Source organism: Rhipicephalus microplus, unplaced genomic scaffold (genome assembly GCF_043290135.1).
Source record: "Rhipicephalus microplus isolate Deutch F79 unplaced genomic scaffold, USDA_Rmic scaffold_21, whole genome shotgun sequence".
NCBI lineage: Eukaryota > Metazoa > Arthropoda > Arachnida > Ixodida > Ixodidae > Rhipicephalus > Rhipicephalus microplus.
This window is the reverse complement of record NW_027464594.1, coordinates 7619581-7691669: the sequence shown is the minus strand read 5'-3', so window position 1 is coordinate 7691669 and position 72089 is coordinate 7619581. Positions and strand designations below refer to the sequence as shown.

General features: G+C 43.7%; 1 protein-coding gene across 2 annotated transcripts; it reads left to right on the top strand.

The window, feature by feature from the left end:
* Window positions 1–30071: 30071 nt before the first annotated feature.
* On the top strand, window positions 30072–65139 carry LOC142785319 (alpha-(1,3)-fucosyltransferase C-like). Of its 2 annotated transcripts, XM_075883757.1 has the most exons (3): window positions 30072–30240; window positions 35781–36959; window positions 61915–65139. In XM_075883757.1, the coding sequence occupies exon 2, from the start codon at window positions 35830–35832 to the stop codon at window positions 36946–36948; it is 1119 nt and encodes a 372-aa protein (XP_075739872.1). In that variant the 5' UTR covers window positions 30072–30240; window positions 35781–35829; the 3' UTR covers window positions 36949–36959; window positions 61915–65139. The 2 variants fall into 2 exon arrangements, with proteins under 2 accessions (XP_075739872.1, XP_075739871.1); XM_075883756.1 differs by lacking the exon at window positions 61915–65139 and having other exon boundaries at window positions 35781–38984.
* The last annotated feature ends 6950 nt before the right edge of the window (window positions 65140–72089 follow it).

Genomic DNA, 72089 nt, shown 5'->3' with positions numbered 1-72089 from the left:
TATTATTCTAGTTACTTGAATATCGTGGTTCAGCTCCGCGGTTATTACCTGCCCTAAGTGGTCATGGTCTTTCAAAACTTCAAGTGCACTATTACCTATCTCGAAGCGCTGCTCCTCCGAGGTTGTCGTACATTACTTTCGTTTTCTGCAGAATAATTTTAAGACCCACCTTTCTGCTCTTCTTGTCTAACTCCGTAATCATGAGTTGCAATTCGTCCCCTGAGTTACTCAGCAATGCAATATTATCGGCGAAACGCAGGTTACTAAGGTACTCTCTATTAACTCTTATTCCGAACTGTTCCCATTCTAGGCTTTTGAAAACCTCCAATAGTGATAGGATAGTTAAAATAGCGGAGGAGTTTTACAGACATCTGTACAGTAGCCGGGACCGCCCCGACCTTAATACTATAAGAACTAGGAGTAACCCAGATGACTTTCACCAGTAATGATAAAAGTCAGAAAAGCTATGGAGAGTATGGAAATAGGCAAAGCTGCCGGGGAGGATCAGGTAACATCAGATCTGCTGAACGATGGAGGGCAGATTGTGTTCGAAAAAACTACCACCCTCTTTACGAGGTGTCTCCTGACGGGAAGAGTACCAGAGTCTCGGAAAAATGCTAACATCATCAAAATACATAAAAAAAGGAGATGACAAGGACTTGAAGAATTACAGGCCGATCAGCATGCTCCCCGTAGTACACAAGCAATTTACAAAGGTAATTGCTAACAGAGTTAAGGAAACATTAGAATTCATTCAGTCAAAGGAACAAGCAGTATATCGAACAGGCTACTCAACAATCGACCACATTTATACTATCTATCAGGTAATAGAGAAATGATCAGAATACAGCCAACCACTATACATAGCCTTCATTAATTAGGAGAAGGCTTTTGATTCAGTCGAAATATCAGCAGTCTTACAGTCACTGTGGAATCAGGGAAACCGATGAAGCATATATAAGCATCCTGGAAGAAATCTACAGGAAATCAACAGCTGCCATAGTGCTTCATATACAAAGCAAAAAAATACCAATAAAAAAGAGTGTAATGCTAGTGGATACAATCACCCCAATGCTTTGCTCACATTCACATTACGGTGCTCACATTACGATGCTCACATTAAAATGCTCACATTTACATTGCGATTTGGTCTAATGACTTCCCCTATACTTCTCTTGGCATTATTGTCTGTTATATCTCAATACCATTGCGTCAAAACGGTGCCTTAGGTTGTATACGAGGGACTACTGGTCAGCTGCCAGCTCGCAATAAGTTCACATGCTGCGTGACGCCACACAGGCTCTTAAAGAGTGTGCCACACTCGCCGCCATGGCTGCAGATGACGCTGACTGACACTCCAAGGTTTAAATTCACATATATACCCAATAAAGTGGCTGAAAGCATATCTGCCGAGGTAGTTCAGCGGTAGAGCATCGAGACGTTCTTCGAAGGTCACAGGTTTGGTTACTGCCCTCGGCAAGTTATCTTTTCCCCCACTTTTCTTTCTTCACATTTACATTACGATTAGGTCTAATAACTTCCCCTATACTTCTCTTGACATTATGGTCTGTTACATCTCAACATAAATGAGACATGACGGTCACAGTGACAGCAAAGATGCGCCCACGGGATCTAAATAGTTGCTATCGCAATAAAATGGCTATCGTGTCACTCATTTTCAGCTATTCATCTCGAGCGAAGGCTATTGCTACGCTAATGTAAATGAAAATAGGACAAATAAAGACGGGAATCTTCGGCTTCACTTCGTGAAGTTTATGCACACAGTCTTTCAATAAATCTACGTTTTACTAACTAGTAGTAGTAGTAGTAGTAGTAGTAGTAGTAGTAGAAGAAGTAGTATTAGTTGTAGTAGTAGTAGTAGTAGAAACTTCATTCATCCTTACTTTCTGTTACGTCAGAATATTAGGGCGAGTGCGGGTGGGTCCCCTCGCCTGGTGCCTCACTGGCGTTTGCGGCTTGCTGGACCTGCTTGAGCATGGCAACTTTGTTCTCCTGGTTCTTGCTCACAGGCCAAATTTTCAAATGCTTCTCAGAGGGCTGTCTCAAGTGCAGTTATTTCAAGTGATATAAGTCTGACCACGTTATATGGGCGAGAGATGGCCGCTCCCAACATTACGAGCATGTGTGCGAGATGTGTCACGTTTGGCGATTTTTTTTTGAGGACTAATGCATGCAGCAATATGGAGCTGCCATTTGTGTCCCCCACGGGTGTACGAGGCTAGAGGAAAGACCGTACAGTTTTACAATCAAAGTTTGGGCGCAGTTGAGACTCGAGGAACCTCCTGTCAACCCGCTCGACATTTTCATGTCACAGAGAAAATAAAGGCCGGAATTATTCAGGCCAGACTTCAAACTCGGTATAAGGCTGGCTGTGGATTGGTGCTGGTTACAAGCACGTGAAATTGCGCGTGAAATTGAAGAACGTGGCAGTGCAGCTGAACATGAGTCTATATTGACCCGTGTCTACATGTGGACAAAAACGATGATGGGGGGATTTAGTGGACACCAGATAGTGGGCCTCTGGCTTGACTGGAGAACGAAGAAGGAAATCTTGCGGCTCAGCTGTTGAGAACACGCTGCTTTCGCTGCCTGAAGGCGTACTTGTGCTTTGTTCGCGTCGTACTTCGACACTGGTGGAGGTGCTGGCCCGCGACCCCGCCTGATGCTCCACACTCCCACGAGGAGCCGTTCATCCAGCCCAGAAGCACTTGTCGACACTCCCGTGCATCGCTTCAGTCGTCGCTTGCGAGGCCTCCTTCCAGAGTTCACTCTCTCACAGGAATACTCTAAAAGGCACCGCTCACATCTACCAATGGCCACCACCAGTCCACAACAGTTACTACGAGACAGTAGTTTGCCAACCCCATCTCAGGTAACCTTTTTTTTTCACCGCTCGCGCCTTATCGCTTTGGTGGTGGAGCACATGAAGACGTCGAAGACTGGCTTGATCACTATTTATTTATTTATTAGAATACCCTCAGGGCCCGTAGGGCATTACAGAGGGGGTGGGTACAACATATATAACACACAAGAAAAAAAGACAAAATAAAGAAACAAGTATCAGATGCGCAAATCAGGAAGGCAACATAAGTCAACTAAAAATGTATAAGAATTCAAGCACATACTATGAACGTGTCGCCAACACCAACCAGTGGTCTCTTGAACAAACGCTTTCCCGCGCCTATTTTCATCTCGACGATAGTGCGCGAACTTGGTACGAGAACAGAGAAGGCAGTTTGTCAACATGGAGTGACTTTAAAAGAGGGATGATTGACACATTTGCCGATGTCGACCGGCGCGAACGTGCACAGAATTTACTCAAGCTACGGGTTCAGAAACCCAATGAAAAGGGTCGCAATGTTAGCCGAGGACGTGGCCCGTCTCTTCCGTAAAGCTGACCTGCACATGACCGACGACAAAAAGTTGTGCTACCTCATGCGCGGCGTTAAAGAGTAATTGTTCGCCGGACTTATAGGAACCCGTCAAGCACCGTGACAGACTTCATCAAAGAAGCTACGGTTATCGAGCGGGCGCTTCACCTACGATGCCGACAATACGATCGCTTGTCCGGCAGTGCCCCCATTCAAGTCGACACTACGACATCTGACAATCAAAGCTCGTTGCGCGATTTAATAAGAGAGATTGTTCGTGAAGAGCTGCTGAAGCTGCGGAATCTGGCCACGGAACCACCCACGGCGTCTGTCGCTGAAGTCGTCCATGAAGAAATACGCCAAGCGTTTTCAACAGCTGATCCTACTGACGGTCAGCGACCTATGAGCTACACAGCCGCGCTTCGCCGCCCACCGCCCGTTGCGCCGTCGTACCACCAGCCATTGGCAGCCGTTGCTTGGTAGCCACCGCAAGAACGGACACTGCGGCGCCCTGCCGTCGTGCCGCCGTACGAAATGTCGTCGTACCAAGAGCCGTCTCCCAACGAGACACGACATTTGCCACATTACGAGCCGTTGCGGCGTCCACAGCTTCGTAAAACAGACGCCTGGCGCACTGTAGATAGGCGTCCACTTTGTTTCACCTGCGGAGGTGTGGGCCACATTTCCCGCCATCGCTGGCACCACGTAGATATGTTTTGACCTCTTCGGCAATGGTCTGACGATAGACGCGCCAACGATGGCTACGCACCACGCCGGGACGCTCATTCTCAAGGACCCCCCTTGTATCGGTCCCATTTTGACAACCGCCGTGCCAATAATGACGACAGTGTGCCTGATTATCAGCCAGGTTTGGGACGTCGACCACGTTCTCCGTCTCCGGCTTATTCGCCTTCATCGCGCCACCGAACTACAGCCGACGTCACTGAAAGGAGATCACCGAGTCCACGCCGCGGAAACTGAAGGCGGCGACCTCCGGGGGTGCGGTTGCAGGCCGTCAAGGAGACGAAAAAAAGCCCCCGTTACTTGTACTACAGGACGCCGTAAAGCCGAGAAGTTGTAACACCGACAAAACTGTGACCACACATCTTACCGTTTCGGTGGACGGACAGCAAGTAACAGCTTTAGTTGACACCAGCGCCGACTTTTCTATCATAAGTGACAACCTTGCCGTACGCCTCAAAAAAGTGAAGACTACGTGGACGGGACCTCACCTGAGGACAGCAGGTGGCCAGCTGTTGATGCCAGTCGGAAGGTGTACAGCAAGACTCGACATCGGTGGCTCTTCTTTCGTGGCGACGTTCGTCATCCTCACCTCATGTTGCAAGGACTTGATCATAGGGATGGACTTCTTAAGAGAATATGGTGCCGTCATCAACATCCCGGACCGTTCAATTACATTTCGCAACAGCCCTGGTTTAGTTGACTGTTCAGGAGCAATACATAACACTTTACGTATAATTGATGATGATGTGGTCGATCGCCCCGCTCATGCACTCTTGTTTCAGTGGAAGGCCACGAAGCTTTTGATGGCGAAGGCATTGCTGACCAAATTGGCTCGCTGCTATTTAGTCATGGCATTTCGTTCGCACGAGGTATCGGCCATCTCACTGGTGGACGCACGAATTTACTACTGACGAACTTTAGTGCTGAGCGCCGGCACCTTCCGAAGGGCACAGCTGTCGCTTCGTACGACAATGCTGTAGAAATGCAAGGCAGTTTATGTTTGTCAGTATTGGACGAAGCGCTTAATCAAGAACCAGAACCCATTCTCGACGTTGGCACCACCCTGTCAAAGGACGAGCGACAGAGACTTCTTCAGCTGCTAGCCGAATTCCGCGACTGCTTTTCAACAACATCACGAGTTGGTCGAAAACCTTTGACAAAGCACCAAATAATCACCGAGGACAAGGTGAGACCTATCCACCAGAACCCTTATTGTGTAGCTTCAAAGGAACGCGAAGCCATACAACAAGTCAGGAATATGCTTGCAGATTACGTCATTCAACCGTCACAGAGCCCCTGGGCATCGCCTGTAGTGCTAGTAAAGAAAAAGGATAGCACCCTGCGTTTTTGCGTGGACTACAGGCTGAATCGGCTGACCAAGAAAGATGTGTACCCGCTCCCACGTATTGATCACTCCCTTGACAGACTTCGGCACGCTCGCTACTTTTTTTCTATGGACTTGAGGAGTGGATACTGGCAGATCGAGGTAGACCTAAGAGACCGAGGGAAAACCGCTTTTGTGACGCCAGATGATTTATACGAATTTAAAGTCTTGCCTTTCGGTTTGTGCTCCGCGCCCGCGACTTTTCAAAGGCTTATGGACACGGCCCTTTCGGGATTGAAATGGAAGACGTGCCTAGTCTATCTGGATGACGTTATAGTGTTTTCGACCACTTTTGACGAGCATTTCAAAAGGCTGGAAGTTGTTTTACGTGCCATACGGTTCGCGGGCCTGACATTGAAACCAGAAAAGTGTCATTTCTGTTTTCACGAACTTCAGTTTCTCGGTCATGTCGTCAGCAACGCAGGCGTCCGGCTCGATCCAGGAAAAATTGCCACCGTCGCACAGTTCCCAGTACCCTCCAATAAGAAGGCTGTCAGACGCTTCCTGGGCCTTTGTGCCTATTATCGCCGGTTTATCGCAGACTTCACCCGCATCGCGTCGCCACTAACTCGTCTCACAAGAGACGATGTTGCCTCTGAGTGAAAAGAAGAACAGGAGGCTGCCTTTAATGACCTGCGTCAACGTTTTCAAACACCTCCGGTGCTTGCCCACTTCGACGAAGAAGCCCCGACGATGCTTCACACAAACACTAGCAACGTAGGTCTTGGGGCTGTGCTTGTGCAACGGCAAGAGGACACAGAAAGAGTGATCGCCTACGCAAGCCGAACGCTAACACGCGCAGAGGCTAACTATTCAACAACAGAGAAAGAATGCCTCGCCGTAGTATGGGCAGTAATGAAATTTTGCCCGTACTTGTATGGCCGGCACTTCAAAGTTATTAGTGACCATCACTCCCTTTGCTGGTTAACTAATCTAAAGAATCATACGGCCGATTAGCACGTTGGAGCCTAAAACTGCAAGAGTTTGACATGACGGTCGTGTACAAGTCAGGCAAGCGACAGATGGACGCTGACTGTCCGTCCCATTCACCCATTGAGTCGGCAACCCTACATGATGAGGAGGAAACGGCATTTCTCGGTGTCCTCGACACGACCGCCATTGCGCAGTACCAACGTGATCACACTGAGTTGCTTGGCTTAATTAACTACTTGGAAGGCAGATCTCAGAAGGCGCCAAGAGTTTTCGCAAGAGTGTTGTCATCGTTTTGTTTACGGGGTGGAGTACTCTACAACAAAACTTTTCGTCGACAGGGTCCACCTATGTGCTCGTCATACCAGCAGCCTTTCGTACCGAAGTACTCAAAGCATGCCACAACGAGGTGGCCTCTGGCCATTTGGGTTACATGAGAACCTTGGCCAGAGTACAGCAAAGGTAATACTGGCCGAGACTAACCACAGTCGTGAAACACCACTGTCGTACCTGTCTCGACTGCCAGCGACGCAAGTCACCACCGACTAAACCAGCTGGCCTCCTGCAGCCCGTGCAGGTCCCAACAGCTCCTTTCTACCAGATAGGGATGGACATTTTGGGCCCACTACCTACTTCTACTGCAGGGAACCGCTGGGTTATCGTCGCGACGGATTATCTGACCCGTTACGCCGAGACAAAGGCTATCCACAGAGGTACAGCAGTGGAGGTGGCAAGATTTTTCATCGAAAATATTGTACTGAGGCATGGTGCACCAACCATTGTGATCACAGACAGAGGAACCGCATTTACGGCAGCTCTTTTGGATCACGTCTTGATGCTGAGTGGAACAACGCATCATAAGACCACCGCCTACCACCCACAAACAAACGGGCTGACGGAGCGTCTGAAAAAAACCATTGAAGACATGCTTTCGATGTACGTAGACATTGAACACAAAAATTGGGATGAAATCTTGCCATACATAACGTTTGCGTACAACACGGCCAAGCAAGAAACGACCCGCATGACCCCGTTCAGCCTCGTTCACGGACGAGAAGTACGAACTATGTTAGAGGCGATGCTGCCGCACGAAAGTGACGACATTGACCCAGACGCCAACACGTTTACAGAACGCGCGGAAGAAGCTAGACAACTGGCACGTTTACGGATCCGCCAGCAGCAAGAGTACAATGCAGGCCGCTACAATGCTCACCGCAGAGCAGTTGTCTATCAAACTGGCGACAAAGTATGGGTTTGGACACCCGTACGGAAACGAGGACTATCAGAAAAGCTCTTAAGAAGATACTTTGGGCAATGCCGAGTGCTGCGACAACTGAGTGACGTCACTTACGAAGTCGTTCCCGACAATTTGTGTAGTCTCAAGCGTCGTCAGCACCATCTTGAACTCGTTCACGTAGTGCGCATGAAGCCTTACGTCAGCGAGTGATTGCGTGAGACTTTTCTTTTAAAAAAACTGCATTATTGACTTCGCATTGCGTCGATGCTCTTTGAGAGGGAGGCAAATGACCCGTGTCTACATGTGGACAAAACGATGATGGGGGGATTTAGGGGACACCAGATAGTGGGCCTCTGGCTTGACTGGAGAACGAAGAAGGAAATCTTGTGGCTCAGCTGTTGGATATTTTGGTCTCTCGTACCGCATAGCTTATCAGAAGTTCGGTTTATTTGGGTCCCCGGGCATGCTGGAATTGAACTAAATGAAATTGCTGATTCGCTCGTTTCGGCATCTTTAAATTTCCCGGTGGTGCTAGTAGCTCCACAGTTTCCTTTTATTACTGCCGAACAATTCAAACGCCTGTTAATCTTAAAAATCAACAAAACGTCGCTTCTACAATCTGAAGAATTTCGGCACTTGCAATTCACATGAAACACCGCAAAATGCCTTTCCCGTCAATGTGAGGTGCCCTCACAAGCTTTCGCTGTAGAGTTCCTCTGTTAAATTTTTATCTAACAAATCAGGATTTTCATTAACTAACCTATGTGTAGTTTGCAATGAACCAGAAACAATAGATCACTTTCTTCTCACATGCCGCCGCTTCGCCTCACTGCACCGAATAATTCTTGAAAGACCGATTGGTATGCTCGGATTGCCAGTCAATACATCCACCATATTATCGTTTGGAGCCAGTCAGTTGGGTGTGGGCCGCAGTGCTATTCTGTCAGTGCTAAATAAATTCATTCAGGCAACCGGAAGGATACGCTGCTAGTGGTACTGCCAGATATATCCAATTTTTTCTCCCCCTTCCTCATTCTTGTTATTTGTTTTATATATCCTGGTTTATCGCATTCTTCTGAAATTTTTCACGTTTTTTTTCAAAGGAACATTATTATTGTTCCTATCTAACTTTTTCTTTATTTTTTTAGCAAGCGTAGTAAAAAATGATCTATTATGAGGTACAGTGTGGCCAATCCCCCATGTGGGTATGAGCCAAGATCTCCTAGGAGACAAGACAAGACAAGAGATCACGCTGCTTTCGCTGCCTCAAGGCGTACTTGTGCTTTGTTCGCGTCGTACTCCTACAATATATATTGAAGGCAAGTGTAATTACGTGTGTTCGATTAAAAAACGGCTCACTTACTGGTTTCACTCTTTCCTGTTCTACGCTCCTTTTCCATAACCTCTATCCACCCCTCCGAGCATCGCTGGCGAAACCGAGAAAGAAAAGCAGAGAGAGAAGGCACCCATTACGAGGCAACTAGTATCGTGATCAATTAGTATATGCACTAGGCGCAGAAGAGACTTGATGTGCAAGTGCAGTGTTTGCCCTCAGCGTCTTTCTTGTTGTGCTCGTGCCGCAACGGGCTCGAACTGGTCACTGTGAAAAAGATTAGAGTATATCATTATTATTGTTATGACAGCGTACAGACTAAAAGTAGCATAAACTGGTCGGGTGGTGAAAGTTCGTTTTATTGTGAATTTCACTCTCTGCAATAGCCTCAAAAAACTGTTCTCAGATGCAATCGGCCGAAAACGCGAGTATGAATGGTGGTTCGGAGGCAGATTGTCCGAATTTTCAGGCCATAATGTTACGGTGCTCACATCACAGCTGTTTTGTGTCAGGGTGACAGTGCAACTATGGGCTGGAGATATGCAGGCAATAAACGCTGCTAAGGTGTTTTAAGATAAGATGTTCTACCAGGACTACGCACAACCAATCAATGAAAAAGAAGTGTTGGCACAATGACACTGTAACAAACCTGGAGACATTGCGCTCCAGAGCAATCAGTGTTTTGTTATTTAAATGTATTATTGATAAACAATACGTGCCATTAAACTCAAGTGAACTTCCTCGTTCACATTAATATGTCTGCTATTCATAAAACGAAAAGAATCAGCTTCATGCAGTAGCAACTATTTGTGTTTCAAATAGAGATATATACGACATTGTTGATGAATTCAGTGTTAATGCCATATTACGAGGCACTCAGTCAAAGATGCAATTACGAGGATATAAAATATATTTCCGCTTTCTGTAGTAACGCCTACCAGAGATAGCAAGCTGGAAGATGCCAGGTGCTTAAAAAATTTGGTGCATGAATTTCCTGTTAACCTACGCCCCTATGGAAGCTACCTACAAGGACGCTGTTTATGGTGGTGTTGTGAGCAGTACCGCGAATAACCATACAGCCATGGTATCTCCGTTGTGTACTTAGGGACACGGTCGCAAAACATTTGGCAGTGCTTCATGGAAAACAAGTAACAATTAGCTATATACTTATTCACCTCAAACCAGGTTTGGCCCTCACCGAGCCGCTTCGATGCTTCAATTATTAATTCCAAAACATCCGGCGCTGCCCGAGGTGTCGCTTCGGACAGCACCAGATGTCCGGGCTGTCATGCACGATAAATGAACACCTCAGTGTGGCTTCCTCGCGCGTCTTGTCAACAGCTAGGCTAGTGTCTGTGGTGGTGTACATACACTTGGCAGGTTATTCATGAAACGATATATAATACGCGTCTCCCACAGCAGGAATAAAAACGAAGTGAAGCTATTTCGTAAAAAACAAAGGCGGCGTCGTAGGCACATGTCAGCGATCGATGCAATTCAACATCAAATTATGAAACCAGAAGAGCGAATTATTGTGTTGACTGAGGAGCTGGTGAGCCAAATATAAAGCTCCAATACATGTGTCTTCAAGCGCTGTCAAAAGTATTGTAGTAGTGTTGAAGAACTTGGGGGTATAATAAAAAGTATTTGTTAAAAGGGCGAACTCAAAAAGACTGTGATCGTAGAAATACGCGTCAGTCGAACACAGTAGTTTTCCTTCAGCTGCCTTCTTCTTTTTTTTCCGCGAGAAGTCCCGAGCGCCCGGCGCATATCAGCCGGGTCCAGCTGGGTGCTTGTGCCATCATCGTCTCTACGTGACACAAGATGGCGCGCATGTGTATCCCTGTGCGCGCAGTGACGGGCGCGTTGTTTGAATGCAGGCACGGTATCACGGCATTATCTCCCTCCTCACAAGCATCGCCCCAATGCGTCAGGCAATGAATAGATTCCTGGTAGGCGTCACTTGTTTTTCGATGACCTTTCATAGTAAGGCTTCATCCGGACTACATGTACAACCTGTGTAGAGTTGCGGCATTTTGGGCTCCCGTGTATAGCGGATTTTACTTGGTAAGTTACATCGCTTACACGCTGGAGTACTTCGTAAGGCCCGAAGTATCAGTTAAGAAGTGTTTCAGAAAGTCCACGGTGACGCACTGGGGTCTATGTCCTTACCTTGCCACCGGGCAGATAATGCGCTTTGGTACGACGCTGATTGTACCGGTAGGGGTCGATACGCTGTTGGCGGCGTATTCTCGGCATCTGTCATGCTTCCTCGGCTCTTTGCAGGAAGTTCTCTAGATCGGGTGGATTGCTGCTTTCATCATTCAGTCGTAACATGGCATCCAGTATAGTTGTGACTGTTCAACTGAATACAAGTTCGAATGGTGCCACTCGTGTTGTTTCTTGAATGGCTGTATGATATGCGAACGTGATGTAGGGCAATATTTCATCTCAAAGTTTTTGTTCAACGTCGACTTGCATTGAAAGCATATCAGTCAGATTTCTGTTCAGGTGCTCCATTAGGCCATTTGTTTAAGGATAGTATGCCGTAGTTTTTCTCTGGTCTGTATCGGTCATTCGCGTCATACATTTCATGAGGTCTGCAGTAAAAGCTGTCTCACGATCTGTATTTACGACAAGTGCACTCTGCCTGAGGACTAAGTTGTTGATGAAGACCTTGGCAACTTCAAAAGCTGTTGCACTGTACAGCGAGTAAACTCTCGCCGTAATGAGTGAGATAGATTGTGGCTACGACTATCCACTTCTTGCCTGCAGTCGATGTCGGAAACGGGCCTAGGAGATCCATACCGACTTGTTGGAATGAGGCATCTGGTAGTTCCATTGGCTGGAGGAAGCCAGCTGGTTTCACGGATTAGTTTTGCATCATTATACCTAACGGCAAGTTTTCACATAGTGCTGAACTGATGCGAACAGCCTTGACCAGTAGTATTTTATATGAATTCTGGCGAATGTACGGAAGACACCCATATGTCTAGATGTTGGCTCATCATGACATGCGTGCTGAATTTCACCTCGTAAAAATGCAGGTACAATTAGTAAAAACTTGTCACCAGTAGGCTCGAAGTTCCTCTTGTAAAGGACCCCTTCTCGAAGACAGAACCTTCTGGATAAAGTGTGCGGGACTTTAACGTTAAGTCCTTAGAGACGCTGTATGAGCCGCAGAAAATCGGGTTCATTTTGTTGCTGTTAACGATTTCTGATGCCTAGACGATGCCTAGAAACGGGAAGACCTTTTCCTTCATCTCACTTGTGTCCACTGGTGTGCGTGACAGGCAGTTGGCATCGTTGCGCTTTTTCCGAGATTTTTATACCACAGTAATATCGTACTCTTGTAGCCTAAGGCTCCATCTTGCTAGTAGGCTAGAGAGATACTTTAGATTCGCCAGCCAACACAGGCAATAGTGGTCACTGACTGCTCGGAACGGTCTTCCGTACAGGTACGGTCGAAATTTACTTAATGCCCAGATGACCGCGAAACACTCTTTTTCGGTAGCAGAATACTTTGTCTCAGCTTTCGAAAGCTTGCGGCTGGCATACGCTAGCACTTTTTCTTGGCCAATTAGCCGCCGGACTAGAATGATTGCGAGGCCGACGTTACTCGCATCAATGTGAACTCCAGTTTCTGCAGTCTCATCAAAGTGGGCGAAAATCGGAGAAGCTCGCAGGCGTGTTTTTAGCTGATCAAATGCTTCCTGTTGTGCACTCTCCCACATAAAGAGCACGTAGTATTTTGTTAGATTAGTAAGTGGTTCAGCAGTGTTCCAAAATTTTCCAAAATTGCCGATAGTACGTGCATAAACCCAAAAAGCTACATACTCAATTCTTGTCTCTGGGTGTCAGGAACTTCGCAATAGCAGATGTCTTTTCGTGATCCGGACGAACGCCTTCGGAGCTGACGACGTGTCTGGGGAATCCCAGCACTTCAAAAACGAAGTGCCATTTTTCTGGCTTGATGGTTAAGTCTGCTCAACGAATGGCTTCTAATCCTGTGCGGAGTCAGTCTAGATGTAGGTCAAATGTAGCGGAAGGTATTACAACATTAATAAAGTACACTAAGCAGAACTGCCATTTCAGTCCCGCGAGGACAGCGCCCATCACTCTCTGAAACGTCGCTAGCACTGTGCACAGGCCGAACGGTATCGTATTGAATTCGTAGAGGCTGTCTGGGTTATGAATGCCGTCTTTTCACGGTCGTGCTCATCCACCTCAATTCGCCAATATTCGCTCTTGAGATCAAGGGAAGAGAAGTATTTTGCACTCCGTAGTCGATAGAGTGTATTATTGATACGCGGCAGAGGGTATACATCCCGTTTGGTTACGTGGTTCGGCTTCGATAGTCTACGCAGAATCAAAAGGCGTTATCTTTCTTTTTAACAAGCACTACGTGAGACGCCCATAGACTGCTGGAAGGCTGGATCACGTCATCTGAAAGCATCTCCTCCACTTGTTTCTTCATGACGTCTCTTTCCTTTCGTGATACTCAATATTGGTGCTGGCAAATTGGTCTCGTGGCTTCTTCTGTTATAATTTTGCGTTTCGCAATAGCCGTGTATGGCACTTCAGAGGAGGCTGAAAAGTAGTCTGAAAATGCTTTTATAAGGCCAAACAATCGTTTTTTTTACATTTGAGAAGCCTACCGTTGACTTCAACTGATGCGTCGATGTGCAGGTCTCTTGAGGAGTGGATGACATTGTCGCTAAGCTGCATAGTTGGGTCACCTTGCAGAACTATTGAAAATAGGCGATAGCCATGCCTCCGCAATGTGCTGACATTCATTCCCAAAATTCATAAGGAGCACAACTGTGCGGCATTCGTTAAGTGAGCAAGACCCCTCGCCACGTAAATTTTTTTGTTTTTAAAGAGCCCTAAATTTCAATCCGCTGTTCCTTCGTGGTCATAAAATGCCTTATTTTCGACAAGCACCATTACTCTACAGCGTGGTGGCACTGTGATGTCATCATCAATATAGTGCAGAGCAGTAAGACGCCCCTTTTACAATTTCTTCACTGACATAGCTTGTTCGGTCGAAAACATTACACTGGATCTACGAAGATTATTTATGGCTGCATAGGCATGCAGCAAATTCATTCCTAATATAGGCTCTCATGAACATTCCAGCAGTATGATGAAGTCAGGAACGTCAGTAAAGCCTCTTATTTCGAGCCTTGAGGTGGATCTGCCCAGCGGTGTAATAGTGTGGCCACCTGCCGTGCGTATCTGTGCCCCACTCCATTTCGTCGTAATCTTTTTCATTTTCTTTGCCAATTTGTGACTCATTACCGAATAATCAGTGCCAGTGTCAACTAAAACATTCAGCTCGTATCCGTCTATTGTTAACCTCAAATCTGAAGTAATCTTCGCACTGCTGCTTTTATCATCTGTAAACATAGCATCATCACCTTGAAACCGTGATGGAGGATCTTCGCAACTGTAGTTATTAGCGGCCTCACCTCCACAGGTTGCTTGCTTCAGTTTTCCGGGTGTGGGCTTGTAGAACAGTGCCCAGGCTGTGCGGAAGAAGCACGTGGGCTAGATGATTGGTAACGCCTGGGCGACGGCAATCTCGGATGATGTTGGCGTGGCGTGAGTGGACGTTGGCGCGTGGACAGGTACTATTCGATCTCCGCTGGCCATTCACCGTTTCGAGGGCATGTTGCGTACAATGAAAAGCCTTGATCCTGCCTATCTGTAAGGGCAGAAGCTATAGAGGTGACCTGCTTCCCCACAATGAAAACACAAAGGCCTGCGCTCATGGTCACGCCAGATGTCACTTTCCGGAGCCTTTAATCCACGTAGCGAGCTACACTACGGTTTGGTGGCAGGTAGATGGCCGTCGAATCGAGTGGATGAGGTGCGCTGCGTACCGTCTGTGGGTAAGAAGCGGCGATCGCAACTGCTGCATTGCTGTGCGCCAGGGGTTGTCTGAGTATTTCAGAGTACGTTGAGATGCGTCGGATCAGCTGTGCCTAACGCTCCGGCTCACATATGATCCGCCCAGTTCATCTCTTACTACGTCAACGACAGACAGTGTTGCTGTAGTGTGAGGTGCTTGCAACTTGCTCAGCTCTTCCCTGATCACAAATCAGATGAGTTCTTGCAGGGCTTCCATGCCACTTCGCTGGCCTCCACAGAAGAAATTGGCAAGTGCGTAGTTTATGTCCCGACTGTACTGTCGAGCCCGCCGTTCTTGAGTTTTCTCGATGGCTGTAGCTTCTGTATGAAACTCCACAACTGTTCGTGGTGGGTTGCCGACGAGAACAGCGAATAGGTCTTGTTTCACCCACGCATGAGGTGGCGCAGCTTCTTATGTTCAGTCATATGGGAATATGCACGCTTGAACAGACGGATGATGTCCTCGATGCACATTGCGACACTTTCGTTTGTGAGTTGCCTTCTGGTTTCAAATGCAGCCTGCACCTTTTCTTTATTGCGATACGTGCTAGCATAAGTAGCCAGAGCTTGTGGCCGATATTCATCCCAGGTTGTAAAGAAGGTTTAATGGTTCTCATACCAGAACTTTGCAAAGTTCTCCAAAGCAAAGTACACGCGGCGGAGCATATCTCTCTCGTCCTAACTGTTGAAACTTGCCCTTCTCTTCAAGAGGTTTAGCCAATCTTCCGCGTCTTCGTACGAGTCGCCATGAAATACTGGTGGCTGGTGAGGCTGCTTGATCACCACGTGTGTCGATCTTACCTGGCTTGTCCTGGTGGTGGTGTCCATTGACTGAGTTCCACTAGACGTGAAGTGGAGTGGACTGAACTCTGGTGAGTCACCTCGAAGAAGGCGACTGGTCCTCTAATGCACGGGTGTCAACTTGCTGGGGTTTGGGGCTACGCTGTTTTGCGTTCGTAGGGCGTCGATTCGTTACCCATTAACTCCACCAGAAATGTAGCGATGTTGAAGGACTCGGGGGTATAATAGGACGTATTTTTTAAAAGGGCGAACCTGTGCCCACAACTTAAAGTGACTATGGTCGTAGAGCTAAGAGTCAGTCTAAAACCAAGTCAAGTCAAGTCAAGATTCTTGACCATGTTGTGCACACCCACGCTTGGTGATTGGCCAAGCACCGCATAGTTTTCGTGAATTTCTTCCTTATTAACAGGTTAAAATAATATATTTACGAAAAATAAAAGAAAGATGCAACAAGGCAAATTTTATGGCTGAATTGTGAATAATATGTAGTGTAATGCAATAAAGCGTCGTATTTGAATTATAGTGAATTTGGAAACTTCAAACTCTACCGAAGAATGATTTCGACAGTTAAACCTCTTTGAACTTTTCACGAACTCCTGCCTCGCGTCCAAAATCTTCCCATTGCTGGAGCCAAGAGACAAAACCCCCGAAAGAAAGCACATTTTGAGGATTTAAATCTATTCCGAGAAGGTGGCAAACGGCACCTTAAGTGTTTTTACGTAAGGCAGAGAATCTAATAAAATAAATGTGGTAATGTTACATTGACTAATTTACTCCACAAACAGGACAATGAGGGGAGGCTGCCAGACCAGCTCTCTGTTAATATAAATTTAGATGTAGAATTTCACAGCGCAGTCTAGTGATTGCGACTTCCGTTCCTCGCGTTTGACAAATTTTTTTAATTCCCATTGTATAACAGTGCTTGAATTCTGGTGTGGCTGTTAGTGAAGGTGTAGAAAATTCCTCTAACAGCTGTTTCCTTCTTAGTCTAGCACCTATCAAAAATTTTGATGCCGGTATTATTTCAATAACAGGCCCATTTAAAGATGAATGTGCCAGCGCATATGCCATTTCATTCATATAAATGCCCTTATGTCCTGGAACCCAGACCAATTTGATCAGATTGAAATGCGAGCGAACTAATGCTTTGAAAGAACTCTGAGAATGCGAGTTCTCATCTGCAGTAAGGGAGGCACATACTGATAGTGAATCCGTTAAAATTACTGCGGACTTTATTGAAGCAGTTATTTTACAGAGAGCTACAATTATCGCAAAAACTCTGCTTCAAATATTGGCACGAAATCTGGAAGGCAAAGGAAAAAGGACCAGTCTAGGGCAGGAGAAAAAATACCAATTCCACACCAAATGCTAATGCTGATGACCTGAGATGGAAGGCGCTCACCTACAAAAGAGGATGTGCCAAGAACCGGACGGCAGGATGCTTAAATAAAACTAATATCAAATTAAAGCTAATCAGAAAAATTAGTTTAAAAATAATAATACCAATAAACAAAAATGCTTGCTGAGGAAGTGGTCAAACCATCTCTTGTTTTTGACAGACATCGCTAGGAACTATAAACTAAAGATCTGAAAGGGTTAGGGTTCACTAGCACAGTTCTCTTTTAGTTGCGTTGATGTAATCAAACACAGTGGAGCATATATTCTTGTGGTAGTAACCAAATGAAGTGCTGCCAAGTAATAAAAGTACTGGTAGATTGACTTGCATTCCCAGCTTTTGCAATGGGGCAACTAAAATATTTTTCTCCGTTAAAAGTAACGATGAAAGAATAAAAAGAAATGTTCAATTGTTTCAATTTCGTAGCAAAAAATGCACAGCGGTGACACCTTGAGTCGAGCTTTGTTAAGGTAATAATTTAGTTGTAGAACTGCGCAGCGCAATCTGGTATAAGTGACCTCTAACTGGCGAGATACACACCACTGTTTTTTCCAGCAATACCTCAAATGCTCGAAATCTTTAAATTTATCCAAATTACCTATTCCCTATTGCAGACAAGCATTTCGGAACCTCAGCGCTGTCACGTAAGGCATATCTGGCAAAACTGGCACGGTGGGCCCTCTCAGGGATACTGCTGCTAGAGAGTCCATCATTTCGTTCCGTGGTGGCCCGGTACCCATAGCAAATGCAGTTTTTTTACGTTTTTTGGTACTTAATGCCGAAACGTATTCATCAGTTCTGCATTTGCTGCCGCAGAAAGTGCATTACATACTGATAAAGAATCTGTAATGATAACTGCTAATGATTCGCTTGAGGGCAGTTTTCGTAGGGCAAGAACAGTAGCCAATAATTCTGCAATGAATGCAGGGGTATAATCTGGGAGTCGAATTGAAAAAGACCATTTCCAATAAGGAGAGAAGATGCCAACCCCAGCCTTCTTTTTTGACACAGATGCACCAGTCGCAATGATATTGCTTATCTCTAGGTTAGCTAGATAATCTGCGAACTGGTCATTTAAGTACATATGTGCAAATTCTTTCGCGTTATGAGGAAATTTGTATCAAATTGTATGCTAAGCATTGAATTTAGGTTGTGTATTGGACCAATATGTTTAATTTTTACATTCAGTTGCTGTAGTAGCGCTTGTGCAAATATTATTTGTGGGGTGTGTGATCGTGATCAATGTGTTTCAAAAAATAAAGCCGGTTCTTGAATAAAAACGTTAACAGGGAGTTTTTGGTGTGAACTGTATATCTTTAAGAATGCTTGCACAGTAAGAATTTTAAACCTATTTAGCAGAGAATGTAGGCAAGCTTCCATACACAACACGTAATTTCCAAGAAATTTTGGTAGAACCAGACACAAACGCAATGCTTCTCTTTCCAGCAGTATTAGGGGTCTCATTTTATAAGCTGAACTGCCAGAAAATAATACACATCCGAATGCTATGATGGGCCGCACACAAAGTTTATATATCGTTAGTAGCACATCTCTTCTTTAACCCGCTTTACGGTTTGCGAGCTTCCGTAGCCACCCCATGGCCCGTGTTGCCTTGGAGTACACATCAGCAATTTGGCTTCTCCAATTAATTGTGTTGTTATAGAAGATGCCCAAATATTGAAGGGAATTCGCCTGCGGAATGAGCTCATTATTGTATATTAACGAGTTGTTGAAAAGCTGCAGAAAAGAGAATGCAAGAAGCGCACTTTTCTTTACGTTCAGGGTCATAAGAATATTTTTGAGCCACCTTTCTATCACATTGAGATAATTTTGTAGACTCTGGTATAGGGATTGAAGGTCGGTATTACTTGCAAAGAAAGCAATATCGTCCACGTACACATATAACTGAATATCCTAAGTTGATGGAATGGAGCTTAAGAAGATGTTAAATGAAACTGGCGACAGGACAGCCCCCTGTGGTACGCCATGTGTCTGCTTATATCTATTCGATAAGTACCCATCTTTAAAGCAGTAATATTTTCTCCCTCTTAAAACCTCTGACACCCACGCAGTAATGTAGTTGGGAAAGTGGTGATATTCCATCTGTTTTAATAAATTTGAATGTTTACGCTTTAGCCAAACCTAGAGTAACTAATGCACACTATTGGCGCCGACGCCAAGCCAGTTGTATTTGTCTCTCTAAATCAACATGCGCATACCATATTGAGCAACTAGATCTAAAACCAGTTTGACTGGGGTTAAATATTACGTTATTATCAGTATAATATATTACCCGGGCATTCAAAACTCTTTCAATTAGCTTAACCAGATCTGAGGTGAGTGATATCGGCCTTCCATTTTCTAAGGCAAATCCTTTTTCCTGCTTGTTAAGAAGTGGAATCACTTTAGACAGCTTTCATCCCGCAGGTATCCAAGCTTTTGTCCAAAAAAATTCACCAGATTAAGTACTTCAGTTGGAGAGATCTTGAATATTACTTTTATCGTTGCATTTGTTACCCCGTCAGGTTCAGGTGCTCAAGAAGATAAGTGCCTTATTATCTCTGCCAGCTCATCTAAAGTAACCTCCTCGAAATCCTCGTCCGCCATTGGGTTCATAATGCGCAGTAGTATAGTTGACAATAATCTATCTTGGAGCCCTTTCGAAATATTTCCAACTAAATCAGAGAGTTCACGGGGAAAGAACGGAAAAGTCAATATTATCTGCGGGTGGTAAAATCTTTTGCAATCCTAAAAATCTGAAAAGCGCTTTTTTGTTTTTAACCTTAGAAAGATAATCATATCGTTTCGTATTATAGCCATCTTTTGCTGTACTTACTGTGCGTTTGAAGTGTGCTGCTGTGAATTTAAAATTACACCAATTTTTTGAACATTGGTTGACCAGCAATTGTTTCCACGCAGCTTTCCGTTCACTATAGCTCCTCATGCACTCTTAAGTCCACCATGGACTAAAAGAACTTCTTGTGGCCGAGTTTATTTAAGTTTGTCGTTTTTACTGATCTTTTTAACACTACACACAGACTCACAGCCCTATTGTCACCTTGCATGTCCTTACGGCGATCAGAAGTACCCCTCAAGTTTTTTTTTTATTTTCTATAGTTGAGGAATGAGCTGGCCTTTTCGGCGACAAATATTCTCGGAAACTTGAGTACGAAACTAATAGGCAAGTGGTTACTGTTAGTAGCACAGTCTAAAGTTTGCCACGAACATATATTTAGAGATGAGCTTGAAAATGTGAAGTCAGTAACATATTTAGAGAGACCTCGGACGAAAGTACCAGACTGCGTATTTAAACAAGATAAATTCTTGTCAATAGTCTATGCCCACCAGCGTTTTCCACTTAAGTCTGTTTTAAAACCCCAAGCCACATGATGTGAATTAAAGCCTCCAGTTATTAATATATCTTTTCTGCAGGCAGAGAACATATCGTCTAGACTTCGTTTGTGTTGTACCCTGGGTGGGAAATATGCTTTTATAAACGAGAAGGGAGAACCGTCGGGTAATAATATGCCTACTATCAAAATTTCACAATCGGGAGTCACACACCGATAAGAGACCTCAGCTTTGTGACTAAACTTAGCTGCTATTAAGACAGCAAGTCCACCACCTGTGCTAGGTCGGTCCAATCTAAATAGCAGATAATTTTTTAGGTAAAACTTCTGGCCGGTTGAAAGCCAGGTTTCTTGCAGTGATATAATATCCTGGGAAAGTTGTGAAGAAAGGTATGATAGGTCTGTGGCTGCGGAAAATATAGATCTGCAATTCTACTGTAATATGGTTGGTTAACCTATTTTGATAACAGAACCGTAGCAGAAACTGCTTAGTCCAAAATGTCATTTCGCAAAAAGTCTTTCTTAGACATGTTCTCAAAGAATTCTTTTTTGGACAGATACTTTTTAGATTTCAATTTATGCGAAAAATTTTTTAATTGGGGAGATCGGGTTCGCTTCAGAGCCTTATGAGAGTCCGTATCCATATCTGCACATGCTTCCGAATCATCCGTTAGATCACCCTCTTCCGTTGTTTTTGAAGTCCCTGCCTCAGGAGAAACCACTCGTTGACGTGTTGTGGTGCTTTCTATTTCCGTACGCTGCGATACTACTGATGCCTGAGGATCCCAATCGTTCGTATAAGCTACGCCTAGAAATTCAGGTAGTTGATTAGAAACAAATTGTGCCAAGCTTTCAAAAAGGCCTTCCATTGCTTTCTCCGTAGCCTTCTCTATAGCCTCTGCGATATATGTGGCGAGAGATGCATCCATGGCGGTGGTATTGCGTGCTACAACACCTGCACATCCTTTAAATCTCTCCTGCATTTCTGCAACGGCTTCTCTCCGAGAGCACCGCTTGAGTTCTACAATATCCACTATGGCAAGCTCCTTTTCTTTTGCTGCACAGTCTATGGAGTCTGCACGGTGCACCCCATTACATAAGCAGCACCGCTCTCTCTCAGAGCTGCATTTGCGGCTGTCATGATTTTCACCACACCAATGGCATCTAAGAACTGATCGGCACCCTCTGACGCTATGTCCATATCACCAACATTTCAAACCCTGCAGGGGTTTGGGGAAAAGTGGCTCTACCTTATAGATCAGTGGCCATGCCTTAATTTTGGAAAGTCGGTCTGTTCCTGAAAAGGTCACTATCGCCGATTACGTTAGAGATTTTATGTTGTCAATTGTACGGGTGCACCTGTACACTGAAATCACACCCGCCACCGAAAACAAATCGAGAACTTCTGCAGGTGTCAGGCTTGTGTCTACACTGCGGACTAATCTTTTCGAGCATGCGAGGTGTGCTGGAATAAATGGGCTTACCGGATGCGCTGCGAATTCGGAACAATGCAGGAGCTCAAGAATGCATTCCTGATCTGCGGAAGAGCACAGGATGCCTCCACGACCAAATCGGCGGACCTCAGTGATCTCCTGGAAATGCGAAGTGACTTTTCAAAGCTCCACTTGAATCGCCTTTGGGTTCTTCATCGGAATACTGCCCCCATCTGTAGGTACCAGAGCCACAGGGACATTGCTCGCCCCATTGCGTAACAAATAGTCAATCGACCAATCCTCGGCTGGAGTGGAAGCTAACCAAAGAGAGTGCCCTTGGCCGGGCGAAGAAAATGGCATCAAGATCAAATGACTCGCTTCAGCTGAGAAAGACTTCTATAGTTACCAAAAAATAAATAAATAAAATAAAAATATATAAAAAATAAAAATAAATAGAGAAAAATAAAAAATAATGCACTCTCAAAGAGCAATAAGGATACTGCCACCCGATCCTGAGCCCGGGCACCTTCTTCACAGTCGAGCTTCACAGTACTGTACACGCTAAATTCTAACACCAAAGATGTTTTTTTGTTTTGTTTTGTTTCCCTGGGAGGTTGGCTCATTTCCCCTCAGGGGGATTGGCCAAGAAAGAGTAGTGCAGTTCTCCTGTGGTCATTTTAACTATTTGTAATGAATTGGTATTATAATAACACTAATGTAAAATTAAAAACAACATAAAAAGAGCAAACGAAAAAAAATCAAGTTGAGCAATTTTGTGATTTGAGGTGTTCTGATTACCACTCATCTGCGTTTACTTCACTCTGCCCTGGGGAGTAATAAATAATTTTTTTGATTGAAGATCACAAAGGTATATGCTTGGTTGCCTGAATATAATCGCAAACGGCATTGAAAGCATCTCTGTGGCAATGTCCCAAAGCTGAGGCGCCAAAGCTTAGCGCCGTTTCCGCCGTCAACCTAAGGCCTATTTCCCGAAATGGCATAACTAGTGACCTTTTTCTAAGTATCTCGTAGCGGCGACAATACAAAAAATAATGATCTAGTGATTCCATTTCTCCGCAGAATGCGCAGAGGGGTGATGTTGTCTGACCAGCTCTGTGTAGATACAGGTTTAGGGGGGGGGGGACACGACATCGAAATTTAGTAATTAAGACTTCGAGCTTTCTGGACTGACTCCAGTGGGGTTGCCATGGAAACATGAGGTGGTTATAGTCTGTCCATGTAGTTACTTTTTCTATCGTATCAGTGGAGATTGCTGATTTTTGATATCTTAATGCCGTGATATATTCAACATCTGGCAGTATGGACAAAACTGGCCCATCAAGTGCGGCTCGTGCTAAGGAATCGGCAAATTCATTTAATCTTAATCCACAGTGTCCCGGAACCCATAGTAATCTCAGGAATCTCAACTGCGGGGGTACTAATGTTTTGAATGTGCTTAGAATTTGAGAGTTCTCTGAAGCTGTCAGAGCTGCACAAACTGAAAGAGAATCCGTCATTATGACTGCGTTGTTTTGATTTGATGGAAGTTTTCGAAGAGCTAAAATAATCGCCAAGAGCTCCGCTTCAAAAACTGGAGTAAAATCAGGCAGTCTCACTGAAAAGGACCAGTCAAGCAAATCAGAGGCAATGCCTACACCTGCCTTTTGATTATGTCCTTCTGCTGCCTTCTTCTTCCTTTCCACGAGAAGTCCCGAGCGCGTGGCGCATATCAGCCTGGTCTAGCAGCGTGCTCGTGCCATCATCGTCTCTGCGCGACACAAGATGGCACGCATGTGTACCCTGTGCGCGCGGGGACAGGTGCGTTGATCGAATGCAAGCAAGATGTCATGGAAATATGTCCATCAGTTCTACTGCTCTGAAGCCCTGACATATCCACGGTTGCGTTATCGCAGACTCCTTCACATTCAAATGAATGCGTAGCGGCCCTGCCTCTCACTTATGCCATAGCTTTCGAACATTCAATGAGTGTGAGGTAAAGTACAGTCCTCGGCATTGAGGTAACTGTTAGCAAAACTATGAATAATACTGGCTCATTTAAAATTACTGGTTCCCGCTGCCGACTACTGCTGAATTTTGCAAATTTGTTTTGGTAAGGTGAAATTTATTATTGCCGTCTTTTTTGCGACAATATAGTACTATTCCCCCAAATAAATATGTTCCTGCCTTGCTTTTGCTGAGGTATAAGTTTTTGTGCGGCAGTTCATAGTTGTGGCGCTTAATTTTTAATGTTTGTATTATTATAGTTATGGGCTGATAGATTTTAACATTTACTTCTATCACCTATATTGACGCAGAATTTTACTACAGGAACATACAAGCTTGCTAGATTCAAACAGTACCTCGAGATAAATGTAATCATCACCATTCACTAGCCGCTCAATCCTCTTAGCTTCCTGAAAACGTGTGACGCTGTTTCGTTGCGTCGGCTAAAGCTAACGTGAGCTGTATGGTGTCGATGACGTGGGCAAACATGTACTGGTATGAGAATTGGTTGATGAATCATATCCTTTGTTTTACAAAGGAGTAACACGAAGCGCTCGCCATTAGCCAACCGACGAAGACATACTGATATCGGGTGAAGTCTAGCCACATATTCTTTATTCATGCCCTACATCGTCCGGTTACGAATGATGGTGTGAAGTAAAAACGTTCTCGAGGAACAGTAACTCACAAGCGCTAATGAACATTCACAATGATAATGGCAGATGCTAGGACATTGACCGTGGGTAATACTTGTAGGTGCTCATGTGAAAGGACCTTCATTGTTTCCCCGAAGTGGCAGAGTGTGGAAGTCAGAAAGTCCGACATTCAACGGAGTGAAGAGTTGACGTCGCGTCGTACGCGCATCAACTTCGGATGGAAGCCAAAATGTCAAAAGAGCTGCGTTATTTGTAGATTTCAGGAGAACAGTTGCTGTCTGATTTAATTTCGTTGGTTATTTCTCTTCTACAGCGTCAATCCATTGGGCTACGCTGGCTATACGACAGCGACGTAGAAATGGCTCTTGGCAAGCTGAGTCACACCATTCACTGCGACCTGTGGTCGGAGAATACTGCCGAGACGCAGTATTTTTTATGAAATGTGCTTTTGATGGGAGTTCTCAAAGGCCAAAAGATTTTGCTGCTACATTGAGGCCCGTTTAGGTGTATGCATGGATATATGGATCGAAGGGAATTTATCGCTTCGTCATTTTCAGTCGTCAAACCAAAATGCGTTACTTTTTTCTCTATATCTTGACATACGCATGTGCCAGTGTTTATATGGGATCGACGTCACTCGATTCACGCCAGCAAGTAAATGTCGCCTCACGCCGGCGCTCTCGTTTAAGCCTTCTACCAACTTAGTTTCCGGTTCGCATCACAAGTTTGATCGTAGCTGAGTGCGCACTTTTCTTCGGGTATCTGGGAGCCCCTGTTCGCTTTCTTGTGCCGTGAATACTCAGACTCGCTGATACACGTAAGTTGCAGTTAGAGTTGTTTCTTTACCATATTCTAAATCGGATTAAAACAAAACTCAGGTACCTTCCCCTTTGGAGCCATGGGGTTAGGTGAAATCTGTAACGGACGTGCCTTACCAACTGTTCCTCACATTCCGTTTTGCTCGCGGCACATGTAGGGGATTCTTTTGTTCGGCGTGGAATATAAAACATTAGAGCATATCCACGAGTTGAATGTTCTGTTCTGTTTTGTTCTGTTTTAACTGTTTTGCTGTGGAGAGGTTGAGGTGCCTATTGCCTCGGCTACTCCATATCACAAAGTTCTGCAGCGAAAAATAAAATAATGATACAGAACGGTACCCCAAAATTAACAATACGGAAAAGAAAAAAAAACATAATAACACACTGAAACCAGTTCAAATATCATGCCAATACACAGTTTTCTTCGCGCAGTTCACACAGTCATAAGCTACTTGCACGCACACCTTACTATTCTAATGTCAGTATATACATGACCACATTTTATATAATACCCATCTCTGGCTGTCTGTCATAGGCGCTTGTCCAGTCCAGTCTCCACTAAAAAGTCTGTCAGCAAGATTATTGCCTTTTTCTGGAGATGCATCTCAGGCCATGGTCCAAGTAGTTTCTTTATTGTGAGGGGCCGTCTGTTCAAACCCCTAATTTGTTCTTTAATTTTTCTCTTTCATTCGCGTATTTAACGCACTCCAAAAGAATATGGCGAACATTTTCTTCTGCATGACCACAATGGAATTCCAGTGAGTTGTATCGATGTATCTTGTGCAGGAAGCTGTTTGTGTATGCTACTTCCAATCTAAGTCGGTGGATCAATGTCTCTATGTGTCGTGGGAGGTCTGTCGCTATGGAAAACTTTCTGTGTGGATCAACTTCATAAAGTACCATTTTCTTTGATTTAGGGCTCTCAAACCACTTCTCTATCGAACAATGATTAGCTCCTTGCGATATAAAATGTCGAATATCCGCCCCAGACATAGGGATTGCACAATCCCGTCCTTCCTTCAATGATTTCTTCGCGAGGCTATCAGCATCTTTATTGCCTTTATTCCAATGTGGCTGGGTATCCATTGGAATACGATGTTGTGACCCTGCGATGAGGCATATTCCACAGTTTCTGCGATACATGTGCTATTTCACCGTTTTTGTAAGGTGATCTCACATTTGTGATTAGCTGAAGAGCAGGTTTGCTATCAGTGGATATCACCCATTTTCGTGGCTCAGGATTTTCGCAGATAAGCTTAACTGCTTCAAAGTTAGCCACCAATTCTGCTGTCGTCGATGAAGATTTTTGCGATAATTTGTACATCTTTTTTTTGAATTTCGGGTTTAAAGACCGCACAGGCTGACGCTTCTTCTGTGCATGATTCGTCTGTATATATCTTCGTTTTTTCATTATGCATTACATGAAGCTTATGAAGTACCAACTGTGCCGCTACTAGAGGTGCCATGTCTGCTTTCTTCACTATGCCGTCTATTTCACGGATAACGTTGAGAAGTGGCAGCATCCAAGGTAGTTTTGACGGTTTGAATTGTTTAAATTCTGGTACTACTGCTTGAAATGATGATATAGTATCCTGTAGTCTCGTTGCCGTCATTTGTGTTAGTGCACCAGATAAAAAATTACTTTCATGTTGCGTGGAAATTCTAAATATATTTCGAGATGTTTCTTCAGTTCGGAGTACTGCCAAAGATGGCTCTCAAGCCTCCACATACACTAAAGCACTGGAAGTTGACCGTGGTAAACCCAGACATACCCTCAAGCTCCTTGCCAATAACTTGTGAAGTCTCCTTTCGGCGGAGGCTGGAAGTCCGTGCGGCAGTGAGTAACTTACGATGGGGCGTATCCAGGCAACATGTAGGGCTAATAACGACTCTGTAGTACCACCCCATTTGGCGCCGCAGAAATGCCGGAGGATTCGAATGGCCTGATTCACTTTTTGTTCCAGAGACTGGACATGAGGCGACCATGTTAGTCTCCGGTCTAAAATTACTCCCAAGAATTTATGAGTTTTAACCATTTGAACAGGCTGATTTTGCAGAATAATCTGGAAATTTCCAGGTCTTTTTAATGTAAATGGAAGTATGGCTGTTTTAGCCAGACTCAGTACCATACCTCTTTTTTTTTAGAAAACGGTAGTCAGCCCCGTTTTTTACCTCTCATCTGCGTTTACTTCACTCTGCCCTGGGGAGTAATAAATAATTTTTTTGATTGAAGATCACAAAGGTATATGCTTGGTTGCCTGAATATAATCGCAAACGGCATTGAAAGCATCTCTGTGGCAATGTCCCAAAGCTGAGGCGCCAAAGCTTAGCGCCGTTTCCGCCGTCAACCTAAGGCCTATTTCCCGAAATGGCATAACTAGTGACCTTTTTCTAAGTATCTCGTAGCGGCGACAATACAAAAAATAATGATCTAGTGATTCCATTTCTCCGCAGAATGCGCAGAGGGGTGATGTTGTCTGACCAGCTCTGTGTAGATACAGGTTTAGGGGGGGGGGGGACACGACATCGAAATTTAGTAATTAAGACTTCGAGCTTTCTGGACTGACTCCAGTGGGGTTGCCATGGAAACATGAGGTGGTTATAGTCTGTCCATGTAGTTACTTTTTCTATCGTATCAGTGGAGATTGCTGATTTTTGATATCTTAATGCCGTGATATATTCAACATCTGGCAGTATGGACAAAACTGGCCCATCAAGTGCGGCTCGTGCTAAGGAATCGGCAAATTCATTTAATCTTAATCCACAGTGTCCCGGAACCCATAGTAATCTCAGGAATCTCAACTGCGGGGGTACTAATGTTTTGAATGTGCTTAGAATTTGAGAGTTCTCTGAAGCTGTCAGAGCTGCACAAACTGAAAGAGAATCCGTCATTATGACTGCGTTGTTTTGATTTGATGGAAGTTTTCGAAGAGCTAAAATAATCGCCAAGAGCTCCGCTTCAAAAACTGGAGTAAAATCAGGCAGTCTCACTGAAAAGGACCAGTCAAGCAAATCAGAGGCAATGCCTACACCTGCCTTTTGATTATGTCCTTCTGCTGCCTTCTTCTTCCTTTCCACGAGAAGTCCCGAGCGCGTGGCGCATATCAGCCTGGTCTAGCAGCGTGCTCGTGCCATCATCGTCTCTGCGCGACACAAGATGGCACGCATGTGTACCCTGTGCGCGCGGGGACAGGTGCGTTGATCGAATGCAAGCAAGATGTCATGGAAATATGTCCATCAGTTCTACTGCTCTGAAGCCCTGACATATCCACGGTTGCGTTATCGCAGACTCCTTCACATTCAAATGAATGCGTAGCGGCCCTGCCTCTCACTTATGCCATAGCTTTCGAACATTCAATGAGTGTGAGGTAAAGTACAGTCCTCGGCATTGAGGTAACTGTTAGCAAAACTATGAATAATACTGGCTCATTTAAAATTACTGGTTCCCGCTGCCGACTACTGCTGAATTTTGCAAATTTGTTTTGGTAAGGTGAAATTTATTGCCGTCTTTTTTGCGACAATATAGTACTATTCCCCCAAATAAATATGTTCCTGCCTTGCTTTTGCTGAGGTATAAGTTTTTGTGCGGCAGTTCATAGTTGTGGCGCTTAATTTTTAATGTTTGTATTATTATAGTTATGGGCTGATAGATTTTAACATTTACTTCTATCACCTATATTGACGCAGAATTTTACTACAGGAACATACAAGCTTGCTAGATTCAAACAGTACCTCGAGATAAATGTAATCATCACCATTCACTAGCCGCTCAATCCTCTTAGCTTCCTGAAAACGTGTGACGCTGTTTCGTTGCGTCGGCTAAAGCTAACGTGAGCTGTATGGTGTCGATGACGTGGGCAAACATGTACTGGTATGAGAATTGGTTGATGAATCATATCCTTTGTTTTACAAAGGAGTAACACGAAGCGCTCGCCATTAGCCAACCGACGAAGACATACTGATATCGGGTGAAGTCTAGCCACATATTCTTTATTCATGCCCTACATCGTCCGGTTACGAATGATGGTGTGAAGTAAAAACGTTCTCGAGGAACAGTAACTCACAAGCGCTAATGAACATTCACAATGATAATGGCAGATGCTAGGACATTGACCGTGGGTAATACTTGTAGGTGCTCATGTGAAAGGACCTTCATTGTTTCCCCGAAGTGGCAGAGTGTGGAAGTCAGAAAGTCCGACATTCAACGGAGTGAAGAGTTGACGTCGCGTCGTACGCGCATCAACTTCGGATGGAAGCCAAAATGTCAAAAGAGCTGCGTTATTTGTAGATTTCAGGAGAACAGTTGCTGTCTGATTTAATTTCGTTGGTTATTTCTCTTCTACAGCGTCAATCCATTGGGCTACGCTGGCTATACGACAGCGACGTAGAAATGGCTCTTGGCAAGCTGAGTCACACCATTCACTGCGACCTGTGGTCGGAGAATACTGCCGAGACGCAGTATTTTTTATGAAATGTGCTTTTGATGGGAGTTCTCAAAGGCCAAAAGATTTTGCTGCTACATTGAGGCCCGTTTAGGTGTATGCATGGATATATGGATCGAAGGGAATTTATCGCTTCGTCATTTTCAGTCGTCAAACCAAAATGCGTTACTTTTTTCTCTATATCTTGACATACGCATGTGCCAGTGTTTATATGGGATCGACGTCACTCGATTCACGCCAGCAAGTAAATGTCGCCTCACGCCGGCGCTCTCGTTTAAGCCTTCTACCAACTTAGTTTCCGGTTCGCATCACAAGTTTGATCGTAGCTGAGTGCGCACTTTTCTTCGGGTATCTGGGAGCCCCTGTTCGCTTTCTTGTGCCGTGAATACTCAGACTCGCTGATACACGTAAGTTGCAGTTAGAGTTGTTTCTTTACCATATTCTAAATCGGATTAAAACAAAACTCAGGTACCTTCCCCTTTGGAGCCATGGGGTTAGGTGAAATCTGTAACGGACGTGCCTTACCAACTGTTCCTCACATTCCGTTTTGCTCGCGGCACATGTAGGGGATTCTTTTGTTCGGCGTGGAATATAAAACATTAGAGCATATCCACGAGTTGAATGTTCTGTTCTGTTTTGTTCTGTTTTAACTGTTTTGCTGTGGAGAGGTTGAGGTGCCTATTGCCTCGGCTACTCCATATCACAAAGTTCTGCAGCGAAAAATAAAATAATGATACAGAACGGTACCCCAAAATTAACAATACGGAAAAGAAAAAAACATAATAACACACTGAAACCAGTTCAAATATCATGCCAATACACAGTTTTCTTCGCGCAGTTCACACAGTCATAAGCTACTTGCACGCACACCTTACTATTCTAATGTCAGTATATACATGACCACATTTTATATAATACCCATCTCTGGCTGTCTGTCATAGGCGCTTGTCCAGTCCAGTCTCCACTAAAAAGTCTGTCAGGAAGATTATTGCCTTTTTCTGGAGATGCATCTCAGGCCATGGTCCAAGTAGTTTCTTTATTGTGAGGGGCCGTCTGTTCAAACCCCTAATTTGTTCTTTAATTTTTCTCTTTCATTTGCGTATTTAACGCACTCCAAAAGAATATGGCGAACATTTTCTTCTGCATGACCACAATGGAATTCCAGTGAGTTGTATCGATGTATCTTGTGCAGGAAGCTGTTTGTGTATGCTACTTCCAATCTAAGTCGGTGGATCAATGTCTCTATGTGTCGTGGGAGGTCTGTCGCTATGGAAAACTTTCTGTGTGGATCAACTTCATAAAGTACCATTTTCTTTGATTTAGGGCTCTCAAACCACTTCTCTATCGAACAATGATTAGCTCCTTGCGATATAAAATGTCGAATATCCGCCCCAGACATAAGGATTGCACAATCCCGTCCTTCCTTCAATGATTTCTTCGCGAGGCTATCAGCATCTTTATTGCCTTTATTCCAATGTGGCTGGGTATCCATTGGAATACGATGTTGTGACCCTGCGATGAGGCATATTCCACAGTTTCTGCGATACATGTGCTATTTCACCGTTTTTGTAAGGTGATCTCACATTTGTGATTAGCTGAAGAGCAGGTTTGCTATCAGTGGATATCACCCATTTTCGTGGCTCAGGATTTTCGCAGATAAGCTTAACTGCTTCAAAGTTAGCCACCAATTCTGCTGTCGTCGATGAAGATTTTTGCGATAATTTGTACATCTTTTTTTTGAATTTCGGGTTTAAAGACCGCACAGGCTGACGCTTCTTCTGTGCATGATTCGTCTGTATATATCTTCGTTTTTTCATTATGCATTACATGAAGCTTATGAAGTACCAACTGTGCCGCTACTAGAGGTGCCATGTCTGCTTTCTTCACTATGCCGTCTATTTCACGGATAACGTTGAGAAGTGGCAGCATCCAAGGTAGTTTTGACGGTTTGAATTGTTTAAATTCTGGTACTACTGCTTGAAATGATGATATAGTATCCTGTAGTCTCGTTGCCGTCATTTGTGTTAGTGCACCAGATAAAAAATTACTTTCATGTTGCGTGGAAATTCTAAATAAATTTCGAGATGTTTCTTCAGTTCGGAGTACTGCCAAAGATGGCTCTCAAGCCTCCACATACACTAAAGCACTGGAAGTTGACCGTGGTAAACCCAGACATACCCTCAAGCTCCTTGCCAATAACATGTGAAGTCTCCTTTCGGCGGAGGCTGGAAGTCCGTGCGGCAGTGAGTAAGTTACGATGGGGCGTATCCAGGCAACATGTAGGGCTAATAACGACTCTGTAGTACCACCCCATTTGGCGCCGCAGAAATGCCGGAGGATTCGAATGGCCTGATTCACTTTTTGTTCCAGAGACTGGACATGAGGCGACCATGTTAGTCTCCGGTCTAAAATTACTCCCAAGAATTTATGAGTTTTAACCATTTGAACAGGCTGATTTTGCAGAATAATCTGGAAATTTCCAGGTCTTTTTAATGTAAATGGAAGTATGGCTGTTTTAGCCAGACTCAGTACCATACCTCTTTTTTTTTAGAAAACGGTCTACATAATCCAATTCTTCTTGTAGAGTTTGTTATACATCCAAAAACGATGGACCAGACGTCCATATACTTATATCATCAGGATATACTGAACATCTGATCTTAGGTGGAAGATTATACGGGAGCTGCGCCATGACTGCATTAAAGAGAGTAGGGCTTAGCACGCTGCCCTGTGGCACTCCTTGGTTGAAGACATGTTCTGACGTTGGGCCCTCCTGCGTAACTACAAACACTTTCCGGTGATTCAGAAAGTCAGCGATCCAACGCAGTATCCTGCCCTTGAATCCTTGTAACGCCAGGCCTTCCAGAACGTGAACGTGATTCACTGTGTCGTATGCTCGGTGGACATCAAGGAATACAGCGACAGTGATGTTTTCTTTTGTTCGTTGGTTTTCCACATCTGTGACCAAATCCAGAATGCAGTCCATTGTGCATCTACCTCTTCTGAAGGCGGCTATGCTTTCTGGTAGTAGTTTTTTTATGTCTTGCCACCATAAAATTCGTTCATTGATCAATTTTTCCATCACTTTTGAAAAACAACTTGTCAAACTAACCGGCCTAAACGAGTCCAACTGCATAGAGCTCTTCCCTGGCTTTAGCAACGGTACTACATTTGACATCTTCCAACTTTCCGGAACTTTTTCTTCTCACCAACTTTTTTTATAGATGTCCAACAGGTGTAATTTTCGTTTCTTACACAAATTAGCTAGAGCAGAGTATATAACTTCATCTGTTCTTGGTGAACTTGTTGGTTTTACTGAAGACAGCACATATTGGAGCTCCTCTGGTGTGAAGCTGTCATCCAGATCTGATGAACTGATCGCAGAGAACTTTGTTACAACCGCTGAAGCTGATTCTGCTGAGGATTTATATTCGCTAGTTTCAGCGGTCTCTCTATTTCTCAGTATAAGATCGCAAAATTCTTTGGCAATCACACGTTCGCTAACTCCTAGAGACAGCGCTAGAGCCTGTAGGGGTCTCGAGTTGACTATTGGCTGTTGGAGGGCGCGTACCGTGTTCCAAAGTTGAGGCGCCGAGGTAAATGGAGAAAGTGAGGTACATAAATCGTGCCACCTTTTGGTTGAAAGCTTCCGCAGTTGGTTATGCATTGCAGAGTGTACTTTCTGTGCAACCATGAAATCTACGAGTTAAATGATGACGAGTGGGGTGAAGCGGACGGACGGACGTACGCACGAACAGATGCACGGACGGAGGGACGCAAGAGTCGATGTGTGTCGCTGTAGTCGGAAATGGTGATAGTTTGTCCTATGAAGTAAAACTATATTAGCTTTGATTTCGGCGTAGGCACTTCCGCAACGACATCGTCGCATTCCACACCACCAGGAAAACTAATGAAAAATAAATGCTCAAATTGTGTCCCCAGGCCTATTTAATAACCGGCTGCGCACTTGCGATCGAGGTAGCCCACGTGACGCACCCGCAATGAGCAGCACTCTTATTCCTTAGACTAGCCGTCATGCCAGCGCCAACCGGTTCCCAAGTGGCCAGTAGGGAAGATGCAAAACTGAAAGGTCGTCGGCTGCATTCAAATTTCTTCTCTTACTTAACCACACCACGTTTTGTCAACTTCTGCCTTGAATTTATTGTACTTTAGTAAACCTAAGAAGTGCTTGCAGAACACATATTTTCTAGCACCGCCGCGGTGCTTTAGTGACTGAGGTACTCGGCTGCTAACCGGCAGGTCGCGGGATTGAATCCCGGCTGCGGCAGCCGCATTTCCTATGGAGGCGGAAATGTTGTTGGCTCGTGTGCTCAGATTTGGGTGCACGTTAAAGAACCCCAGGTGGTCAAAATTTCCGGAGCCCTCCACTATGGCGCCTCTTATAATCATATAGTGATTAACACATTAATATTGACCCAAATACTCTTTTGTAAGATTTTGAGCATTAAAAATTATTCCCCAATTTCATGCCCTTTAAAACAGCCAGATAGGGAATTTGTGAGTGCGCGAGCGTACGTGTTTAGCTCGCGAGATCAGGTCATATCTTTCACCCACCGCTAGAATGAAATACAAGCGTTATTCCAGTGAGCGTCATTGCCTCGGTGTCCAGGTCGCTTGTTCATTTTTACAATTAATGTGTCTCTTTCGTGTACTATCAGCGTCAAATCAAATCCGAACAGCGGCAAGCCTTCATGAAGGTATAGTGCGTGCCCTCCAGCTATCACCTTGGACAGGCACGCATATATACGCAGAGCTGCCGAACAGTATGCACGCGCCATTCAACGGTGACAACTGGACGGCGTGCACTACACTGTCGCGAAGGCGTGCCACTGTTCGTGCTTATTTGACGCTGATAGTATCTAATGCAAAGTGAATGCTAATCCTTGTAGTTCTGAAAGTGTGAACATATCCCTCATGCCTTGGTTTGCTACAGTTAATGTGTGTCAGACTAAAGCTATTAAGGAAAGTTCGAATCGTTAATTCGTTAGTCTCCATCGATAGTCATGATCATCATTATCACAGGCATCACCATTATATTTTCTTTATTGATGCACCACTTCTGATGACATGACAAGCATGAATCTTTATTAATACTAGTAGTAGTAGTAGTAGAAGTAATAGTAGTAGTAGTAGTAGTAGTAGTAGTAGTAGTAGTAGTAGTAGTAGTAGAACTTACAGATATGAGCTTACTTCTAGCAGTAGTAGTAGTAGTAGTAGTAGTAGTAGTAGTAGTAGTAGTAGTAGTAAGGCTATACCTGTAAGTTCTCCCGTCTGAGTAGCCAGGTAGCGTGCTGCAAGCTCCGCGTCTGCGCTGGAATATATTATGTGAGGTTGTACTTTCTCTCTGTGTTACGTGATCATAACGTTAAAAGAGGCAGCAGCGAATATGTTAAAAAGTGAAGGCATTGATTGGGTGAACTTGTGCCCAGGGAATGAAAATACAAGGTATACGCAACCATTCACGCTGCACACTGATTTACACTGCAAGAAAGAGTTCCACATGACTTGCTGCATACTAACCGATATACAGACAAGTAGGCTAGAGTTCATAATAATGATTAGGCCACGCTACAAATTGAAGACGAAAGTACGCAATCCTATACTGCGACACCGTTGAAGCTATCAATTGACGCTGTGTTTTTAGTAAATGACGAACTGTCTTGTTACTGATCTCAGCCACTAGAGCTAAAAAAGCCTAAAAAGTTTGCATAGGTGCTGCTCTGGCTGTGCGCTGGACGCATTGTTCAAACTAAGAGATAACGTGGACTATGACGAAGGTGTCATCTTCTAATGTCATATTTTAAAGCAATGGTTGCCACCAGCCATGTTTGTGAAAACCACAACATATATAACTACTTTTTTTTCGTTAGAATGAGAGCATTTATATCAGGAAAAGTCAGCCCCGTTTTTTTCTCGCTGCTTACAGGGTCATCCTTCCGTTGTCCCTGTAGTGGCCAGCTCAGCGGACACTCTTCATGACGCCTATTCGACACTCGTATTTGACCATTGGATTGATTGTCTCATTCATCTGTTTTTACGTCGTAATGAAGACGACCTATTTAGGCTTTCCTCATCCTGAGTGCCCTACTCACCCACACAACTTTTCGAAAAGCACCAAGTTGCTTATAGACTTCCCACGGATCATCATGTGGACTAAGTTTTTTGGCAAGTGGTATGGGTCGCTCAATGACAACAGGATGGGTGAAGTACTAGTAGAGAATTGTAGAGCCAAGTGCCTCGTCACGAATGACCCCCGTATGGTGAAATACAGCGATGTTGTGCTGTTCCACGTGCGCGACATGAGCGTCACGGATTTTCCAACTCAGCGTCTAGACTGGCAGAAATGGATCTTCTACTTGATGGAAGCGCCACCAAACACGAAGTTCCAGGACTTCCACCTCGTGAACGACAAATTTAACTGGACAATGTCTTACAGAAAGGACTCTGATGTTTACGTGCCGTACGGAAGCATTGTGCTTCGCAATGCAACTTCTGCTATGGCAACAACGAGAGACATGAGGGCCATATGGAAGTCTAAGAAAAAAACCGCTGTATGGATAGTCAGCCACTGCCACACTGAAAGCAAGAGAGAAATGTTCGTAAGAGAACTGAGGAGGTACATGGACGTTGATGTGTACGGCTCCTGTGGCAACCACAAGTGTCCGTTGTCCAGAGGTGATTCCTGCTACGCAGACTTCCAGCACACCTACTTTTACGCACTTGCTTTCGAAAACTCAATATGCAAAGATTACGTCACAGAGAAGTTTTTCACTGCGCTCCGGTACGACATCGTGCCAGTCGTGTTAGGAGGTGCAAATTACAGTCAAATAGCACCGCATCGTTCGTATATCGATGCACTCTCCTTTCAATCACCTAAACATCTTGCGGAGTATCTGGTAAGGTTATCGAAGAACTATACGGAGTACTCTACTTACTTCACCTGGAAAGGCAGTCATGACGTATCTCAGTGGCACGCTGGTTTGTGCGAACTTTGCACCGCGTTGCACAATCGTGTTGAACTTCAGCGGACTTCGTCGTATGGCGACATCAGAAAGTGGTGGTTCGACAGGAGCCATTGCCGAAGTTGGAAGTGAAGAAGTTCATGGTGAGTGATCTATGTGGACAGATAAAATTGGTGATAGGAAAAAAGGCGACGGCCCAACAAACTAACGAGGCGGATGCTAATTTCTGATTATATTATGTTGGAATCACATCACTTACAAAACGCGATGAGTTTTTACCCAGTAGGTAATTTTATCCGGGCCTCCGTAATAATCTTGTATTCCAGAGTTTTGAGTGGTTCGATCAAGCGAGATCTTGCATCGGATAACCCAAACCTCGTTATGACATGCGTGTAATGTTACTCGAATAGACCTCTGCGCAACAGAATTGCGAGTTGAACACAATTTGTTAAGGTTCATTTTATATAAATAGACATTCACAGCAGAGACTCTAACAATGTAAGTGAACCCCAAGCGCTGTCCTGCGAACTCTTTTTTTTACATTTTTTCGCCTCATTTTGTGAACACTAAATTACACAGCACTTACACGCAGTAAAACTGATAGTTGTGCCATTCTTCCGTGTGTCTCTGCCATCTGTGTGTGCTACTAAGTGTGCCATAAAATCTGATGCGCAGTCACATGTGCACTGCCTAATGAGTCAACTAGCAACAAAATTATGGAATTAAATGCCGAACGCTACCTCGACGTCATCAATGCACGAACTATGTGTGATAAAAGTGTACCTGTTGCAATGATGACAACCTACATATTCCCCCTCCTCAAAATCTGCAGCTTGGTGCCCCTGTCTTTTTATTCCGTCGCCTGTAATCTGTTTTTTTAATATTGTAATACTACGTCAACAAGCACTCTTTTGCATCGTCTTCAACGTTTTCTTTTCTTCAAAAACAAGAGGGCCTTTCGAATGCCCTTCAAACCCCTTTGTTTTGGAAGCATGAAAATCATTAAACACAATACCTTTCAACTCGCACATAGCTGTGGGAGGGAGGTTATTTTCAATTCATCCACCTGAACCTAAGTTATCAGGGTAGCCACATGTGTTGGTCGTATAACAGCGAGCAAAGACTACACTTTTATTGTGGAAATCCCCTCATTCGAACTTTGTCAAGGCTCAAAATTTCTTTAGAAAGACTTGCTACCACGTGGTGGGGGCACGTTTTGAGAAGCAAAACGTAACGTTTGTACTCGGCAGGACATGCTAAACATCTGCTGGTGTCTGTCGCGGAATTAGTTTCAAGGAAAGCTCAACTTGACACGCAAAACACCGTAGCGTATAAGGTATAGCTGCTGCCCCACCGCCGTGGTCTAGTGGCTAAGGTACTCGGCTGCTTACCCGCATGCCGCGGGATCGAGTCCTGGCTGCGGCGTCTGCATTTTCACGAAAGGCGGAAATGTAGTAGGCCCGTGTGCTCAGATTTGGGTGCACGTTAAATAACCCCAGGTGGTCGAAATTTCCGGAGACTCTTACTACGGCGTCTCTCATAATCATATGGTGGTTTCGGAATGTTATACCCTACATTCTAATCAATTATAAGGTATAGCGGTGGTACCCTACATCCACTGCATATTCCATGACTTGAAAAGGACAGCCCACATGGCAAACGCAAAGGTGTGTCGGTGGCTCCCAACAAGCTCCAGGAACTATGCAAGTTGATCCAAATGCCATCCAACCAGAGACGTACACTGAGCGGCACCAAAAGAAGTTCGTGGAATTTGTCGAACGTGCGATCAACAGCCCGCCATTTTCACGTGAGAACTAATGCAGTGGGCTAAGCAGGTGGTGCCTCAGTGATCGGCACCAGTGAATTTTTCGGCCACTCATTGTCGAAACTGCGAATATTTTGTACATTATTTTTGTTTAATTGTGCACTGTGGCAGAATGCTACTTTTTCGCTAAAGCACTAAAGCTGCAGTGTAATTTCGAAGATGGCTGATAATTGTGTTATATCAGCTTCACTGGCCTTCACCGACAAAGAACTTGTCTTCTCGATGACTACATCTCGCAACGGGTGACTGATTTTTGATGTGCATGCATATGCAGATGTACGTTCATCTTTTGCGTCCATGTACACGTATGAATTATGCCTACTGCGTTGGTATATAAACAGATTCAGGGACACAATAAATTTAGTTGAATGCTTGCGCTTGGTGTGTTTTCTTTTCTGCTGTCCATCCCCTTTTTTTCCTTAAGCAGTCGTATGGTTGTACTTAATATATAGCCAAGATCGGCTTACCGTAGTCGGCCTAGCCATCTTACAGACTGTGTTAAAAAAGGTACGTAAATTTCAGACGTCGCATAATGCGCGTCAAGTCACTCAGGCGCTTGAACGCTTCTTCAGGCCCTGGAAAGTCTAAAGTTACTGACATCGCCACTGGGCCCGAGAAAACAGACCCCGCCATTGCTAAGAAAAAAAAAACATAGCTCCTCCTTTCAAACCTTGCTTTTTGAGCACCACGTTTTGCGGTAGAGGAAATAATTAATAGGCGCCATACTTAAAGTAAAGAGAAGCAGCATTATCACAAAAAACTGCTTTTTATACACAATTACAAGCTATAACATTTGATTTATGTGTTATGCATAGTACTTACGAGCACTACAATTGCTGTTAGGCGATCGTGGTACATTCAATTTTATTGGACATTCACACATTCCTTCTTATCTACCTGCCATGCGATTTGTAGAATAGATTCTCTTATCAGTGACGAAGCGGAAAAGTTGCGTCACTACACTTCGGTGGCACCACCTACGCAGAGATGCGCAGTTAGTTTTTATCGCATGATATATGCATGTTCCACTGCTTTGCGTTTTTAGCATGTCTTCTTTAATTGTACATGTAGTCAGAAGGTTGTTAGTGTAGGTAAAGGCTATACGACTGTATGGTGCCGCAGGGGCTGTGATGCCGGTGAAGACCTATTTCTGCGGTTGCCACGGCGATGACAGGTAGATTTGTTTTGCCGAAGCGTGCCTATTTAATCTTCTTATTCGGTGATTTCAGTCTAAAGCCTTCGTGTCGCTATCAGTGTTGTGTATTTATGTACAACTTTCGTTATCACTGATAAAACTCATTTTCGAATGCTTGCTCTTCCCTCGACCTCCATACCAGCGTGATTCCCTCGTGTACACCCCACCTGTTGGCGTTCTCATCTTGACCACAGTATGGTATAATAAAATCAAAACTCGGGATGTTAAGCCATGCTTCTATAAAACAAGTGCTTAAACTTGAAGTTGGCACTACCAGTTTACGCTGAAGTCTTATAGCTGTTGGTAATGATGATGCAAACAGGCGAGACACGCTTTTCTGTTAGTTTTCGAGACTTCGCAAACGTGTTGTTTGCGAAGTCTCGATGCACAGAAGCAATCGAAGAGAGAGTAAGAGGTGACAAGAAGGTTTCCATATGTACGTTCCCAGGACATAAGCTGAAAGGAGTGTTGAGGGTGGTATCCAACGAGACATCTCACTTCGATAGCAGGGTAGGTCATTTTTATATTAAGCAATACTGCAGACTACCGCGTGTCCGTGATGGAGGTGTTGTACATCATTCGTAGAATTATAATAAAGACAAAATGAAGCATCGAAATCACAGCGAAAAAGGGGAAAATAAACAAGGAGAAAAATGGGAGCGCCAGGAAAAATGTCAGTACAGTTATGATACTTCTAACAGATATTCCCGTTCACTTAGAAAATGAGTGGCATCAACAACAGTGGAGGGAAATCAATCCGTTAGGACACTGTTCTAAGGAAAGAGATGTATTTATGCTATTTTGTTTTAGCAAAAACTTGAGCAAGTGCCCTACTGCTGGTGTGGGAAGTCTAGTCTACCTAGATGTGTGTGGACGTACACAATATGGCATGCTTACTTTTGTATTTCTGGTAAGACAATTATGAACAAAAATCAACCTGTTGAGCTTTCTGTGCAATTCTAACGATGAGATGTTATGTTGCCTCATTAGCAAGAAAGACGAGTCTGTCGTTTTATACCTAATAAATTTGAACTGCACTGCTTTTCTTTAAACCTGATATAGTTCTGCAACACTTTGGTTATGGGGGTTCCATACTTTGAAGCATATTCTAATTTAGTTTTGACGCAAGTATTATATGATAAAATTTAACGTTGGAGGTGTGGTGTTCAGTTTTCTTTTAAGAAACCACAACTTCTGTAGTGCAGAGGTACAAATAGCCAATATATGTGTTGGTCAGGTTAGTTAGTTATTGTTAGCGACACCCAATACCTACCTATGTCTACCTCATGTACATCACGCTGTTTAATAGAGTAAACGAACATACTAGGCATTTTATGTCTTGTAATACGCTGTAGAACACACTTCCTTGTGTTTAGCCATACGCTCCGTTAAGTGCACTGATCCCCAACAGCCTGTGTGTTTTCTTGTAATAGTACATGATCATTCGGAGTACGAATTTCTCTAAAAACAACGCAGTCAACTGGGAACAGTCAAATGCAAACACCAATATCATTAGGTTTGCTGAATTAAATAAAGTAAAAAAAGAAAGGTGCCAGAACCTAAGGTACTCGGCTGCTTACCCGCAAGTCGCGGGACTGAATCGTAGCAACGGCGGCTGCATTTCCCATGGAGGCGGAAATGCTGTAGGCCCATGTGCTGATATTTAGGTGCACGTTAAAGAACCCCAGGTGGTCGAAAGTTCCGGAGTCCTCCACTATGGCGTCTCTATAATCATATAGTGGTTTTGGGACGTTAAACCCCACATATCAATCAAAGGTGCCTGGGGCACTTCTCTGGGGCACTCCAGAAGACACACACAACAGTTCTGAGATTTTGCCCAAAACTTGCACAAAGTCTTCCCTGCCTCGAAGGTAGGCACCAATCTATTTATAATACTTGCTCGAGCACGCAAATACTCTAGCTTCTCTAACAGCTCCCTATGAGGCACTTTATCGAATGCCTTCGAAGAGTCTAGAAACAAGGCATCAACCCGTCCAGCCATGGGGAGGATATGTAAAAAATCACGTAAGGTTGTCACAAGCTGTGTAACTGTAGACAAGTTATTTCTAAAATCGGGCTGAAACAGCGATAATGAATTGCGCTTTTCAAGAAAACCGATCTGGCACTTTGAAATCTCATGCCCTAACAACTTAGTACATGCGCTTGTAATACATATCGGACCATAGGTACTTAGAGATAAATAATCACCTTTCTCGTGAATGGGAATATTGCGTGCTAAACGGCAGTCGTAAGGAATTTGGCCTTTGGCAATTGACAAAATAAAAACATCTGTCAGAAGATGAGATAACAGCTGTGCGTACCAATGTGAAAAGCATTATGGATACCATCCGGCCATGAAGGTTTTTCAATTATATGGGCACTCTCAGCTGGATTTCGCCGCCAGCGTCGACATGAACGTCGACGTCGACCTCGTGCACCGTATATGTATACGTATCTATATACATGAAAACGCAATAAAAAATCTCAGCAAAAGAACACTCCGTCGTACGGAATCAAACGTGGAACCTGCGTGTCGTGAATGCGAGGCGTTAACCACTGAGCCACCTAATAGTACCTACTTTATCTTTTAATTACATGCTATTTAAATCTACCACTTACCACTGCTGGCAGGCTTCTCAAGGAGGGAGGGGGACTAGCATGTATTTAGCATTATCAGCAAGATGGTGCAGTGAGCACGCGGCGGCTCTCATCTCTCACGCGTGTTTGGCCCGCGTAGAGAATAAGGAGGTGTATCATGGGGTGTACGCACTCGATCACGTGCCCTTGTCTTGCAGTGGGGAGGATTGTACGTCTTGGCTAGCCTTTGGGTTTCACGGGAAATATTGTGTTGTAGTTACCGGGCGAACAGAGGACACTGCAATCTTTGCACAGCCTCCGTTTGCGAAAAGGGCGAGCTTTTCAGACACAGAGAAGTAACAACAGAGACGCTTATTCACGTTCATCTGTACCTGTGAGTACGTTTGATGCGTTATTTGTGCGTGAAAAACGCGGGGCACGTTTCGCTCTGGTTTTCGTTATGCGCGTGACCTTCCAATTGTTCCTATCGCGTTTATTGCTTCGCCTTTGCGGCAAAGTCTGAATTCATTGATATGTGGGGTTTAACATTCCAAAACTACCATATGATTATGAGAGACACCGTAGTGGAGGGCTCCGGAAATTTCGACCACTTGGGGCTCTTTAACGTGCAACTAAATCTGAGCACACGGGCCTACAACACTTCCTCCTCCATTGGAAATGCAGCCACCACAGCCGGGATTCGATCCCGCAACCTGCGGGTAAACAGCCGAGTACCTTAGCCACTAGACCACCGAAGCGGGGCAAAGCTGTGACTTCTTTGATTAACATTAAACAGTATACACACCACGCCTTCATAAGACACTCTTCAATCATCAGACATAAATCAGCGCTCTTAGGTACATAATTATCGATTCTCTAACAACACTTACGAAGTAATTATTAAAATGCCTGGAGAACTGCGGGGCATCAGTAGTTATCTCATCATCAATTTTTATTTTAGAAACCACCCACCTACTAGTCTTCGAAACCGCCAGAACTTTTGGCCACTGCATTTATAAAACTGGGAAATACAATTGCTGAAGTAGGCATTTCGGGACTCTCTTAATATAAATAATAAAATTTGTTTCAGCTAAAGATAATTACTGCATACACCTTTATCTGCTTGTGGAGCCGTTTAATTTTAGGTTTTGTGGGAATGATATTCCTAGTTATCCAAGGGTTTACATGTCATTTCTTAAGACTTCTGGTAGGCGTAAATTTTGTAACGCCACGGTTTATTGCATCTTGGAACCTCCTCCATGAAGTCTCAATATTGTGAACTGGAAAGTCAAGCTGTACGTCTCGGTGATCTATTACTAAACCGTCATCGGCGTTTTGAAAACCTTGAACCACTAGATAACTTTTAGCTTGCTTCGACCAATTTCTTGTTAGATGCCAACAAAACAAAATCACATTATGGCCCGAAATGCCTGGCTTCACGGAAGCCGTAACACCATTTAATATTTTGTTTTAAATAGGATGAATTTAAAACATGTGCACTGACGCACCATCTGCTGTAACTATAAAGAGATTATCAGGTTCAATAGAACATCACTTGGTTTGAAATATCTATATTTCAACTCATTCCAGTTAGTTACAGTAAGGTTAGAATTACCTGACCAGATTATATTTCTATCACGTAGGCTAAATAAATGTTCGTGTAGTTTTGAAATGTAAACATCATTTGAGTCAGGTGGGTGGTACACTGCACAAATAATAAATTAAATTCCACAAAACACATGCTTAGCCGCAAACATTGATGGCCAGCAATTTCATCTCTGATGATTATGTAAACAGAGTGTTTTGCAAGAACAGACACGCCTTCTCCTCAAGAACCCATACCTCGCCGATACGACCAGTAACATGGTGGCGCAATTTCGTCATCACGAGCGTTGTCATGAAGCCAAGTTTCAGTGATAATGCCGAGATGCAGGCCGTATAAGAGTAACAGAGTTTGAAGTGTATCTGTTTTTTTTTACCATGCTTCCAGCATTGAGCTGTTACGTCTTGACTTGCTAGCTCTGGGACAATGAGGCGTTTTTGCATTTCTTTATATTACTGTGCGTGCCTTAGTCGCATCTTCCCATGGTCGTCGATGCGCATTTTATCATGCACCATACGTGTTCTTCTGCCTTCGTCCTTGTCACCTAGAGCGCCGGCCCAGAGAAGCTTACGTTTGCGGAGTGTGTCTGCGCAGTAGTCATTTTGTAAGCATACCTTTGTATCTCCTAGATTTCACGCGTTACGCTACTCTGCTTCTTTTAATAACGATAGTCTTTCTTGGGGTCTTCGCGCAAAAATTTTGGTCTATTTCTCTGTCTGTACATTTGTCTGTTTGTGCACTCTTAGTGGCATCGGGTACTTAAAACGGCCGACCCCATCCACAGCGACCACCAATGTTGCTCATGGTTGAGCATTCATGCTTGTGCAATTGTCAATTAAGAAGCAATTACTGCGCATGTCTGGGGCACCGTAACAACACGCATATATTCTGCATATGCATCTCTTGCTAGAAAACGCATAGAGAAGTAATTTTAAAAACCTTAGCGCTTATCACGCTGCGCTTACCATGCAATGCTTGCACGGAACGGGGAGTGTTTCCGACGCTTTGCTAAGACGAGATGGTGGTTGCACCTCTCGTCGCCTCGCGTTCTACAGCTTATCACCTCTGAGACGGGCGCACACGGCCACGCGCTTTATTTTCAAAAAGAAACTGCCAGATGGCGCTCATGTCGCATGTTTGATATGACTTGATGCGCTTGTTCGCCTCCGCTGCATGCTGGAGGCACTCTAACGCAGCGCCTCCAGAACACCATTCACCGATTTTCTTGCGCAGAACATTAAATAAATGTGTTGGTCACTCTCTCCACACGCAAGACTATTGAAGTTTGACGACAATTGCAGATTACATGCAGATACGGGGCCGATTTTTTCCATGTAGTCTTGGAAGTACAAATTGGAAGTATATTAGGTATGTTTGCCCGAGATTTACCAAGCCTATAAATGTGACCAACAAAAGTGGAGTTTACGCCAAGCTTTTCTGCAAAGCTTTCTTGATTACCTTATCGCGCAAGACTGATTGAGATCCGTTTGGAACGCTTGGTACACCAGAAAGTATCAAGTTCGACATCCTGCTACGATTGTCTAAGTCATCTAGCATAATATATGCTAACTCTTGAGTTCCCTGAAGCTCGGAAATAGCTGACCGTAAATTGCCAGCTGTATTTGTTGCGTGGTCTGATGGCTCTCACTCTCTTCTACTTTGGTCAGGCGAGCTTAAAAACTTGATATTCTATTTTTTTTTCTCAATATGGCTCCTCAAGTCAGCAATGTAAGCCCTTTGAAGCCTATTAACCATCCATAACCTTTTGAAACATATCCTCAACAGATTGCCCAGATTTTTCCTCAACGTCGCCAGAGAGCAACAACTTACAAGAACAGAGACACTTAAACGCTGTAGTAATGCAGGTTTTCTGGCACATCACAAAAACTAAAATCAGTCATCGCTGCGTACAGAGTAGAGACAACTAACCCGTAAGAAGCAAACAGATTTCCTTGTTAGCGATCTTAGTCGATGCGATTCGCCGTGACCACTGACAACATCCCCGTGAGGCACTTACTTTATACTGTTAGTTCCTGTTGACGCCATGAAGTCCATGGAGCCACAATGCTCGTGACAGTGATGAAGTTTCCAGCAAGTTTGTCGGCGAAATATTGCAGCTTCACAGGCAAAACTTCAAGTGCTGGTGATGCTCCGCAGGAGGTGGGTTGGCGACTTGCACTACACGTAGTAGTTTTTTTTTGGGGGGGGGGGGGAGGGAACGCAGACCTTTCGGGGTCCAGTACAGCTAGTAACAAGAAAAACGACCAGGTGGACTTTTTCACAGGCGGTACAGCGAAAAACCAGAGAAAAGCTAAAAGAAAGGAGAACGCGCTTGTTGCAATTACTTTCCATAACGTGCACGGTAGCGAAAAAAGGCAAACTTGTTATAGCTTGAGGAGCAGTCAAAAAAGGAACAGAAAGTGTTTATGCGGTTACAAGAACGCACCTGAGAGACTCGAATAGCCACCACAGATTCTGAATTATACTTGGGAAGCATGCAACAAAATTATATCAGAAAAGAAAGGTGTGGGTGTTGTAATGCTAATGCATAGGAAATTCAAATAGGATAGAGTGAAGCAAACGAGTCCAGAGCACCCCTGGGTTTCGGGCACAGTAGGGGGAAAGAAAAGGTGGCTAGGTGTAGCATACTTGTGGACGGGGAAGAACTGTAATGAAAAGAGTTTGGAGATGGTGAATTGTAAGAGCGCCGATAATAAACCATCTCCTCATGGGCCCGAAATAATCCTCCCAGGGGACATGAATGCCCAGATACAGGACCTTGACATATACTCAAACACCAATGACAGGTTATTGCTAGATCTCTGCGAGCAACATTGTCTTGAGATAGTGAACGAAGGGCCTAGGTTTTAAGGGCAGATAACGTGGGAAGTTTGACACAAGCAATCGGGCATTGATTATTGTCTCATGACAGAAGGAATCGACGACAAAATTAGATAGATGAGAATAGACGAGGAAGGAATTAACAGCTTGGGTAGTTATCATAAATGCATAAAATTACAAAAAGGATATAAAACTTAAAATCAGAACATAGACCCAAAGTTTGGAAGCTCGTTTTCAAATGACACACACACAAATATAGCTGCGAGAATTGAGGAAGAAATAGGAAAACTAACGGGTAAAGACTGGGAGTATAGTAAGCTGTTACATGTTATCAAGCGGAAGATCTCAAAATAGAAGGAAACTACTTGCTGGAAAGCAATGAGAAAGCCGAAAAGTTGGTGGAACCGAGAAATCCGGGAAGCGATTGAGAAGCGACGTGAGGCATCACGGAAGCACAGAGAGGCAAAAAGAGAGAAGCGCCTTACAGGATGAAGTTAACCAAATGTGGAAAAAGGTATCTAGAGAGAAAAAAGAAAAACATCGTGCAGAAATCGCTAGATGCAAAAATTAGAGATGAACGTGGACGCTGGATAGCAAAGATTCGCGAATATAAGAAGGCCGTGCCTAGAATATTGTGAAGCCACGAAAAGGCACTAGGTAGGAAGTCTGTCACAATGCAAGAACATGGGTTAGGTGAAGGAGCAATTAAATTGGAAGGGTACGAAGCTCCAAGTTATATCCGAAAGGTAACAGAAGGTTCGTTTAAAAGGGTCGCCCAAAGGACTTCTCCGGGGAGGGAGTAAAAGTATGAAAAAGAGTGCAACCGAGGAAAAGGCAGTACTTGAGGATTTCAATTCGAAGAAGGCCGATAGAAAAACTCCTAAGCGCACTGCACCGAGCTTGAAAGAGACTCCCGTCCACCTCACTAACAAACTAGGACATAGCACTGAAAAAGCACTGCAGAAAAATAATAGAAAAGTTCTCGCAGCAGAAGAAAATACCAGACACTTGGCGGAAAAGCAGAATCAACCTATATTGTAAAGCCCATGAAAAAAAAGACAACATTCGCTAGTATAGAATGCTAACCATTACATCCGTGCTATACAGGTTGGTGATGCACGCAGTAAAATTTAAAAAAAGAAACGTGGACAGAGCAAAAAAATATTTTGGGAGAACTTCAGAATAAATTCCGAATCGACATGCGGTTAGATGATAACCTGTTTGTTCTTACTTAGTGCATAGAAATATCTAATATAAAAAAGAGGTTCTTATACGTAGCTTAAACAGAAATCACTGGTGCGTATGACAACGTTAATCAGAGAAACTCGCCGGACATATTGAATGAAGTGGGAGTACGTGACGACTATATGCAGATTTTGGGAGAAATATACTGAGAAAATACAGTTCGCACAGAATGGTAAGTAACAAGTAGCAGTGAAAGCGTTGAATATAACAAGGGGCTGAGACAGATGTTTTTTGTCGCTGCTATTTTTCATGCTGTACATGAAGAACATAGAAAAAGCGCTAGAAGGTAGCAACATTAGATTTATTCCATCAGACAAGCAGGCTGGGGCTATGGTTGAGCAGAAGCTTCCAGGTCTATTTTATGCAGACAATATTGTTCTATTTGAGGAAAGTTTTGAGGACTGCTGTTTTTTCACAAATTTTGTTAGTTTTCTTACTCGACTGCTGCATCTTACTGCCAAAATTCGGCCACCACCTTCGCGGTGCACCACGCGCCACGTCTCCAAGGCACCGAAGCCTTACGTTAGGCTGCCACGATGTCCGAAAGCTTCGACTACTGGTGGCGATCATTCATCTCGGCGCCCATCAGATGGAGACAAAGTGATGAATGCGTCCGAACAGCAAGATAATCCTATGTTTCGCGGACCCGAGGAGGACTGTGATGGCCCCTTGACGACACCTAACGCCAACGATGAGTGTGTTACTCCGAAAGAGGCACTTAACTGATAATCAAGAGGATTACAACGATGCGAAAATCATCGACTCCGCGGAAATGAACTGTGATGTAGAAGCAGAAGACAGGCCTTTCACAACAGTCCCGTACAAGAAAGCCCGACCAGCGGAGATACTTGTAATTTTCTAGCTGATAGACCCTAGCGCCTCGTTCTGGAAAGTCAATCCGAATAAACTGGCCAGTGAAGTAGTATCTGCTGCTAAAGAGAAAGTGCAGTCGTTCCGTGTAAACAGAGATGGCAACTTCTCCGTAAGTGTCTCTCCAATTACTGCATTCTCCGGACTTTTTGAGTGAACACATCTTGCTGGTCTTGAAGTGCCACCGTATATACCGTAGTCGTATCTGAGGAACCTAGGAAAGATTAGACAAGTACCAGTTCAATACAGTGAAGATAAACTGCTTGAATATTTAAGGGACAGCGGTGTAATCTCAGTCAGAAGACAGACTAAATGACTCCGTCGTGAATATGGTTCAGCAGAGCCACATTTACTCGGCATTATAATTCTTGAGTTTTCCCCCGACAAGCCACTGCCGCCACGTGTTCTCCTAGGCTTCACAGGTCATCCGGCGGAGGAGTACCTACAGCCCGCTACACGATGTTACAACTGTCCACGATATGGACATGTTGCCAAATCTGCCATGGACAACTTCGCTACAAAATTTGTGCAGGAGCACATGATTACAAAGAATGTACATCTAGCAATCATCCCAAATGTGCCAATCGCGATGGAGACCACGTAGCATTATATGCTGGTTTTCCGAAGCACCAGGCAGCTACTTGACTAAAGCGACAAGAAATTTTGCTTGGAATAGCTCCAAAAAAAGGACCATCTTGTCCGAATACAGAAACTGTACACCCGTTCTCTGTGACTTCAAAATCACAAAAGAGTACATCACCAGTGTCGTATGCGACGGTATGCGACGGTGCTTTAGCTCAGAAAAACTAAAGTACAGCCAAAATGGACCGTAGAGGACAATCACCAAGCATTCAAAGGCAGACAAGCGACAGCAGAGCACCGAACCCGTCAGCAACTCAGGATAACCAAGCGTCTACACCTTTCACCTCGCCATAGCCAAAGGCCCAAGAGCAACGTGTACCGAAAACAAGTGATGTGGATATAGTTATGTCGATGCTCTTTCTTGCTTTGAAGGCGATCCTGCGTGTATTTCCACAGGCCAATGACCTTCCAAAGATGAGCGCAGTCCTTTCATTAAAGCCTCTAGCAGTAGAACAAAAATTGTTGTATGGCAAAATGGCTCTACAAATGAACAACTGTTTCCGCAACACAGCTGGGTTTCAGTGGAATGCCGATGGCCTTAGGTGCAAAAGCGGAGACTTTAGGAAGCTGGTTTCTCAGTATAACTTTGCCGTTCTGTGTCTAAATGAAACCAACGTTGGCCCTGACTTTGGGATATCTAATTATGTCACATATGCATCAAGAAGCAATCCAGGCTTGAGCAGGACACTGTTATGCGTACGGCGCGCCATACCCTCTTTTTTATACTCGTCGGACTCGGACGTGCCAGAATTTATAGGGTGCAAAATTGAACTCCAGATACCATCCCCATAATTTGTGTTTATTTGCAACCATCGACACGCATCTCCGAATCATATCTGGTGAATTAATTGGGTAAAGTCCAAAGACCTGCCCTCATCTGTGCAGATTTCAATGCACGCAATACCACGTGGGGCAGTACTCATACCAATTCACGTGGGAGAACGCTTGAAAAAGCAATTGATCGATGTGGTCTTGTTGTACTGAATGATGAATCAGTAAGGTTTTTAAGAGGTAATAATTATGGCAGCTGCCTGGATTTGGCTATAGCCTCCCCTGACATTGCACGATATATGAACTGGTGTACAGATCTCTAAACACGAGGGAGTGAGCATTATTCAGTTATTATGCAAAGCCTGAGAATACAAGTGCAAACGACTACATTGATTTCAAAGCTAACTGACTGGAAACTGTTTCGTGAATATACTGGACATAACTTGATGGGAGTTAATGAATTGGATACATTTATGTGCTGCATTAAAAGCAGTAACTCCCGTGCAACAAGGTTCACAGCTGTCCCAGCAGGCCACTCCAGTGTAGATGCAGAGTATGAGCACCCACGAGCTATTACAACGCGAGAAGAACGTCGCTATCGCCGCACTGGAGGCTTGAAGGTTATAAGAAGAGTCAGGCCACAGACATCCAATCTAACCGACACATGCAAAAGTTAGGTCGGAAAAAATGACTTGATTTCTGCAATTCATTGACACCATTTACTCCACTTCCAAAAATCTGGCAAACAATCACTGCTCTAAGTCATCCAGTACCCAGCGAAACCCATTCAGACCATTGGCAATATCTCTTGGATTATCCGAACGTGATGTTTCTATTAAGTTTTGCACAATGCTGACTTGAACTGGGCAATTGGTTCACAACACTACTCCACTGCCTAGTTCTGTAGAGCAGCAAATTCAAGATGCATACACTTTATGACATTCTCAACTGGATAACACGTATTCTCTACTAGAGTTGCGTACTGCTCCATCACTTATCCGCGTAAAAACGGCAACTGGTACCGACAACGTATCGTACAGTGTTCCAAAAAATATGGACCCAAAGGCATGTCAGTTCTTTTACGGATATATAACGACATCTGGACCAAGGCGTACGTTACAATGTGTTTGAAGGTCGCAAGAATCGTCCCACTACTGAAGCCCGGTAAATCACCGCTTTCGCTTCACTCACTCCGACCAGTCAGCCTCACTAGCTGTGTATTTAAAGTAATGGAAAAAAATGGTTGACAGAAGATTACAGTGGTGGATCGAAGCTAACAACTCACTTCCAGAACAGATGGCTGGCTTCAGACGACGGCTATGCACCATGGACTGCGTCTTCGACCTTGTTACATTTGTAGAACATGAGATGAGCTGTGGAAACATGGCTGGTGCGGCGTTTATAGATATTAAGAAGACGTTCTACTCTGTAAGCCACCTTTCTGTGCTGCACGGGCTTACCTCACTAGGGGTTCACGGTGTTGTCCTTCAATGGATCGCCAACTTCCTACGTTACAAACAAATATACATTTCAACCAATAACGGAGATAGTGATCGCTTCAACAAGAGCAGAGGTTTACCCCAAGGAAGCGTTCTAAGTTCGCTTATTTTCAATGCTGCAATGACAGGTCTTCAAGAAGTACTGCCCGAAGCCTTGAACATATCCATGTAGGCAGGCGACATATGCATATGGACGTCTCACAAATCATTCAAAGTGATCAATGATTGGCTTCAACAAAGACTAAATGCTACAAGTGATTACCCCACAGAGCGAGGCATGCAGATTTCTCATGCCAAATCTGTTGTTCTGCCATTCACGAGAAAAACAGTGAAAAACTTGAAGCTTTTTGTATATGGCCAGAGAATCGAAATCACACGAAAGCATCGCTTCCTTGGCGTTACCTTAGATAGCCAACTCAGATAAAGTGAGCATATTGCTGATCTAGAAAATCAAGTGAACAGCACCATAAATGTTATAAGTCACATCGCGGGAACAAAATGGGGCGGTACATCAGCGTTTCTACTCCACGTCCCACGTCCATTTGCACTATTCCGACAGAAAATTGCCTACTCTGCGCCGGTCCTCCACAACATCTTCCAGACGTCGCTCACCGTCTTCTGTTACAAGCACAAGCTGTTACAAGCACAAAGCTTACGCATATGTTGGGGGGTTCCACAGGCAACATCAAGTTCTTTGACACTGGCAGAGGCAAGAGAACCCAACTTTATTGTAATTAGAAATGTGGAGACATGTTGGCATCTCTTTCGTCTAGTCACGCAACACCCTTCCCATCCGCTCATATCCAACATCGTGAACCATGCTGGAGCGCAAATACACCATGTGTACCAACAGTACATTTCCCGGCTTCCTGTGTCGACACATTGGCCACTGGACCAAAATTAGTCTCATCGCTGCTTGAGCTAACAACTACTGAAACGTCAATAGAAGGACTTCACAGCAAACATGAAGTGTCAACAGTTGCCGCACAGCTGTTGGCATCACATCATCTGCTTGACAGGTACCAAGGATACACTCACGTGTACACTGACGGCTCCGTCACCAAAGAGACAACATCAGCATTCATAATTCCGGAATTGCACGAAGAATATGCATGTAGGTTGGGCCTCCTCTCATCTTCAACAACGTCGGAGCTCGTAGCGATTTTGCTAGCCATAAGCTTTATTAAACTATCAACGACACCAAGAAAAATGGGTGGTAATTACAGACTCTCAGGCAGCACTTGCATGTGTGGAAAATGCCACTTCAAGATACTTAGATGCGCGTATTGTATACGCTATACTAAAAGAGCTTTCAGAAGCTATGAAGTCGAATCATCGAGTGGCATTTCAGTGGGTTCCCATTCACTGCGGAATTAGGGGAAATGAAATGGTGGATGAGTTGGCGAAAACCACTCATAATTGTACGCAAACGTGCCTCATTCTGGTATCTCAATATGATGTAAATAAAATTTTAAGAACAAAAAAACGTGAATTATGCTTGTCTACCTGGTTCACACACAAAACAAAGGAATTGATCCTATATTCTGTTGATTCTAATCATGAATATTAATTAAACCGTGACCTCCCAAGACGTATCGACACACTGATTTATTGCCTACCACTCGGAACTGCTTACACAAAGCACTTCCTACTTCGTATTCAGTGTGCAATATCGTCAGCATGCTCATGCGGCCACGACGACGAGGATGTCTGTCACCTCTTGCTTCACTGTCCTAAACACGACACACACCGAAGGCGACTAGAACAGGAACGGCATAGGTTAGATCCCGAGGTCCATTTGGGTTGAATAAAATACTAGGTCCATGGCCATCCAAAACAAACATCAAAGCAATGAAGGTCCTGCAAGAGTTCTTCGAAGAAACGAATATTTGTGATGAATACTGAGCGGACAAAAGTTAAAAGTGAGCGTGGCGTCTACGTGTTTGTTGTGCTCATAGGAGAACTTTTGCTCTCACCCATGTAGGACTGTATAAATGTATATATTCTATTGTTTTTTTCATATTTTCATTTTTACTAAATTAGTGGAAAGGGGTAGCCGTTGCCAAGTAACGGTGACAAGAACTCCTTCGTTTATTTTCTATTTCAATAAAAAATCAGTCTCAACGCAGGGTCAAGAAATACCGAGGGTAAGCGAGTGAAAGTACGTTGGAGTATGGGTAAATGAGGGCGATAGACATGTGGATTCAGGTACACGAAAAACATCGGCAGCAAAGGGAAAGAGGAATGATCCAATAATGAAGCACAAACGTTATAGGGATGTATTATATAATAAGTGATTCGAGGCTGGCGGAAAGATGTAATGATTCCAGGGCTTGCATTTGGGATCTCGGTTGTGTGCATGAAGTCAGAGGTGCAATGACGAATGAATGTAAATCAAAGGACTGCGGGACGTCTCGTGTTGAGTGCTCACGGGAAGACTACGAATGAGGCTACAACGGGAGATATGTGATGAAAATGCTTAGAAGTAAGGGGAGCTCAGAGCGAAATGAAATTTGAAGAGAGGCTCAGTAAAATGAAGGAGAGTAGATGGGCAGGGAAGGTGGTCTGGCATTTTTTTCGTATAAGAAGAGCGTGCACACAGAGTGAAGAAAGGCTCACCAGTATATATATACGGCCGGAAGTGTGGGTGACACGGAAACAAAAAGCGTTAAACGAAAAGTCACAGAGGCGGCGAGGATTTATTGGATGACGTCGGTGGAAAAAATGTCGGCTCTCAGTAACTATATAGCGAGAAGGCAAAATGACATAAGGCGGCAGAGGTTTTATGATAGTTCAAGGGGATGCAGTTGCTATTTGTAAAGAGGTAGGGTGGCGTTAGAACGCGTAGTCATTAAGCGAGATTCAGTAAAGAAGAAGAATGAACATGCTGTGAGATAGTTCAGGAAATGATCGAACATATTCTGAATAAATGCAGTGATATCCATCCAGGTATACGTATGGGTGCAACTTCACTTGCCTACATGAGGCTTTGTATTTCAAAGCTGGACACGTCCGCGATTGAAGCAAGTAAGAGACGATTAGAGTACTGGTGGCAGAAAGCAGAGATAAAAATACAGAAATAGTGGGAAAATGAGGTAGTTCTGCCTGATGGGGTAGATAGATGAAACACAAATTTATATATTTCTTTGTTATAATAAGATCAATAAATTGAAGTAAAGAAGGCATTACGCCAACGCAAAAATAAATATTTCGTTTTTTTTCTTGCGAGCCTGCTGGCCCCCATGTCACCACCCCGTTATAAATCGTACTCTCATAGCATTCATCCCTCCATCCAGACGCGCAATGGTCGACGCCATGGTAGATCACACTCCAGGCGTCACGCGTTGCAGCTTCTTTAGTGCCGACAATGGCGCGTACGCCGACAGCACAGACGACGAGACGCGTGCTGTGCATATAACTTGCCCAGCCCACCATCGAATGGCGGCAAGAAGACGAATTCGTAGGGGAGTGGCTGTCCAAGACAGCGCTTGATAGCATGCTTGTGGACTGGCACCAGGGCGTGCGGCGTGGCTCTTCAAATGACAAAAAAATGACAGGTCCTGCGTGCAGTGGAAATCAATGATATGCGAAGCACGAATGAGAAGTGTTGATATGTCACTTAAAAATTAGCACAACGTCATGAGGTGGAAGTAAATGATGCCATACATGACTACTGTGCCATGATTATCATGTTTGGATGTGTCGTTTGCTTTCGTCATCTATTTACGTCACGTGATACCAAACTTAATATATGTGGAGCTAGCAAAACGGCCACGAGCACGCTATGAGCGTGGTATGTTGTCATGCTCCTACATTACACGCCTGTCAGGATTATCCCGTTTGCACCAGTCATATATTTTGTCATCCATTGATGTCCCATAACACAAAATTTGGTATATGTGAAGCTATCAAAACAGCCATGAGTGCATAATGAAGGGCCACCAATGTAGCGTTGACGCGTGTGCACGCTGGGCACAGTTACCCTACGTTAGCAAAACGATAGCGCTCTATAGTCTGATGCCAGGCGCGACGAGCATGCATCGCGTAACCCGTCGGCAACCAGTGCGAAATGCGACATGCTGCATTTCGCGCCTATGCGTTACCCGGACAACGCTGCGTCTCCCCCTTTTCGTGATGGAGGGACACTGGACGCGCTGAAACTCGCATGTGTCAATGCAACGCCGCGCGGCGGCGCCTGCGAGTATAAGACAGGACTGGCGCCTGGCGAGGCAACGTCGGCGTGACGCAAAGAAATGAACGCCGGCGAGAATGCAAACCGCATCACGTTGAAATGAATTCACGTAGCCATGTTCTCACACGACATGTAGTCATGTTTTCACATGACACGCATCTCATCATTATCATGTTTGCATCAGTCACATACCTTCTTCATCCATTGGTGTTACGTAATACCGAGATTTGTACATGTGAAGCTAGCGAAACGGCCCTGAGCGCATCATGAGCGTAGGATGTAGTCATGGTGTTACATGACAGGCATCTCATGTTTATAATGTTTGCAACGGTATCATACCTTCATCATCGTTTCACGTCCCGTAATACCGAATGTGGTATAAGTGAAGCTAGCGAAACGGCCGCCAGCACATCATGACCGTGGCATGTAGTCATGTTATTACATGACACGCATCACATGATTATCATGCTTGCACCCATCACATACTTTCGTCATCGATTCATTTACCGTAATACCAAGTTTGGTATAATTGACGCTAGTGAAACGGCCATCACGCTACCTAAACGGCCATCATGAGCGTGGAACATAGTGATGTTGTTACATGACACGCGTGTTATGACTTTCATGTTAGGGTCTGTCGCTTGTGTTCGCCATGTAATCATGCCATACCATACAAGTTTTGAAACATTCCATGCGAACAAAACCACCGCAAGAGCTGCAGGACCAAGAAATGTAAATCATGGCATTCATGGCATAAATATCAATATTTTCATGATATGACTAGTCAGATATGTTCTTCATACAGTCATGTTATGGTACACCAACTTTGGTATCGATACGATTATCGAAACGGCCAGGAAAGCTAAAAGTCGTAGGCGGCTAGTGTTACGTTTGGCCCAGCAATTCATCTGGGCAGGCGCCATTGTGCGTAAGCCGGTCTGCTAGGGAGGCTTTCTACCCCATCGGCGCCCAGTCTGCAAGGCACTGTCCGGTAGATGTTGCAGGAAGCTGTCGGGTCTCAACGGAAGCTTCGCGAGGCAAGCCTTTTGTTGAACGGGATCGAAGAGCGGGGAGAATGGCGCCACTGTGGCGGGTCTCATTAAGTCAACCTCTTGGTTCGGTTTTTGTCAGCTACGCGAGCCCATCTCAACGCACCGACAGTCCGGAAGCGTGGGAACGCGCCGAAGAAGCCGTTCACCGAGATCAAGCGTTTGGACTGCCTGAAGCTGAAGGCAGCATGGACCGGTGCTGACGTTCGGCTTAGCGGCCATCTATCTCCCCGGTGGAACTCGACTTTCCCTCTCCGGACTCTGCCTCCTTGACCTGCGGTGCCTTCAAGGCGTGGGCCGGGTGCGTCTTTGTGTGGTGCGTTCCTGTTACCGTTGGACCGTTCCGCCCAGCCGAGTGGTGCAATATCTGCACCCTCTCTGGTGCGTGGACCACATAGGCTTCGTCCACTGCTTTGTGGCAAGAGTGATCACCGCCTCATTCAGACGGCGGTGACGGCGGGCTATAAAAGCCGAAGCATTTTTGTAAATAGTGCTGAATCTTGTACGGAGTCATGAGCTTAACGTCTGTTGTACATAATGTGATATCTTCTCGATCCCTGTACAGTTCCTATCTTTCTTCAATAATGTAAATAAATCTTCGTTCTACCTCTCTTATCGCGTACCCTCACTGGCGAAGATCGGCTATGTGGACGATAGCGGGAAGCTAGCTATCTTAAAGAATCCTGCCGCTCCTACCATCATCGACCTCATCGAGCCCTTCACAACTGGTGGCAGTGGTGGGATGCCATCAGCAACTTCCTTAACTTTACAACTAGATAGATAGATATGCTCAAAGTCGCTGAAGTTAGCTAAAAAATGCTTCGCATTTAAAAAGCACTGTGTATGTAACGTCATTTCTCATATCACGTCTTTATGTGATGATGATTGAGCATATGTACCGATGGTTCTCGGTTTACCAGCTTTAACCTCTGAAACAAGCTCCTTCATAATCACTGACTTCCTAGATAAAGGGAGATTGTTTATTTCATGTCTAAAAAAGCAATACCCAAGTAGCAACGCCATAATTTGGCGACCGGCTTGGTGGTCTCCAAGCCCTTTAAAGATCGCACCAGGGATGACGCCTTTACTTGCGGAAACGCGGGAACTTTTCCATCAATGTTTCATCTACTTTTTAAAATATTAAGTATAGCTAGAATGGGTCGAATATAGTTGCTTCCATTTCTTTTCATACCTTTTTTTTAAAAGGTTTTGCCGTGAAAGTGTGCATATTGTGGAATTTCTGTATAATTTGAGCGGTATTTTGAAACATGAAGATCTGTTTTTCTCACGATGAGTATTTTTAAATGCGAATCATTTCTAAGCAAAATTCGATGACTTTGAGCACATCTATCTATCTATCTATCTATCTATCTATCTATCTATCTATCTATCTATCTATCTATCTATCTATCTATCTATCTATCTATCTATCTATCTATCTATCTATCTATCTATCTATCTATCTATCTATCTATCTATCTATCTATCTATCTATCTATCTATCTATCTAGCCGCCTACAACTTTTAGCTCTGCTGGCCGTTTCGGCTATGGTGTCAATACCAAACTTGGTATGGCGCAACATGACTGTATAAAAACATATTTGGTTTGTCATAACATGAAAATCCTGATATGTATGTCATGAATGTTATGATTTACATTTCATGGTTCTGCAGCTCTTGCAGTGGTTTCGTTCACATTGCATGTTGCAAAACTGGCGTGGTATTGCATGATTGCATGGTCAACACAAGCGACAGAACCTAACATGAAAATCATGACATGCTTGTCATGTAACAACATGATTACATGCCACACTCATGATGCGCTCGCGGCCGTTTCGCTAGCGTCTCATACACCAAATTTGGTATCACAGTACATGACTGGATGATGAAGGTACGTGACTGGTGCAAACATGATAATCATGAGATGCGTGTCATGTAACATGACTACATGCCACGCTCATGATGCGCTGGCAGCCGTTTTGCTAGCTTCACCTATACCAATTTTGGTATTACGGGATGTGAATGGATGACGAAGGTATGATACTGGTGCCAACTTGATAAACATGAGATTCATGTCATGTAACAACATGACTACATGCTACGCTCATGATGCGCTCGCGGCCGTTGCACTGGCTTCACATATGCCAAATTTGGTATTACGTGACGCCAGTAGATCGCAAAGGTATGTGACTGGTGTGAACATGATAATCATGAGATGAGTGTTATGTGAGAACATGGCTACTATACAGCCAAGGCGCCAATACTTTTCGCCGTAACGCGGTGTGCGTGCTCGCCGGCGTTCGTTTTGTCGCGTCACGCCAGTGTTGCCACGCCAGGCACCGGTCCTGCCATATACTCGCAGGCGCACGCCACGCTGCGTTGCTTTGACTCATGCGCGTTTCAGCGCTTCCGGCGTCCCTCCACCACGAAAAGAGGGGGACGCAGTGTTGTCTGGGTAACGCATCGGCGCGAAGGGCGACATACTGCATTTATATTAGCTTGTTTTAAGTGCAGGTGAAGCTCGATGTGACCTTTTGAATGTAGTCAGCTGCTGTGTTTTATATGTTGGTAGCTGGCTGTATAACTTTGCAGGGTGAGCACCTGGGCTGGCCACAGAGACCAGACGTGTTATTCTAAGTTTTACGTAAACAAACATGCCTTTAATTTAGCGTTGCAAATGTCACTTGCCAGGCATTGGAAATTCACGCAAAACCTAAAGCAAGGACTCGCATAACGTCTGGTTCCTGTGACCGGCCCAGATGCTCCACCAGCAAAAATATACAGCTGGCTAACAACTTGAAAAGCACATAATCTGACTACATTCACAAGGTCACATCGATCTTCAACTGCACCTCAAACAACCTAATATACTTTTTTAAGTGTGCCACTTGTAAAAAAAAATATGGGCAAAACTGGGCAACCAAATCACGTAAGACTGAACGGCCACCACGCAGACACAAAACACAGCTTACCAAAAGCAGTAGCCGGTCACTACAAGCAACAGGACCACAATTTCGACCAAGCAAAGCCTTACGTTCTACAAACTAATTTCTGCTCACCATGAGAGAGGAAACACATGGAATCATATTTGATACCAAAATATAAGTCCCTACACTCATCACGAATCAATGTAGCACTTGGCAATTTCAAATTGCTGAAAGCCATAGCATAAATGCAGCATAATTTAGAGACGAAAAAGGTTCGACCTTCAAATAGGCCTAACCGGTGTTACATGCAATCTCTCCTAGCCTACTTTTTGTACTATTAACATTCTCTCTAGCTTTTTGAAATTTTAAATATATATATATAAATGTGTCTATATATACACAACTACGAAGTTTTATTTTTTAGAACCTTTCAACCACCGCTGTCTTTCCTCTTTTGTCGCTTCAAAAAACACTCCTACCGTGTATCGTTAAAATCATTGCTAAGCCACAAAATTCTCTGCGTCTCTTTTTTTTCCTCGTTTGTTAACGCTAGCGTGCCACTTACCCACAACCCACCTTTTTCCAATTTTTTCCCTTTCTTTTTGTGTTTTTTCGTCACTGTTTATTTCATTTGCATTTTGAATTTCTATACTTTTCTGCCAACATGCAATTGCCTCAAATTCTTGAGGCCATTCCGTTGAGCGGGCCACCTACAGGGATAGCTAAAGCGTATTTTAACCAATGACCTGCCCCATTAAGCACGTGCTCTTCTGAACACATCTGATATCACTTACCTTTGACATCTTGGCATTTAAAAGTACGCCGCCTGCATGAATCTCGCCCCTTTAAAAACGATAGTCTTAATGGGGACCTTGCACGCAAAAACTTTGATCTGTCTGTCTGTCTGTCTGTCTGTCTGTCTGTTTGTCTGTCTGTATTTGCCCACCGTTACCGCGAACCAAGTACTAAACAGCACCAGCCCATACCCCGAACGGCCGACCCCATCCGCTCCGCCCACCAATGTTGCTCAAGAATCAGCGTTCATACGTGTGCGATATTCAATTAAAAAGCAATTATTGCGTATATATGAGGCACCATAACAACACATATATATATTCTGCATGTTCGTCTTTTACTATAAAAGGCATATATAAGTAATACTAAGAACCGTAGCGCTTATCACGCAGCGCTGACCATGCAACGCTTGCATGGAAAGGGGAGTGTTTCCAACGCCTTACAAAGACGAGACGGTGGTGGCACCTACCCGTCACCTTGCGTTCCACACCTTATCACCTTTGAGACAGGCGCGCACACCCGTCTTAGGGCCACGTGCTTTATCTTGAAAAAATAACTGCCAGATGGCGCTCATGTCTTACGTGTGACGTGACTTGACGCGCTCGTTCGCCTCCGGTGCACGCTCAAGGAACGCTAACGCAGCGCTTCCGGAATACCATTCACCCATTTTCTTGCGCAGAACATCAAATAAATGTTTTGTTCTGTCTCTTCAACAAAATCGTCTTTGAACAAAATTTGAAGATTACATGCAGATACGGGGACAAATATTCGTAACCGCTTTCCTGTTATAAGTCCCATTCACAGGTGTTCGAGAACAAGCGCAAGCCGTTATCGTCGGCAACCTTTTGTTGTGGCCGGACGCCGGGACCGTCTGCGGGCTTCGAACTTTCAGGGTCTTTGCTTTTTTCGTGTCTGTAGCGGCCACCGCTCCTACTTTGGGTGTTTCCTCTTTTTTTGCCTCCTTTTTACTCCACCCCCTGAGAACATCATGAATTGCTACCAGCCAACTTAAAATGAAGCGAAGACTGCACTCCTTTGCTTTAGATTTTTTTTTTCCTTTTCCGTAGGCGATTGCCAACAGGGACATGCGCCACCACCAGGAGAAGACGTCTCTACTAACCACCTCAAAACTAACATGCCAAGGATGAGAAGCAAGGCACCTTTCACGAACATAGGTCCTCCTATCAAACTTCAGCCAGCCTATCTGAGGAACTTCCACTGGTCACTCTGATTATCCCACTCTCCGTAACAGTTTTTTCTGATCCCAAGGCAGTTTTCAAGGTTTTCGAAACACTATGGGTTGCTTATATAAGCTCTGCACACACAAATTAGCCATCTGATGTACGATATGCAAAGTATATGAGAGTGACTTGTTGGGCTTTAAAGCCTTTTACAGAGTAGTAAAGAAGGAGCATTGATAACTTAATAACTAACTCAGAATACATCCAACAAATATTAACTAAAGCGAAAAATTAGGAATGTGATAGACAACATCAGCAGACACTACGCAGAGCTGCTCAGAAACGCATCTTGAGAAAATAAATAAATAATGCAGTAAATAAGAATGCAAGAACACAACACCAGCGCACTAGTAGAGATGCCCAGTTGGCACCAAACTGCTGTACTTAAGATGCACTATCGAAGCAAGACTACAGCCCATGACAAATATACCGTTCGGGTAGCCATTGACTGCTAAACTGAAGGGCGCGAAATAAAACCGTTGCTGTGGTGGCCGCAATTTAGATTAAATGCTTGATACCTGTCTGCTTAGACGTGGATGCATTTAAAGAATTCTAGGCAGTGGAAATTTCTGAAGCCCTCCACTCTAGTGTCCCTGATAATTATATCATGGTTTTAACCATTAACCGCAGTAAATACTATTCTCATTACACTTGACATGAAATAAAGCAAGCAGATATTACAATGTAGTTAAAAATTCACCATTCATCCCCCCTCTCTAAATCCACGGACTCACGTAACAATATTTTATTATGCCTTCTATCAGTTATAATTAACAATGCTAAACGTCAGTATGTATCACTGTAAAATATCCCACATGGTTAGGTATTGGAAGTTAGGTATGATGAAGTAAGACAGTAGAAAATCACTTGATTGCACTTACGAAAAGAACTCCTCAAAGGCAATGAAATAACTAAGGTAACAAAAACATATTAAAATAGAATGTTCAGTGAAGGTTACAGTGAAGATGAAATCATTATAGTGCTTCTTTTTATTGCAACGCAAAAGTGTTTTTAAATAGCTGATTGCACAAAGGGCATCAATTAAAATATGACACGAGAGTCTGGCGGGCAACTCACTCAGTAAATCTTGAAAAAATGAAGTACGCGATAAAGATCTTAGTAAGCAGCACTGACACATTCCTAAATGCGCTGTCTAGTTGAATTGAAATTTAGCCTTAGGAACAGAAAAAACACCTTGGCAGATTGTGTTTAGGGAGACACAAAGTAAGAAAATAATTCTGTCATCTGCCCAATCAACCAAGAATATTGAAATTTTAGAGACTGAAATAAGCAGGTATGTCTGGATTGAAAAGTTGGAGGTAGTCGTGTTTCTACACAGTCCCACTTGAAAAAATTCTTTGATTACTTTTATGTTCCTAAATATCCCGTTCCAAAGTTTAATTTTGCATTTCATGATTACGACTGAAAGGCAGTGAAGATCAGCAAAACATTACTCCCTAGCGGAACGAGCAGTCAGTTCTTGCTATCGCCAGCGAATAGCAAAGAGTAACTATTTTAATGTTTGCCCATGTCTTCGACCCATGGTCAGAATAATTACATATTATGAGAGAGTCTGTGCTAGTGCTCATTGTCCTGCCCACATAATAATGCAAGCTGCAATTAAATTTCCAGCAGGATATCTGAGCACAGGCATGATACAATTCTTACAAGTAGTACAAATGTGACTGGCTCAAATATTTAACACCTACAAAATCGCCTGCTGCGGTCACTATTAGGTTCATTATTGAAGCTTAATGGCACTTCTGGCAGTGATAATGATCGCCTCACATTACGTTCTCCTGGATACATAGCTATCAGCAGAGGTGGCTTTTATATACATAACTTACAGCGCTGACTTCTTTTTTAAAGAAAAACAAAAAGATTAATTTTGAACACCCTTAACCTCTGTGCTCCTTGAATGCAACTACCAAGTGGCTCTGTGGAGCTCGCTTTCCACAGGAAAGATGAGCAATGCTTAGCTGCTGTGCACCAGCAGTCAAGTTTTCCACGAGCCAGCATTAATCATAGGCTAGTCCAAACGTCTTCCACACTCTCTTCCTACGATGAGCATGTATAGGCTGCGAAGGAAACAAAAAAAAATACTTACGTGTTTATTAGCGAAGCAGAATTTGGAACTCGTTTTGGAATGATTAGGAATGTTGTCTTTTAAAACATCAGGATGTACAAAAACCTGACATGTTACAACAAAAACATCCTCAATGTTTTGGCGAACATAGCTGCAACCTTATCGAAAGAATATGCATTTTCCACGTAACAGATGTGCCACAAATTATAGTTGAATAGCGCTCTGGCAGTGCGTATACATGCTAATTCAGTGATAGGACAGCACATGAGGTATGCACTTTCATAAAGTATCCATTGGAGGTAACATATAAAATTAAATTACGTATTTTAATATGAACACAACTAATGTAACTTTCTTCCGGCTGCCTATATTAGAACGATTATACCTACAACATCAAAAAGTGGTTTCACCAAATTACTATTGTCAACGGCGAAATTACGGCTATTAATTCCGGGATTACAGATGGCTAAAAAGGCGGTGTTCTCACTCATTTCTCACATACCCCTCATTATAGGCTGTCTAATGAATAATAAAAAATGTGGATATTCTAAGACATACAAAGCACCCATCTTGAACTACCTACCAACCCAATAAAGCAAGCAAGCTTCTGCGACAATCTCCAGTAACAAGAATACTGGAAGGCATTGGCCACAATTTAGCAATACACAAAGAACATTTGATGAGACTGATTTCCGATGTTGCGTAATTGCTTCAATGCCAACAGCTTGGCAATATGCAGTCTATATTCATGATTGTCTGATGAATATATTGTCCAATTTTTCATTTTCACAGTAGCACGTGCCTGCCTTATGTATGCATACTATGATGCATAAAATTAGAGCAAGTTTTGAGCGATTAATAATACATTCATTTCTGCAAACACCTCAGATCCCTTCTACAACTGTAGCGTATGCCTAGAGAATTTACTTAAGCTTGTCATCTGATGTGAAGACAATTAGAACAACATGCAGACCACAATTAAAAGCAAATAAAAGCATGACGTTCTGGCCCCCACACAGAAGCCTTATTCACAAGTGACAAAGATTGTGCTTTTATTCGTGGCCAGTATGTGGTTTTTCAATGTTTTAACGCATGTTTCTGACCAGACGGGTATAAGCTTGTCATCTATTATTAAATGTCATTGTAGGTGGTGGTCTAAACTGTTCTTACTGTTCGTAAAAGTAAAAATGCTTGGCAAAGTTTGAGCACCAGGTTTGGGTGAAGTACATACAATATTTAATAAACCACAACAAAATAGTGACATCTAATTAGAGTGAAAACAAGCTGCAATAAATAAAATGTGCTCTACCACATGAACTACTGATCGAATTAGGGCTCGCACAGTTAAGCTACAGCGATTTGGCCACAATATGCCATGAAAATTTTGTTCTAAAATACAGTTCAAGTGTAACAAACGGCTCTAAATTCATGGGTTGCGGACGCATCAGGCAACTTATGTTGCGGGTGTGTAACGTAAGCTCAGATTCGACTAAAAGGGCTGCATTAACACCTAAGCGTAGGTGCAAGCCTTGTGAGCCCTTCCTAGGACGAGGCAACGTGCAGCACGCGAACTCGAGTAACACGGTAGTTCAAAGATGCGTGCTGGTGCGGATGCATGCACCGACATACGTTCGGCTACCCACAGCAATTTCTGATAGCAGTTAAAAAAAGCACGTACAACATATGGAACTGTCTTAGACACGTTGACTCCTATAGCACACTATATGAACAGGCATGCAAAAAAGAAATCCCCGAAGCATACGCTTCCTAGGCGTGAACAACGCTTGGAGCTAACAAACGTTATTTCGCCCAACAAGTATTTAACCAAAATATTGGTCCTTCGCGAGCAGAGCTCCCTGCCAATACCACTGCCGACAGAAGCGGGCGCCGTCACAACTCTGCTCAAATGCGCCACCAAATTCCCACTGCACACGCACGCGCCATGGGCTTCACACACCGAGCCACGCTGCAATAGAAAGAAAAAGCTCGCCCACGCTTAACTTCTCACAAAAAACGTCTTCAGCCCGATGAAATGACATACACAAACAGGTTCGCTATATTGAAAACCTCACCTATTGTCCACATGTAACGAAAAACGTAGCTTGGCGTCGTTATCACGCTCTCGGTGTTGAGAAAGCGCTGACAGCAGTACACACCTGGCGAGTCCTCCAAAATACAACACCACACGTCCTCGCTTGAGTAGAGTTCATCTTCGTAATAAGCAGCACCGGCAAAACAAAAAACATGGACGCAGAGCGCAAGCACACCTAAAAAAAAATTGGCAGATTCCACGTACAGTGGCAATCGATGATATGCGAAACACGCATGAGGAAGGTTGATATGTCACTTTAAGATCAGCACAACGTTACGACGTCGATGTAAATGATGCCGTACAAAACTAACGTGTCTTGATTACCATGTTTGGACGTGTCGTTCACCTTCGTCATCTATTCACGTCACGTGATACCAAATTTAGTAAATGGGGCTTAGCGAAACAGCCGCGAGCACACTATGAGCGAGGTATGTTGTCGTGTTCTTACATGACACGCGTGTAAGGATTATCATTTTTGCATCAGTCATATATTTCGTCATCCATTGACATCACGTAACACCAAATTAATTATATGTGGAGCTAACAAAACGGCCGTGAACGCATCATGAAGGGCGCAATATACTCCAATGTAGCGTTGACACACGCACACACTAGGCACAGCGACACGGCGTTAGCAAAACGCGAGCCCTCTATAGTCTGACGCCAGGCACGACCAGCGTTCGTCGGCGCGGCCTGATAGTGACCGGCGCGAAATGGGACATGCTGCATTTCGCGCCGATGCCATAGAGTAACATTACTCTATGCTGATGCGTTAACCAGACAACTCTCTCTCTCCCTCTTTCGTAACGAAGGGACACTGGACGCGCGGAAACGCTCTTGCGTCAAAGGAGTGCAGCGCGGCACGCGCCTGCGAGTATACGGCAGTACCAGCTCCTGGTGTGGCAACGCCGGCGTGATGTGATGAAATGGACGCTGACGAGCACGTGCACCGGGTCTTGTATTGACGCCTTGACTGTGGCATGTAATCATGTTCTCACATGACACGAATCTCATGATTATCATGTTTGCACCAGTGACATACCTTTGTCATCCATTGGCGTCACGTAATACTAAATTTGGCATATGTGAAGCTAGCGAAATGACCGCCAGCGCATCATAAGTCTGGCATGTGGTCATGTTGTTACATTTATTTATTTATTTATTTATTTATTAGAAGTACCTACATCGCCCATTGGGCATTGTTGTAGGGGGGTTACAGTAGAAAATAGAATACAAAACAGCAAAATTAAAAGCAAATAAATCGTGCATTAAACTATACAGGAGAAATCAACACTTGTAGTACAGCATCAGAACAAAAGTACAAAACACAGGATTATACAACGAAAGCAGTAATTATTGATATAAAAAATCAACAACCAAGAAAAGTACAAAGCCAACGTTAAATATATGGGTTATTTCAGCAGCTCAAAATGCTGTTTCAATGGCTGTTAGGAAATTAGAATCAGAGATTATTGGTATTTTTAGCGCATTCCAGTCACTAATAGAATTTGGAAAGACAGGGTATTTAAAGACATTCAATCTACAAGTATATTCTCTAATTTTATATAAGTGATCTTTCCGTTCGCACATATAACTAGGCGTCTTTAAATACCGCTCTTTATTTAGCCCAGTCTTACCGTGATATATATTATAGAGAAATTTAAGTCTTTGAACTTTCCGTCGTCCACAAAGGGGTTCCCATCCCAAGGCCTGAAGAATTCCAGAATACCTTATTCTAAAATCGTTGTTTCCTGTAACAAAGCTAGCAGCCCTTTTTTGCACCCTCTCCAACTTTTCTTTCAGTACATTCGTGAAAGGGTCCCAAGAAACACAAGCATACTCCAAAATTGGGCGCACATTTGTAATATACAGGGTTTCCTTGAGTGTTTGCGGCGCGTCGCTGAAATTTCATTGGAAAAGTTGAATTAGGCGCGAAGCCTTGGCTGTGATTAGATCTACGTGACTAGTCCAATCTAGTGTTGCCGTGAATGTTACGCCGAGATACTTAACTTGATCTACCTTTTGTACTGCGCAGGAATTTAAGTAATAAGACCTGGATACTACCTTTTTTTGTTATTAAAGTGCACATGAAAACATTTAGTTAGGTTCAAACTCATTGGCCACTGAGCACGCCAAGACACAATCTTATCGAGGTCAGACTGAAGTACTGTGGTGTCATCAAAACACTTGACTGGGCAATACAAAACACAATCATCAGCATAAAGCCTCACTGTTGATTTCAAACCCAGTAGAAAATCATTGATAAAAATCAAAAACAGAAGCGGCCCCAGGACCGACCCCTGCGGCACCCCGGACAGTACATCAGCTGTTGAAGAAGACACACCATTTATCACAACACATTGCTTGTAGCCGCTAAGATAATCCTTAACCCAGTCTATGAGGGTTTTAGGAATACCAAGAAACGACAACTTATGAAGCAAAAGACTGTGGGGGACGACATCAAAAGCTTTTTTGAAGTCCAAAAATACAGCCTCCAATTGAATGCCCTGGTCGAATGATGAAGCGATGTCATGTACGAATTCGGTTAGCTGTGTAACCCCGAAAGGCCTGCGCGAAAGCCATGTTGAGGCGGAGCGAAAAAATTATTATCTTGAAGGTGTTTTACAAGGCAAGAATAAATTATGTGATCTAGTGTTTTGCAACTAACGGGGGTTAGCAATACCGGTCTATAGTTAGATACATTATAACGGACGCCGGATTTTTGCAAAGGCGTGATATTGGCTAACTTCCACTCTCGTGGCAATTTTCCACACCTTATCGATACTTCATACAAAGCAGCTGGAAATGGAGCTGTATGATCAGCAGATCGTTTTAGTATGTGGTTTGAAATACCGTCAGGACCATGCGCAAACTGGGGATTCAGCCTATTCAAATGTTTTCTTATACCTGATTCAGTTATTATGATATCATTCATAGCTGTAAAATGAATAAACAAATAAAAAATGAATAAAGTAAGATGAATAAACGAATAAAATAAATGAACATGACACGCATGTCGTGATTATTGTGTTTCGATGTGTCATTTACATATATTCACCATTCGTGTCACATAATACCGAGTTTGGTGGACGTGATGCTAGCGGAACGGCTGTGAGCATATCTTGAGCGTAGCATGTAGTCATGTTGTTACATAACACGCATCTCATGTTTATCATGTTTGCACCAGTATCATACCCTCATCATCCATTCACGTCCCGTAATACGAAATTTGGTATAAGTGAAGCTAGTGAAACAGCCGTCAGCGCACCATGCGCGTGGCATGTAGCCGTGTTGTAACATAACACGCATCTCATGATTATCATGTTTGCACGAGTCACATACCTTCGTCATCCACTCACGCACCGTAATACCAAATTTGGATATGTGAGGCAAGCGAAACGGCCGCGAGTGCATCAAGAGCGTGGCATGTAGTCATGTTGTTACATGACACGCATATCATGATTTTTATGTTAGCGTCTGTCGCTTGTTTTGGCCATGCAATCAAGTCATACCATACCAGTTTTGCAACATGCCATGTGAACGAAACCACCGCAACAGCTGCAGAATCATGAAATGTAAATCATGACATTCAGCACATATATCAATGATTTTCATGTCATGACCAGTCAAATATGTTCTTCATACAGTCGTGTTATGCCATATCAAGTTTGGTACCGATACCATTACCGAAAAGGCAAGGAGAGCTAAAAGTCGTAGGTGGCTAGATAGATAAATAGATAGATAGATAGAAAGATAGATAGATAGATAGATAGATAGATAGATAGATAGATAGATAGATAGATAGATAGATAGATAGATACGCTCAAGGCCACTGAAGTTCACCAAGAAATGCTTCGCATCTAAAAATGAGAAAAATCGATGTGGTACTGACTAGCTGCGAGGCGCCCTACCAGCGAGCATGCACATTCAAACACGTATCATGGTTACAGCCGCGCAGATGTACATAGGTGCACTAAAAAACTTCTGTGATACATTTATTATAAAAAAGTATACGTAAAGATACATAGCATAAATACTTCAAGAACAAGATAATTTTATTTCTAGGATAAAAAATAAAAGTAAAACTTGAGCGCGCAAAAATTGAAACGTCTATAGGTACATTGCAATTTTGAGCAAATAAACAACAGCAGTAATAATCACCGAAAACACTCATGTCTTCCGAATGCAAAATATACTATTGTTGACGCACAAACGAGATTTTATTGCAAATATTGACGGCGCTCATGCATAGGTGTGCGCACCACGAGGGAAGGGCGCGGAAGTGGCCCCTGGTCACTTAGGGGGCAACGTAAAGCTCTATAGATACATAGAGAAATAGAGAGGGGGCACGGTAGCTCGAAGGGGGTCGCAGTGCTCCCTGCTGATCACCTCATACATCCCCCCCCCCCCTGAACAGATGTCAAACTGAATAGATAGCAAATACACATTTTACGGCATGGGACATGGCGCCTCACGATATATATATATATATATATATATATATATATATATATATATATATATATATATATATATATATATATATATATATATATATATATATATATATACATGATTAAAAAAAATTCTGTGGGTCCGGTGCAAATATAATTAAGAAATAAAGGAGCATGCTTCCCAAAGTTTGATAGTTTACTCTACGTTTCGGCCGTGCTGACGAAGGCCGTGCCACGGCCGAAACGTAGAGTAAACTATCAAATTTTTGTAAGTGTGCTCCTTCATTTCTTTATATATATATATATATATATATATATATATATATATATATATATATATATATATATATATATATATATATATATATGAAATGAAGGTGGTGAAATAAACGTCAGTTTGCCTGGATCTTCATTTATACCGGATAAGATTGCGTTGAGCTGCTGATACACAAAATCAACGCAATCTTATCCGGTATAAATGAAGATCCAGGCGAACTGAGGTTTCTTTCGGCGCAGAATTAAGTTTTAGTTTCATCACTGTATGTTCCTAATCACTGTACACGCAAATTTTTACTACACCTTTTCGGCGCAATGAATTTCTTTACTTTGTGTCGTCGATTCTGTTTGTGCCCCGTGAAATTCTTAGTTACGCATCTTCTTCCGTTTGAACGTTTTCTGCTATACTTTTTTGTCTTTTTTCTGCGTGTGATTTGCTGTATAGGTTTGATAGTTCTGTTTGTAGATATTACTGTACTTTTCAAAGTGATATTCATGTGATCTACTTGATGTAAACACCGTTCATGCATTCTCATAATCTTTCTTTGACATTGCTTTGACATTCTAAGCTGTTCATTACTCACCACGTCAGAGTAGATAGTGGATGATAGTGATAGTTCACGTGTCTGGGGCCCTTGATATACCATGTCTACTTAAGAAAACCACATTTTTGTAACGCCTTTTCCCTGATGAAGGCTGGTCCCCGGCTGAAACGTAGGAAAAATAAAAAAGTTTTCGTTTTGCCCGTCCTCCACTTCTTGGTATATATATATATATATATATATATATATATATATATATATATATATATATATATATATATATATATATATATATATATATATGACCATGATGCAGCGGTAGCGTGGAGCTCGAACAGGTCGAACCAGTCCTGCACGAGTCCATCGTCCGCTGCTCCGGTGTACTTGGGCATGGGAAGGACAGTCGATGATTCTGTCATGGTGCTGGTCGCTGTGTGCAGCCAGCAGATGATTCCGTAGTCGATGTATGGTCAGGGCGTCTCGTGGAGAACTGCATCGGTGATGAGACACTGATGAAGTGGCTGGGAGGTCTTCATCCTGTCGACTCTGGT

Excerpts from the sequence above, each read along its gene's own strand:
- LOC142785319 (XM_075883757.1), top strand. The coding sequence starts at position 35,830 with ATGACGCCTATTCGACACTCGTATTTGACCATTGGATTGATTGTCTCA.